Here is a 72,089-nt window from a genome sequence, read left to right as displayed (position 1 = left end):
TTGTTGTTGTCTTACAGTGTTATCATTTAACATTGAACTGAATTTTTCAAAGTGACAAATTTTCATCTTTTTTGCCTTATTTCGAGGCTAAATGCGTATTTCTTCACGTCTTGTTAAATTGTTATTATTTTTGTTACTTCTTTAGGACCCAGCCAAAAGCTGTGTTTGCAGAAGTAGAATCAGATGAAGATGAACCAGATGATAAGCCAGAATGGAAAAAACGTAAAATTTGAAGAACTTAAATTGAAGGAGACTCACCAAGGACTTGAGACAGAGTTGAATTCTTTTTCCTCCTGCAATAAAATTACATTTCTGCAAGCAGAGTTTCTTTCCTGCATGGGGCTATTTTCACCTGTTTGAAAGATGATAATTTGCCATAAGATGAAAAGGAACTGTTTAGCATTAATTTTCCATTTTGTAAGGGGCCTTTTAAAAAATTTCCTAGACTAGATCATGCTTCATTTTCAAAACATACTACAAAATTTTCTTCATGCCATTACAGTTCATGAGAATTTGTAACATGCCTTCTGATGTTTTTGAGAAAATAGGGTACTTGCAGGTATCAGCGGGGCCATTTTAAGTTCCCTATTTGTTTTCAATGTTTTTATGGTCAATAGGTTGCATTTAATAATTTAATTTTACACTTACATCTACTATTTTCTAATATATGGTTTTAATGCACATTAGGCATTGTACAGAATGTTGTAGCTTTGACAAATGTGTTTATTTTCAGCTATATACAAAAAGTGAATATTTCTATACAAAGATCTAACAAAAATCTATGATTTCTTATTCTAACTGTATACAGATTTTTTTTTCAATGTTACAATGTACCAGGAAGCAGTAACATCTTGTTGTTTAGGCATTTTTTATCAGTACATGCATGCCTTTGTCCCTGACTTTGTATATATTTGTTGATAATATTAAGCTTTGGAGTGTGGTAACAACTTCATATAATACAAAAATATCAATTTTAACAGCAGATGTATTATTTCATGGAACTAAGGGTTGTAGAGTGTGTGCAAGAAAATCACTTTTAGATCACTAGGTAAAGGTAAAGGTTTTCCCTTGACATGAATATGTACTCATAATCGACTGTAGGGGATGGTGCTCATCTCCATTACTAACCCAAAGAGCCAGCGTTGTCCAAAGACGGCTCCACAATCATGTGGCCAGCATAACTTCATGAAACACTGTTACCCTCCCACTGAAGTGGTACTTATTTATCCACTTGCATTTGCATGCTTTTGAATTGCTAGGTTGGCAGACATGGGCCTTGAACTGCCAGTCTTCTGACCCTACAGGCGTCAGATTGGCAGCTTAACCACTAAGCCACCGCATCCCTCATTTAAAAAGCATGCTTGCCTTTTATTCCACAGAAGAGCAGACTATGGGAAAGTTCCTTTTTTGGACTTTGATTCTAGCTATGGAATTCTGGGGGTTGTTTGTCAAAAAAATGAAATTTTCCACACTCTGGACCAGTATTGCATTGGGCTCTTTTTGCTGTTGCTTCAGGATCAAGAGGCCCATCTTATCTTTCAAGTTTCACCACTTTCCTACTTTAATGCACCACTTTCCAAATTTAATGCAGTAGTAAAGCCTCCCAACTCCACGGGGACAAAAAGTGATGAATAGTTAGAGTGGATTAATTTTTCAAGGTTCACATTGACTCTTCTGTGGCATATAGCATGCCCCAGTTTTGATTGGGAACTATTGGTCTGTGGTTGTCTTCAACTCAGTAAATACACAAGGAGAGGAGAGAACTAGAAGGAACTATGTAACAGCTATGAAGGAACTAGACAAGATCTTGAAGTGTAAAGATGTATCATTAAATACCCAGGTTAGGATTGTTGATGCCATCATATTTCCCATTTATATATATAGTTGGGAGAGCTGGAAAGTGAAGAAAGCAGATAAGAAGAAAATAATATCATTTGAGATGTGCTGGAGAAGAGTTCTGAGAATACTGTGGACCACTAAAAAGACCAATAGATGGGCCCTAGAGTAGATCAGGCCCAAACTCTCCCTGGAAGCCAAGATGACTAAACTGAGGTTGTATTTTGGCCATATTGTGAGAAGAAGACTCACTAGAAAAAACTATAATACTTGGTAAAGTGGAGGGTGGTGGGAAAAGAGGAAGAGTGTATTCCAGATGGATCAATCAGAGAAGCCATAGCCATGAATCTACAGGAGCTGAGCAGGGCAGTTGAGGGTAGGGTGACTTGTAGGTCTCTCATTCATAGGGTCATCGTGGCTTGAAGTTGACTTGAAGGCAAATAACAAAGAGGGGAGAATAGAAAACTAGATACTAACTCCAGTGTTTTTTTTTTCCAGAGTAAATTTTCATGATCCTTGCTGTATTGATAAATCATTTCTTTAAAACAAGGTGGGTTCTTTTTCTTAAATAGTTCCATTCAGTATAAGCACTTGGAGGTCATTTAAGGACTCTCTTTGACTAGATTTGATGTGAAAGAGTGTCATTCAAGGTCCCCAATTATGATTCTGTCTCTTAGAATATTTACACTTAATTCAATCACCGTAATTAGTGGCTCACCAAGGGCACTTTCTTTTCACTTTTAGATTTAGGATAGTGTTGCTGTTTTTTTCCCAGAGACCACCTTCCAGCTGGATGATTTAAAAGGCTATATTGCTTAACCCAGCTTCTTTATTGAGCTTTGGCAAGCAAGTCTCTTTAAAATCCACGAAACAGGTTCCCTACAGCTAAAAAGACCTGAAAGATGAGTTCACTAAAAGTTCAAGTTTCCTTTTTACTTATTGATAAAGATCAGCTAGAGTGCATAAGAAAGGAAAAGTTGCTGCCAAACAGACTCTTTCATTTGCATCTACTACTTTTGGAACTTTTCACAGAGGATTACATCTTTAAAAGACCCAACGCCCTCATCAGGTCTACCTGTAGCCAAATGCAGTCAGTGTGAAGGTGCTGAACAGTGCAGAACTATTATTGCTCTTCTGAAAAAGTACATTTGTATTTATTGATTTCAGTTTGATAATTTATTATCACTTCAAAATATAGTGGTGGTGATTGTGTGCCTTCAAGTAATTTCTGGCACATGGTGACTCCATCATGGTTTTCTTGGCAAAATTTGTTCAGAGTGGGTTTGCCTTTGTCCTCCTGTGAGGCTGAGAGAGTTTAACTTGCCCAGTCACCCAGTGGGTTTCCATGACTGAACAGGGATTCAAACCTTGGTTTCACATTGATGCCCTGATAGAAGTGATACTTTAAATTATAATACAGAATATAATGATTTTAAAAATTAATCTTTAAATTATAGTAATGCAGTAATCCAGTCCATTTATAACTAAGATGTATACCACAGTGACCAAGTCTGATTTCATGATAAATTGGCATACTGTTGGTGTACCAGCTGAAGCTTTGTAAAAGTAGACCTGGCTACAGTCACATCTAACACCCCCCAGTTGTATGTTGAGGAGGAACCCAAGGTAGTAAATAGATCAGGTCATGTGGCTTCAAGTTGCCTGTTGATTTATGGCAACCTCATGAATTTTATAGTGTGTTCTTAGGCAAGGAATACTCACAAGTGGCAGTACAGTACGCCTGCACTATAGGCGGCTGCCCCAAATGCAGCTTCCAGCTTACGTGGAAGCTGTGCGATGGGAGAGTGAATGGCGCGTGCGCCTGCAGTGCATGCATTCCACACCAAATGGGACTCAAGCTTACGCATTTTTGGCTTACGCGGGAGGGTTCCAGAACGGATCCCCCACGTAAGCCAAGGGACCGCTGTACCTGGTGTTCTTTGGCATTCTTCCATCTGAATACTAACCAGGACTGGTCCTGCTTAGCTTCCAAGATCAGACAAAATCTGGTGCCTTTGGGTGTTTAGGCTACTTTACTGCAGTCTACTTTTTTGTAGTGCTAGATAACAGCAAAGCCTGAATCCTGCTAGTTGGTTCCAACTAGAGAAACCCCACTGACATGATTGTTTAATGCTAAGCCAACACTTAAATCTCATTGATTTAAGAGCTCTCCTCTAGTTAGAACTAATAATAGAATTTAGGCCCAAGTGTGGCAACTTGGTTCAAAAATACAGGCCCGATTTACACGGGCCTTTGCAGCGCCCCCGTCATGTGTCAGGGGTTGGCCAAAGACACACCATCCATATCGTCCTCAACCCTAGCACGTGATGTGGGCATCAAAATGGCGGCGCCCTGTACACACAGGCGCCGCCATTTTGACATGACGGGCACTTAGCTTCCACACTTCCCGGCGCCTTTGTGATGCCACAAGTGCGCCATTGGCACCTTGCGGTGTCACAAAGGCGCCACAAGAAGAACCCGCTTTTTGTGGGTTCTTTTTGTTCCATGACGGAGCTGCGCGGTTTGTCCGCTGCGGCTCCCTCACAGAGCAAACCAGGGTGGCAGGAGACCACCCTTTTTGGGTGGCCTGTATCCTGCTATAGATTTGTATAGCGTAACAGAGAAACAAGCACTTCAAATGATATTACAGATTTATACTCTGCTTCCTAGCCAAAGTTGGTGTCAGTTAAAATCCACATAAAGTTGGAATGCAATTGAGGATATGCTGTGTCTATGGGTAGCCTTATACCTTTTGGTCATGCAGCCCAGGTTTCAGTCCCATTGAACCAAGGGGACAAGACAGAAGATAGACTTGGATCTGTAAAACCTAGAAAGCTACTTTTCTGGACTAAAATTCCTAGAGTTTCCCAGTGGCCATGCTGGCTGGAGAAACCTGGGAGTTGTAGTCCAAAGAAAGACAGTTTCCAAACTGATGCTAATGCACAGAACCAGCCCTTGCATTGATCTGTACAATCTCTAGAGAAAATTTACTCTCTTGCAATAATCATGGAAAAACTTAATTTTCATGTACTAGTAGAGATTAAAGGACCAATTTTACACCTAGAGCTACGAGCAATATTAAAGGAATTCAAAACTTGTGTATAATAAGAAAGAGGCAAATTAGGTGGATCACAAAATATATGTTTGCTTATAGGGGGCTAATGCTAGGAAATTTATATAGAAAGTGAGCACTGTTTATGCCATTATGAATTGCAGCAGAGAGGAAATGAACAAAAGGATGTCTCTCTTATAAATATTGAATAAACCATTTGCAGGGGGAAAAATTGACACATACATAGATTTCAATTCTTAAATGAAAAGATTCAGGATCATCATTGTCAATAAAAGTTCGTCAGCAGACAGCAATTGGCAAATTTGCGTGCTTTTGAAGAGTTATTTTTCAAAATTAAAGCTTGCTTACCTGAGTTAACCTGCATCAATTCTACTTTTGGTTAATTCTTCTAAGTTAATTTTCTGTTCCATCTCCTGTAACCTAGCACACATCACGGTTACACAATTTTAAACTGGCTAAAATGCTCTTCCACTCCTTTCTCTGGCATTGAAATATATATCATATCCTAAAAATGTAGTTTGGCCCCAAGAGCTTTACCAAGTGAACTATTAACTTTAAGCCTGAACACATACTTTAATAACAAATGTCTCCCATTTCTGCAAAGGTGAGCATACATATAAATTCATGCACGCTGCATAGTCTGCAGCAAAACAGGGACTCAGAGATGGCCTTGCAATCCCATCTTAAACTAGTATCCAAATTTCTAGGTCAGCATTTTTTTTGTTATGCTGTTCATACATGTGTTATCTATTGTAGAACTTCCTATTGCTTTTTTGAAGTGTTTTTGTGTTTCGCAGTTGGAAGCACAACGGCTAAACAGCTTCATGGACTTTTTAAACAAAACAATACACAATTGTTTTAAAAGGTAGGACAGATACTTGGCTTGCCAACCGCATTAAAATACTGTCCAGTTTTATGGGAAAATACATCTTTAACAAAGAGTCCAGGGCTAGAAATGTTGATTGACTGTCCTTGAGCTACAAACATTGACACTATTTGTATTATAAGAATTTTCCAAGCCAGCTTTCCCAAACACCTTGCTTCTGAGGTACACAGATACATGTGCCACTTGGGAAGCCAGACATAGGGGAGGGGGGAATAGGCTGGTTAGAGAAGGCAGCCTTCTCTGGTGAACAACTTTACCATTCTTACTTGCTGCTTGCTATGTGACTGGGGTGAAACTGCAACTGCTGGTGTAACAGACATCTTTTCCCAAGGCATTGTTTCCGTAGTACAGTATATGGACACTAAAACAGTGCCTCTGTGGCTAGAGCACCAGACATACTGTGGAGGGAACATGAATTCATTTCCCATGTCTGCCATGAAATTGCAGAGTGGCTCTGGGCCCTTCTAGACCAGCGTCATTTCTTCCATGAGGGAAATGGAAACAGGATTTGATCTGCATCACAAGTTTGACAAGTACTGTACAGTGATTGTTTTTCAGATCCACATTAAGGACCTTTTCCAACATTATCTCAGCATAATGTTGCCTTTCCCAGTCATGTTGCCACAGTCATTTAGCTAACTAATTACTTAGGTGGTGGGTTGGGTCATAGTGCTAGTAGGAGCAGCAATAGGAGGCAGTGGTATGTGGTTGTAGTGGTAGTATAAATGGATACGCTGCTGAACATTAAATATACCACAATGGTGTACAACATTAAAATCACAACAGTAGAAATACTAAATAAATCCTGTACACGGCTGCACAGGAAAAGAGAGTCCACGTAAATATTTGGAAGATCTTTCTGATGGTATAAGCTGTTTGAAAGTGGAATATGCATCCTTGAAGAGTGGAGGACTCTCCTCCTTTGTAGGATTTTAAACAGCCATCCGTCAGGAATGCTTTTATTGTGTGTTTCTGTATGGCAGGGGCTTGGACTGGATGTCCCTTGGAGTTTCTTCCAGCTCTGTGATTCTAAATACTTTTTCATGACCAACATGATTTTTCCTACTTCCTCCTCCTTGTAAGATTTATTTATATTCTGCCTTTTCTCCAGGCTGGGATTCAATGTGCCTTACAGATGTTAAAACAGGTACAACCAAAGAATTTACATTGTGCAAAAGTTTTAAAATTAATTAATTAATTAATTAATCAAATGAAGTTGAACAGCTGAGGCTGGGAAACACTCATCAAAGTCCCCAGCACCATGTAAGTCAGAGAGAATTATCAGAACACCAGTCCCCTTCAAAGTATGTAAGATCCTATAATCTTTGTGAGAGTTGGATTCTATGTATCCAGGAAAAACCTGAGTAACAGAGATACATTTTAAGTAGAAAGTTAAAATGTGAAACACGGGTCACCTGCTTCATAGTAATAGGAAAGGAATTCCACAGGGCAAGAACTGCACCACCAAATGCTATGTTACAGGTTGCCACAAAATGGGTTATCAAGAGCATATAGTGCCTCCACCTTATGAGAACTACATCGACCAAGCTGGGTGTCTCTGTATGCAGTAAATGCTCCTTGAAGTAAACTTGTCCTAAATGGTTTAGGACTTCATATACTCAAACAGGGGAGCCATGGCCCTGAATTTGCAAGACCTGAGCAGTGTGGTTGATCTCTTTGAGGTCTCTGATCATACTTGAGAACCAGAGCAATTTTTCAGTTATGATGTTAAGAAGCTGTTTTATATGTGCCATCTTACAGAAATAAGGTCCAAAACACACTGCAGAAATAATCCATTTTGAGACTGCTTTAACTGTGTTCCTCATCATGACACACTAAGATTCCCCTTTTTGGGTTAATGTGTAGCTTTGCATTCTTAACAGAAATAAAATGAACAGTTAGGACACAGAGCTGGCAGATACAGTAATGTAGAAATAGACAAAATGCTCCCATATACACACTTCTGGGATGTGGCTTTTGCAGCTTTTGTTATTAGGTTTAGGATTTTATTATTATCTGTTTTGAATTGTACACCACCCTAAAGGTCCCATTATTGAGCAGGTTATAAAGTGAATTTTAAGTAAAGTGTGTGGAGCACAACTATTCCATGTTTGTTGAAAAAGTGGGAGTGCCTCCAGTTCATAAGTGTGTCCCTATTTTCATCTCCAAAATGTCAGATGGTAAGATCAAGCATGTTGAACTCTGCACTGGATTGTGGTCACTGATACACACATAGTAAACACAAACACATACCATGTTTAGATATCAATTCCACCTCTCACCTTTTATCCAAGAGACAGGAATGAATGTGTAGGCACAGAGACATTGCTGGATGGATTCGGATTCCACGCTTCCCTAAATAGTGCCTTAAATTGGCTAAAGGCTCATGAGGATGGCCAGCAATAAGAAAGAAAGACCGGCAGCTTTTGATGACTTGGATGTCCTTTTGCGTCCGAAAGGGAAAGCCCACTGCTTTTTATATAAATGAAAATAAAGTAACATTGAAATTGGTAAACAAGAAGTTGGTCCGCTACATGTGGTTTGTAATGCATCATCCTATTGTATAATGATCACGCAGAACCTAAAATTAGTGGGTTACATAAGGGGGGCAATGGTGTTCACTTGAATCGCTGCTGTATTGGGTTGCTGATGTCACCCATCTGGACTGAGACTTTCTTTATTGTTGGGCTTAGTCAGTGTGCAGGGCAGATTGAGGAGCCATGAAATCATCGCCAAATTAAGCATCTAAACAGAAGTCCGAGGCACAACAGGAGTGAGTGGGTGAGCTATAAGTAACACCATAGCAGTGAGTCAAAGGTCAGCCAGCCTAGCCATTACTGGAAGTGATTCTCCGCCCATGTAGTTTTATTTCACATTTGAAATTAAGTTCAGTAGAGTATTTGGTATTTTTTTAAAAAACTAATTATTCAAAAATATGTGTCCTGCCCAACTGGAAATGTGTGTGCATGCGAAGACCTATGCCTCTAGTCCCAGTCACATAGAAAAGATAAGCATTACTTTGGATTTATATGGTTCCCAGACTTACCTGTATCCAAGGCAGTTAAATATGCGTAACCTGATACAAGGCAATCCTTGGTGTGTCAGCATAAACTCAATGAAACTTTTCTCCAGGTAAGAAGCTATAAGATTTGTTGTTATGTGTTTTCAAATCATTTCTAATTTATGGCAACCCTAAAGTGAATGTATCACAGGGGGTTCTTGGCAAAATTGGTTCAGAAGCAGTTTGCCTTTGCCTTCTGCAGCTAAAAGAAAATGTGACTTAGCCAAACGTACCAAAATACTCAACCATATATCACGCTGCCTCTGTATGTATAGGGCTGCAGCAATAATATGTTTACCCCTAGTAGATCTTGGAGCATCCCTGAGTATCCATTTACATCCTCACATTTACATTTACACCAGAGTTAAGCTGCATCATTCAATTGGCTATCAATGCACAGATTTATTGCTTTCAAACCTCAGAACTATATACCAGCCTGACTGACTTTTATCATGTTACACAACTGTCCGAAGGTTTATGGCCACTGTCACACATTGTATCATTATGTGTCCTATTACACTCTGATCCCACTCCACAACTATGTAACTGCTAGTATATTTGTGATTTTATATTAACTCCATCAGTGCATCTGATGAAGAGGATTGAAATCAACAAAAGCTCATGATAAAATAAATCAGACCTGTTGTGTCCCTTCAATTCATTTCTGACACATGACTACTCTAAGGTGAACCTATCACAGAGTTTTCTGAGGCTGAGAGTGTGTGATTCACTCAACGTCACCCAGTCAGTTTCCATACAAATCTGAATGTTTAAGTTGGCACCTTTCACACACATTGGATTACAATCCCTATCCTTTTTTTAAAAAAAATTAAAAATTAAAATTTATTAATACATTCTAAAACAAAACACGACAACAAACAGTACACCAAAACAACAATAAATAAAGACAATAACCCAGAAAAGGCCTGGGGGGGATATCTAGAGACTAAATCTTGCTGGATGTATTCAATAAATGGGTGCCAAATCTTATGAAAGGTCAATCCAGAGCGTAAGCCTCTCACTCTGTTATTATCTGCCATTTTCTCCATTAACCACAAGTCCCAGAGTCTAGTCCACCATCCAATCCCCATCCTATACAACTAACATCTTGTAGGCTCTCAAACATCTGGAGGGTACTTCACTGTAAGTTGCAGAATTGCCACTCCACTTTCCAGTACAAAGTGCAAGGTTTCTTTTTTTAAAAAATGAATGCATACACCGTTCATATTTCATGCACAGCATGGAGGTTATGTCTGCTTCGGGTATTCATAGTTGCCTATAAAAATGTCATAAGAAAAGGCTTTTAGTAAAGGAACTGTAATGTGATTGTGAGCACAGAAGGAGCGGGGGAACGTCAATGGTACCCAAGTAATGAACAGGGAATTAAAAATAAATAAGTCAGTCGTCCATTTCCTCAGGAATGACATTTGACAGTTTTAAAAGAGCTGGCAATAAAACACATGATTGAATGAGCACTGGAGAATGGACTTCCCCTTAAAACAACGCATTAGTGGTGTGTGAGTTTAGCCACAGCAGTACTCAATTACTTTTGTGATAAGAGGGGAGGAACAAACTTCAACTGAGCCCATGGGATACGGGGGGGGGGGGGGCACTTTTACTTTCAAGGCAGGTGTTACAACACACTGCATAAAAATCGTAATGTGTAGCTTTAAAGTATACTTCATTCTTAAAATACCTGCTGAAGCCAGAGAAGCTCCAATGAAAGATATGGGTTTAAGGCACTGTAATCTGAACAAGTTCATAAAATAAAAGTATTCTGCCTTCTGCTCTGCCTCCCACCAATCCACCTGCATCCCTCACAAGCTTCATAGACTCATACCATCATAAAATGATCAAGTTGGAAGGGGACCATAAGGAGCATCTAGTCCAAACCCCTACCATGCTGGAATACACAACTATAGCATCCCTGAGAAATGGTCATCCAACTTTTCTTGAAAGATCCCTAAAAGAGAGTCTGCCACCTTCTGAGGCTGACTGTTCCATGAGGCTGAAACCCACATGCACACACACTTCTAAATATTGTGGGATAGAGCGCAGGAGACTGCTGTGGTAAGGAGGAATTTCTCCAAAATCAGATTTAAATCCACATTTAAGGAAGTTAACAGAGGAAACACTTCTGTCCTCTCTTTACCTGGAGGTTCCCACATTGTTTTAAACTTAGTAAAGGGATTTTTTTTCTTAACACGATCTTTTAAAGGTTATTTTAGCTCAAGATTAAAGCCTCTAAGGGTATGTCCACACTGCATTAGATGGAGGCTATGAATGGGAAGGGTAGCTATGAAAGGGCTAGACATTCAAGTGCAAAGATGAAAACTGAATGCTAAAGTTAGGATCGTCCAAGCCACTGTATTCCCCATCACCATGTATGGATGTGAGAGCTGGACAGTGAAGAAAGTGGACAGAGAGAAAATAAACTCATTTGAGATGTGGTGCTGGAGAAGAGTGCTGAGGATACTGTGGACAGCCAAAAAGAAAAAGAAATGGTTCATAGAACAGATCAAGCCTGAACTATCCAAGAAGCCAAAATTACTAAACTGAAAAAGACAATAAAGCTAGGAAAGGCGGAAGGCAGTAGAAAGAGAAGAAGACTGCATGCCAGATGGTTAGATTCAGGGGTGTCATAGACCTGAAGTTGCAGGAGGTGAATAGGGCAGTTAAGGACAGGGGGGCTTGGAGGTGTCTCATTCACATGGTCACCATGAATTAAGGCCAAGTCCGGGGCAGTTAACAACAACAAAGAGCATGTCGACTTGTTCTGTCTCTTTGTCCCTGGGCAAGGTGCAAAGCCTCAAAAACAGTTCTAGGGTGGTGTTTCCTTGTGTAAAAAATACAATCCTTATGGATGGAGGCTGGTATGCAGAGAAGTTGGCATCTTAAGTGCTAGATGTGAGAATGTTCTCACAAAAGCCACCTAATTTACTGTCTAGCAGAGTCCCTTGAACCTCTCTGTAGCATTTGTTGTGTCGATGAGTGGCTGGAGAGACTGCTGTGGAGATGAGGAACCAAAGCCCTCTGCTCCTGTTAGCCCATTTCCATATGCTTAAATCTTAATTCATCCTACTGTGAGCAAAGAGAAAAGTCTGCTATGTAACAGTACTAACACTTTGGGGGAGGGGGAGCAACTCATATAGCCAATTGTCATCCTTCTCTAACCTGGCAGAATAGGATGTAAGGGGATGGGTGGGAACAACAGCTGAATAGTTTGAAGTTAACTTGGAAATCTTTTCTTTGGAGCCCTTTATTTAAGGGAAGGATAGTTGCTGTCATCTCCAGCTAAGGACAAATGCAGTTACATCTGACATTGACCTAATCCCATCCCCATCTTCTGAAGGACAGAACAAGGTAGTGCTTGATGAAGGCCAATGATTTCATAATAATAGAATCCAAGGGTGGAAATGTTCTCCTAAATCCCTGCCCGCCCACAAAGTCAGCCCTTTGGGGATAGGAAAAATTCCTTTTCTTCTGTTAATTTAAGAGTTGTCACTGGCTTGTTTCTCTGCCAAACAAGCTCAAACTCTCTTCTACCACACCATAACCACTATCCCTTGCTCTCTCTGACAACTAGCATATCTCAGAAGGCAGTTCCATTTCAAATATTCTTTGTATATAGAAGAATTTAGGTAGTACTTTATTGAACGTGACAGCACTTTATGCTTCTGAAGTCCTCATCTCTTCTCTCTCTCTTCCCTCCCTCTCCCCCTCCCTCTGTCTCTCTCTCTCTCAAATACACACCATTGCTACTTGCCAAATGAAAACCAGATCAAAGCCATATATCATGTCAATACAAAAAGCACAGGAGACACATGTAGCATTTGGATTGGTTGTTTCAACTCTTTCTTGACTTCTGCTAGTACAGGGGTTTCCACTGATCCCTTCTTTACATCCTGCTGTGCAAAATTTCCTCTTTGGGACTCTCAAGGCCTCAAGAAAGCCAATTTTGGGATATAACATGATTAATTGCTATGTTGACTGTGCATATGTATGTTGTGGCAGACATATTTGTTAGACATTACATCTTCTATAGCAGTGTGGTATAGAATTTGTTTAGTGCCTTGCATCCTTTCCAGTTTCTCTGAACTTACCAGCGAGGAAGGATATGAAAAGGAAAGTGAGAAACAACATCTTTTGTGTGCTGCAAATGCATGATTCAGTTCCTGGCATCTCCTGACCCAAGGATCTCAGGTAGCAGGAAATGAAAGAGACCTTGGATACCCTGAAAAGCTGAGTAAATATCAGTAGGTAGCATTGGGCAGCTTTATGGTGTTACAAAATACAGAAAAAGCAATAGATACTGCATGTACCGTTGAGGCTTCATTTTAAGAAGCAAGTTGGGCAACTCATGTGCATGTTTGTAGGCACAGTTCAGAGAGCAGTTCACAAACAAGTCCCTTAACTGTGCCTAAAAAGCAATCTCAAGAATAGGACTTGGAAGTGTTTCTTTTGGGATAACTGGTGACCATGCTGGCTGGGGGATTCTGGAAAATGAGTCCTAAAAAGTAGTTTGCAAGCCGACAAAAACCTAAGACCTTCTCCTGGTGCCTGGTATATATATATGAGATTTTGGGGGGTGGGGGGGGGGGGTGTTCTCTGACCTCTGAACCAGTGGCATCCCCATCCCTAGTGTCACCCAGTGTGTGTGGGGCTGCTGGGGGGATGAGGGTCAAAGAGGGTTTGCTTGGCCCTCTTCTTTGCTGCTGTGGCATTGGCTTCTTCCCTTTCTTTAGCTGCTGCCATGCCAGTCTCCTTGTGAGGAGATCAGCACTGACACAGTGAAGTCAGGAGGGGATCGTTCAGCCCTCTTCTTCACTGCTACGGTGCCGGCCTCCTCATGAGACCTGCGCTGCTGTAGCGAAGTCAGGTCTCTCCCTGCAGTGGGAAGAGGGCTTGACCGGTGTCATATCTCTTCTGGGGTGTCACCCAGTGCAGGCTGCACACACACACACCCAGTAATGCCTCTGCTCTGAACTGACTTTAAATGTGCAGTTCTATCAAGGTTTAGATAATTGCTCCTACTTTCAACAGTTCTGCATTGAGAAGGTAGGGCTAGCCCAAGCCATTTTACCACCTGAAGCAAACGCTAAATATGATGCCCCACCTCCTGGTTGAACTAAAGCAGCTAAGTGGTGCTAATTTAACACTGACAATGGGACAACTTCCATTACACTGAGGATAGCAGACTGCTTAAGGAGGAAAGGCAGGCTGTCTTGTACAATTCTGCCTTGCAGAAGAGGGCAGAGAAACCCAGCAGGGATGGTGAATGAAGCTGTGCTAGTGCTCAGTGAATGCATGAATTACAGTTTTGCCAATTTTCTAACTACCATAGCTACAAATTAGTGTCAGTGTACATTTGCTTCAGTTTTTGTACACAGCAAAGTTAGCCTGCTCAACAAATTACATGCTTTTTCTCAATATACATTATTTTCTATGTACTTTTGCTATCCCAATCCTATCTTCCTAATGTATTGTGCATATTTTCCCCCAATATATGAATTTTTGTTTCCACTTTTCTTTAACATTTAAATGTTTCAGTGCATGTTTCGATGAGAGAATTTTGCAGAATATGGGTTTTGGTTCACATGTACACACCAGTTCACTTATGCGTTTGAGATCTGTACAAATACAAGGACCTAATTCCCAACTTCTGCTGTCCTCTCATTTCCCCTGCATTCTGTGCCCCAGTGACCGCCTCACTCTGCAAAGTGATAGGGCTTCTATTTGACACCCCTTTCAAACAGGAGGATCTTAATGTGCTAATCATGTTGCACATTTTTAGGTATATGTGATCCCCTTTCTATTTGGATCCTATTTGCACCACTAATTTATGAGCTTCTCCCTGACTAAACAGGAAAAATGGATTTTTAAAAAGTTATTAATAGGCTTGCAGGTTATATCCTACGGCACCCATGCGCCTGCAATGCTGCTTAGAACTATATCATGACTGAACATAAGCCGGCAACAATGTGTGGCTTGGCTTTGATTTATCATATACCATGAGTCCATAGCAGGCTTCCATGGGTCTTTCAGAGCTACCCAAGGATATCTCAGTGCTATCACTGCTGTGTATGCAGCTGTATGGTTCCCAAATTTTGATCCTTCAGATGTTTTGAACTTCAACTGCTATAATTCTTGGCTGTTGGCCAAGTTGGCTGGGCTTCTGGGAACTGAAATCCAAAACAAACGGAGGACCAAAGGTTGGGAACCACTGAGCTAGAGGAAGTTAGCTGGATGCTGCTCCACTACCCCTTTTCTACCAGCCAGCAAATGGTCATGGTACAGAAGTTGCAGTGATGATGGTTAGTGGGAGAGAGCTATACCTGGGAGTCTCAGGTGAGGAGGAGGAAGCAGCCTTTGCTCCTAGGGCGCCTCTATAATTATTTAGCTTCTGCCAGCAGTCCTATTGGAAATTGGCATTTGGCTGATAAATACCTTGATACAGGAGGCATTATTTTCTGTTCCACCAGAAGCAGTAAAATATGTTGAGCTGGTACTGGTGACACTGAGATCAGAAACATGTCTGAATGTGACCTTCTGATTGTTCTTGCTGTGTGCCTTCAACTGCAATTCTGATTCAACATCAGTGCCCCCCCCGCCCAGGTGCCACCTGGTGCAAGGGGGCTGCTGGGATGATGGAAGCAGGAAAAAGCAATCCACAAGGCTGGGCAAGAATGAAATCTAGCATCCATGTAACAATAGAAATGAGCTTTATTTCATAAAAAGTTTATAAAATGCATATTGTACAAAAATAAAGTCTGTAGAGAACTTTGGTTGGTTAACACAAATGTCTGAGACATAAATTGTAGATGAAATACAATCCCCAAAGAAAGATGCTCTCCTGGTTTTATTTATTTTTCAAATAGACTTTTAAAAAATCACAAACTTTACCTTTTTTGTACTTTTTGAATGTTAGCATTGGAGGTTGAGATACTCTGGGAAAATGCTCAAACTATCAACCATTAATGCTCACAGCAAGTGCTGAACTGCTTCCTGTTAAGGTGCTGAAAGTTAATCTAAGCAAACAGTATTACTTAGAGATCATGTTTTATGCAGTCAGGACTATGCAAAGTGATAAATGTATATTACAGCACAGTGCAACCTCATTGTATGAACCTATGCACTTACACAGTGTTGCCTAAAGCACATGAAAGAATTTCAAATGGGACTCTAGCGATCTGAGTCAGGGTGGGTTATAACTTGCTATGTTGACTGTTTTGGACAAGTCATGAAAGCAAAGCGCACAACACATCCAAAATATGTGAGCTAAATTATCAGAAAACAGACTAAACGAATTTAAAATTTCCTACTGCAACACAAGGAAGATTTAGAATGTGTGGAACTCAACCATTTTTCATGCAGTCTGTCTGCTCATATTTGTGCAAGGATCACAGTGAAATCCATCTTCTGCATCAGAATCCGGATTGCACAGAATCTTTTTATTACTTTTATATGTGTATTGTATCATTTTTATTGATGTAATCCTGGCTCGATCTGCAGGGAGAGGAGGGAAATAATAATAATAATAATAATAATAATAATAATAATAATAATAATAATAATAATAATAATAATAATATTGTATACTGCTGAAAGGGTAAAATGCTTTTGTATGGCTAGGACAAGAATCTGATGTCCTGTCCAGCTTTGTGGCTGTTGTGCCACCATGACTCCATTATTTCCAGATTCTTGTATTTGGACACAATCCAGCCAAATAAAGGCTCCTTGGTTTCAATGAGGGTATTGATTATTTAAATCTCAACTCACCAAAGCCAGTGAGTCTTCGACAGGAAACATTAAAGAAATGATCCACAGTAAGAGAGGTGAAATTGATAGGAAATGAAATGTGGGAAGAAATGCAAGACTGGATACACTTTTGACACCCTTCTGTAATGCCTTATCAGGAATGAACTGAATTGAATTCAATGGGACTTGCAGGAAATGAGTATAGTTCTACAATTACTCTCTTGTTTTGGTAGATGTAGGACTCGTAGCACACAAATATAAACTGTGAGGTTTTTCAGTGTTCTTACAATGCAGTCCTCATGTACCAGAAAATGTTGTTTGGATTTAGCAGAGAGTATTATACTTAAATTATTTCGTAAAATGGTTCGTTTGCTTTTATTTTACATTCACTATGCTTATAACCTTATGCTTGCTGGGGGAAAAACATTAAAAGTAATGGGAAATATATCCAGGAGAGCATGGGTAGAAATGGATAGTATGTAAACATCTGGGACAATGCAGGAAGAAATAACTCAAAAGGGATGCACGTGACTAAAAGGCTTGATACAATCCACAAAAAAGTAAACTTCCCTTGGTCTAAGTTTAAAAGTTTTTCCATAAGGTTTAAAATCCTTTTCTGGTTTAAGTCATAGCTAAACAGCTGCCAGAATCAGATATTGTGATGCATATATTTTCCGGTAAGTCAAATTTGTATGGACAGGTATCGGCAATCTACCTGCATGCCAAATTGTGAATTCCCTGCAGATAAATTTGGAATCCCCATGGCTAATTTCTTCTCTTTTAAAACCATGCCTAGCTTCATGTCTTCAAATCAGCTCTAAAAACAACCCGCCTATCTCCCAAAGAAATCTGTTGCCTTTCAGTCACATTAGCTTCAGGGAAAAGGGAAATGAAAACTTGTGTTGGATTCCCTGGATTAAGTCCCAATGAATTCAATAAGAGGTACCCTCAAGTTAAGTGTGCACAGGATTATAGCCTTAAGTATGCTAATCTCTCTCTGGATTATAGCCATTTACACTTATAGGCAGCTATCCATTTACATCTTTAAAAGAGAGAGAATAAAAGGGAGCTAGTGACTGCACTTAACTATATCATTTTTATTTTATGTCTATATTATTATTATTATTATTATTATTATTATTATTATTATTATTATTAGTATTATTAGTAAGTAGAATTCTCTGCCCTGCAAGAAGAGACTAATTAATTGTGGGCCCATTTCTGTAGTACTTCTATAAGGTTAACAGCGACACAAAAAAGGGAAATGGCCTGAACACAGCCACATCATTCCTAATACACTGTATTATTTGGCTTTTTTAAAAGGCATGTTTGTATCTTTCATGACGGGATTAATCCGTGTTGAATCCATTTTTATACATAGTTCTAAATTTGATATTTCACATCTCTTCTGTTATTTTTTCCCCAAAACGAGTAAGTCCTTGCCTCTAAGCACAGGGGAAGCTATTAAAGATCACATATGAACTGTTTTCTTCAGAGTGGTATGATTCCTAATAAGTAAATGATCTAGACAAAACAAAGCAATCTAGCTGTAAATTTATACCCAGGGAATAGAACAAACTGGTCTCTACCAGGGTCAGCCCAAGGTTAAAAAGCGTCCTGGGCAAGGACTTATTTCAGCAAACCCTCTGTCAACTTCTAACTTTATTTTAAAACCTTACTTAGAGCACCTCTAGCATTTATAGCATCAGTGCTTACAGTGCTTTGCAGTGTCATCCGGAAACCACACAGTTTGTTGATTTTTATTTCCTAAATATGATAATACAGAGCCTTGCAAAAGTTCCTTTAGTGGCTGAGGGAATTCTGGAAACTGTAGTCCACAAAAGGAACTAGGAGGGCTATTAGTTACTTATGCCTTCACAACTTGGCTAGTTTCATTCAGGCACCCTTTCACACTGCGCAACCATAGAGTTATGAGTCCACTTTAACCGCCATGGCAGCATCCTCTGGAATCCTAAGATCTGCATTTTGGACAAGAGTATTCAGCCACAGAGGAAGGCAAAGGCAAACCCACTCTGAGCAAATCATGCCAAGAAAAAAAAAACATGACAGGTTTGCCGTAGGATCACTGTGATTCAGAAACAACTTGAAGATACACAATAATAACAAATTTAGAATTTCACCCAGAGAGCTCTAGTGTCTCACTAAACTGCAAATCCCAAGACTGTACAGGATGCATCCATGCTAATTAAAGTGGAATGAGAACGATGATGATGATGTAGTGTGAAAGGGTTTCTGAAGTCAGATACATAAAGACAGGCATCTTTCAGAAGTATTTCCAATAGATATTAGGGATGTTTTTTTCCCTTTTGGGCTGTATTTATGCAGCAGCTTTAACTTGGGATAAAATGAATGCCTGTACATGCGTGTTAGCCAACACATGCTGAGAAAGTGAATATGTTACTGCTTTGGTCTCACCTTAGAGTTAACCTTACTCTCTGAGTGAGAAAGCGGCAGATTTTGGGTAGCAGTAAAGAGCAGTCAATTTCTAGTTATTTAATTTTCTACATATATGGGGGGAGTAGGACAAAAAATAATTTTGCTGGCATCGGTTGCTGGGCAGCTTGAGTTGTGAGGTGGGGTGCACCACTTTCTGTTCTACTTCAGGCAGCAGAATACTTTGGGCTTGCTCTGTCCCACATGCTTAGTACATACATACATGTGGAGCAGCAATTCATTATCATCATGAATTCAGCAGGAAAAAGTTTGTGAGAAAATGTGCTTGCTATGTCTCACTTCCTGGTTAGTGCAAAAAGTCTTGAGAAGCAAGCTGGTTCGTGAACATGCAATAAAACACAGCATTGGGGAGGGATCAGGATGGAAAAGTTCATTGAATAATAAATACAAATAATTTGTTGGTTGGTGAGTGTCCATAGAACAAACAAACTTTGCATACAGAAGGTCTAAGGTTCACTCCCTGCCTTCTCCACTTAAAGGATCATGTGTAAGAAGGCTGGGAAATACCTTAACCTATGAACTTAATAGGGTTGCTGCTGATCAGAGTGTAGTCAACACTGGATAAAATGGACCAATGGACTGACTTGCTATAAGGCAGCTTCAGATAAGGTCTAAAATTTGTACTACAAAGATAATGCTAAAAAAAGAAATACCCAGAAAAAAAAAATAGCAGCAATACAACCCATGTTTAGAAAATCCTCTATCATATACAGCTAAAATGAGAAGAGAGGAGAGAAAAATGCATTGAATTATTTGGTGTCTTAGAATAACATTTAGCAGCTAACACCAACTCATAAGCCTTTTGCAAGACCGCAGAAATGTGTCAGACCTCTTAGCTCAAGCATAACATTTTTTGCAGTAATATTATGTGGCCTTTGATCCAAGTCTACACAGACACAGCACTTTGTGGCCCTGGATGGGGATCTGCATTCAATATACATTTTAAATTTATTTATATCATGCATTTCTCCTAGTGTGAGACCCAAGACAGCATCTAGGTCTTCTGATACATACATACATACATACATACATACATACATACGAAGACCTACTGGTAAATGACATTGATTGAACATATCTACATGTGTCTTAGTTTTAATCTACAGTAGTATTATATGCATACATTCCTGTATAAACCTAGATTGGGGCAATGGCTAATCCAGCCTTTCTGATTGTGTGCCCTCCAGATGTGTTTTATTATAATCTTATTAGCCTTGTTGGCAGGAGATGATGACATCTGTAGCAGAACACATCTGAATGTATCAGATCAGGAAGGAGAAGGTTAAATCAATGTATCTCAAAGCTTTCCAATGGTGGATGGACCTATGACTGTCATTGACTTCAGCGCAACATGAAATTGCTTACATAAGCTCAATGAGGCTGCATGATGCGGGACAAGGCTTTTATAGAGGCCTGTCTTTTTGCAGCCATCAGAATATTTTGTTGTTCTTGGCCATTGAGATACTTTGCTTTTCACCCTCAGCACATTATACCTCTTCTTCCCTAACAAACATTTACCAGAGAGTAGGAGACCTCTAGAACTTGCAACTGGTTAAGTGACTTCAATGGAGCACATCCATGTGTGCGTGTGTGTAAAATCATGTTGGCTACAGCAGACCCAGTGAATTGCTGAATGGTAAATCTACTTGCATGTTAGTCCACATGCAGGTGAATACACAGAGCATTTTTAAAGTAATTGTTATAGGGCATCCATTCTCCTATTTAAAAGGTTTGTAAGTGGAAGCATCTCTACTACAAATTGTGTTGAAAGTGATTGGTTAAAAAAAAGAAGTCAAGACAGAGCTAGAAATAGATTTACACATTCAATATTCTTGCAATTTTCATGATCCTGTCCATCTCCAGTAAACAGTTGCATTAAAAAGAAGAAAAGTCCTTAACAGTCTTAGCAAAGCTTAGCAATATTATTTAAAAACACAACTGACCTGGATTACAAAATAAATATCTGGGGATTGTTTTTATTTTTGGAGTATAGTAATGCAGAAGGCAATGAAAGGGTTTGGAATCACGGAGTTCACTGATTAATTGTATGTGTCCATTTGTCACTATTGGGTATCCAAAAATCATTTGGACACAAAACTGTTACTTTAAATGCCTTGTGAATCCACCTACACAATGACTGTGCTCTAGTCAAGACCAAAACCAGGATTTAGTGTGTGTGTGTAGAAGTGTTACAGAACTACGCTATAATTTTTGAGGTCCTTCTGTCATTTTAATTCAAAAGGTAAAGTAAGTGATTTCTTTTTTAAAAAAAGTTTTGTATTCCTGTTATTAATTCTTAATACTTAACAACAACCAAGGATCTTTGCTCCCAGCATCATTTGTCTCATTGTAACTTTGGCACTTGTTTTGAAGAAAGAAGCTTTAATAAATAAAGGAAAGGAAAACTCATGTAATAAATAATCATCATAATAATTTAAACCTCAATAAATATTTTCTCTAGATTTGTCTCTGACTGGATGCATTGCATCAAGTAGTCTCTGCTCATTCACAATGACCCCAAATAAAAATGTAGTTAATTAAGTAAGCGATCTTAGTCCATTTGTAAACCAAAGAAAACAAGAAAATAAAAACAAAGATCCACATATTTTTCTTATGGTGTAGTCCAGGCAGGAACAAGCGATTAAAAACATGACTCATATTCACAAAGAGCAGAAAAGGAGATCAGAACTTAACTCTCTTTTCCCTCCCACAGAGTAATCACATTAAAGTTCAATTCTATGTGCGACAGAACTAACAAACTGGCCTGCTTTGGGTACAATTTGCTTGGGATTGGTTTTCACGTCTCTGTGGAACTTTAGCTAGCTTGTTGAAACCCCTGCTTGACTTGTGCCCAATATACTAAAAATATTTTTGCTAGCATCTTGGGCCTGGTACTCATGTTACTCCAGTGGTGTGAGAACTTCAGAAGTGCCACTACTTCCTGTCCCACCAGGTAACACGAGAAGCCCCATAACCATGTGGGAGACATCTGTGCCTGGCCCTTCTCCAAGCCAGCATTAACCAATTTTCTGAAAGTTTTCCCATGCATGTCAGGAGAAGCTGCAGCAAGAGTTTCTTCTTCATGGTCTGAAGCTTCTCTCGCTACTCTAGTTGTGCAAAGAGGAGAGACTTCCACGTTCTCTTTATAGTACAGAAAGCAGGGGCACACTGGTGACTCCTCCACTACCCGGGTAAGCTGAGTAGGAAGCCTAAATCGTGTATTCTAACACTGACTCTTTAAACTACTGCTTTTCAAGCCCTGGGGTTCCTTAGAATTTTATCAGCCATTCCTCAGCAAGAAAACTGGTGATGGCAAACACGAACAATAGCTTGCCCAACATTACAGTTTTAAATACAGAGCTATAAGGGTGTGCTGACTGAATTCTAAGCTGTGTTTTCAATTTGTGCCTGGCCGCCAGTCTTCAAGAACTGCACCTTCCTAAAATGTGCCCAAGCTCTCTTATTTATTACACAGTTTTGCATCAGAGCTTGGAGTTCATCTGTTGACTTATGGTGACCACATTAATTTCATAGGGTTTTCTTTTAGGCAAGGAATATTCATAGATGGTTTTGCCAGTTCCTTCCTCTGAAATGTAGCCTATGGTATCTGATACAGTGCGCCTACGTCATATGTGGGCACGCTTTATGCGGTTTTCAGCATATGTGAGGGAAGGAAGGGGCAGCACGTCCCATAGGGATGAATGGGGCATGTGCCTGTGGGTATGCGACACCGCATGCACAAGCCCCATTCATTTAAATGGGGCTCGAGCATAGGCATTATTTGTTTTATGCGGGGGAGTCCGGAATGGGTCCCCTGTGTAAACAAAGGGCACACTGTATTCATTGGTGGTCTCCCATCCAAGTACTAACCAGGTTTGCCCTGCTTAGCTCCCAAGATTAGATAAAATTTGGTGCTTTTAGGGTATTTAGGCAAGATTTCATTTCCCCTGCCCATGAATTATTCCCCTCTTTCAAATACAATACTCTAATGGCTGCTAATCCCTTTTCTGCTACCTTGTTGCTTGATTTGTCTCCATGTTCCTGCCTGCTCTGCATTTAGGATCTTCATCTGTACCCAGCGGTAAATGCCCTAGTGGTAAATGCTAGATATTGCATCTGTTCAATCTACAGTTCTCAATAATAGACTTCTTTGAGAGAAAGCCATGTGTCTTGGTGGGACAGACTGCTGGCAAAGGCGGTTGCACTGGGAATAGCAGAAAAGAAGGCAATTATACCTAAAGATTCTCGCATTTCACCAGCCACAGTCTCTTTCTTAAGGCTTAGCTGCCCATAAACAATGAACTCCTTAAATGACCACCATTTGCCACCCTCTTAAATGGAGAGGTGTACATTTTGAAGTTAAGGCTAGCAGTAACTGACTGTTAATTCTAATTTGGTAACTCATAAAGCAACTTATCAAACAGGCTGTGTTGTTAAGCATCTGCTAAGCCACTATCTGCCCATGGTGGATCATCTCCATGCAAATGGTGGAAGTCACCTTCATCCATCCTGGATGTCTGCCCCTGAGCACGGATGTCTATTTGCTTTCCTGCAGAAAAAAAGGAGATTATCATACACCGACACTGAAGTCCCGCTGGGATAGAGGCGAGATCTAAATCTCAAAAACCAGATCCTATCGCACAGCCTGTTCCCGGGTAGTAGGCAGCCCATATGGAACCCAGGCTTCTCCGGCACCTTTTCAAGAATGGGATTTTTCCATTCTTTGAAGAGCTGCAAAAGAAACCTAGATTGTATATGCACTGCCACGGTTGCATATGGGCTGCCTACTGCCCAGGAAGGGGGCAATGTGATAGGATCAATTTTTGAGTTTTAGATCCTGAGTCTATCCCAGTAGGACTTTAGTGTGTGATAAACCTCCAACAGTTGTATCTTCTCCAAAAATCCTGTACTGGATTTCAATCAACCAAGCTCCCGCAACTGCTGTTCTCTTGTATGCTTGGTCCTCTTCCTTCATTCAGAGCCACCATTCTATCTTCTGGGGAGCTTTGGTCCCTTCTTTGCCATTTTAGCAGGAATGCAATATCATAGCAGTGTCCAAACACAAAGGACGTCAGACGCATCCACATTTTTTAGCGGAATGTTTCTGCAGTATATGGTACGTTGATAGGTCATCGTCCAAAAATGAAACATCATCATCAAAAGCAATGGGTCTGCAACAAGGCTGTGGTCTGATTTTGTCACTGACCAACTTTCTGTTTCGGGTTAAATTGTTTAAAATTTGGTCATACAGGGTTGAGGAAGACTCACATGAGCCACTGCAATATCGAAAAATCAGCTCTTCTTTGGTTGCATATCCCAACCCCAAGTCAGTCACGTTTAAGTGTATCTCAGTTAAGACACAATCTCGATTTTTGACCTTTTGACTTCTTCGTCCCTTTCTGCTGATGGAATTATTACTCTTCTTGGCTGCATTTTGTCTGTTTCTTTCCCGTTTAGAGAAAAAAGGAGTTGGTTTATCTGGTGACCGCTTCAGTCTTTTTATAGTGGCTTGAATAAAATCCACTACATCACCAAACTGGTTGGGATAATCCTCAGGCATATTAGCTGTTTTAGAGAGAGAGAAAGGAAATTTTATTTATTTATTTATTACACAATCAAGTTCTATACCACTTCTCTGATCGAACAGTGACTGAGCTCTTGAACTGGGACACATATTGCACAGGCAGAACTATGAAACATCTCCCCTCTCACACACTCCAAGCCCTGTCTTCCAGCTGCTCTGCCCCCTCCCCCAAAATATCAATTTACTAGCTGGTGGAGGCCACAGAAACAGCAGAGAAGTGTCTAGCTATGTTCTTATCACTGGTTGCACAGTGATAAGGCATCTTTAGAAACCCTCCATGGTCTTGGAGGATGACACCAGTGCTCTGAGCCTGCTATAGGAACACAGCTAGATGGTTTTCTGCCACTCCCCATCATCCAGTAAACTGACATTGTGAGGAGGAAGGCTGTGAGGGAGTTTGTTTATTGCAAGTGGTCAGTAACAAGGCATGCAAGTCATTAACAAGATGCGAGCCAACATATCTAAGTGATGTAAAATTATTCCCAAGTATTTTTAATATATTTAAAATAGTTTCAAATTACTGCTGCATTGCTTAGTTTTGGAATGATAATGATTTCAAGTTTAAATTAAGTTACGCTCTTAACAAAGCAAAGGCTGAGTTCCTGCATTAGAGGTTATGATGCATAAATTTACAGTGATGGAGGTGCCATTGCTGATATGATACACGACCATGCTAGTGAATTTTGATGATACACAGCGGAGCTCCCATTGTCCAGAATGTCCTGTTGCTCAGTGGAGGTTTCCACTGTGCAAGATGTTACATTCTACAATGGGGGTTCCCACTGTGTATTGGAACATGCTATGCAATGGCCACCCTGATGGGTCTGCTGGTGCAATAGTCCAAGTGGAGTTGTTACTGCCTCCCCTTTACTGCTTTAAATACAGATATTGCACAACAGTATGATTCACCTTTACACAACTGTAAGTTGCTTTATAATGATGTAACTTCCCAAGGGGATGTCTGCCTAAGTTGCCCTATTAACATTACAACTATTTGAGGGTTTATGATCAAATAGTTTATAGATGAATGATCAAATTTACAATGATTTAAGGCATTATTTCTTCTATATTTCAAAACTGGGAATTATTTTGCCTTTCTTTGCTGTTACTGCAGCCGGCCTTCCATATCCATGGATTCTTCCTCCATGGAATCAACTATCCACGGTTTGAAAATATTCCAAAAGTATATACATGCCAAATAGCCAACCTTGATTCTGTTATTTTATATAATGGACACCATCTTACTATGCCACTTTATATGAGAGGACAATCAATGGATTTTAGTATCCATGGGGGTCCTGGAACCAAACCCCCACCGGATACCGAGGGCCCACAGTAAAAGGTGTTGCAAAAAATTAAGATTTATTAGTGAAATTAAACATGTTCATCAGTCTGAACTGGCCCTGATTTCATGCTTCTCTACTGAGTTACTATAGTACCAGTTAAAGTAATCCAGTCTAATGTTTTTTGTGCAAATGACCAGTCTGTCTGTTTATCCAGCATCCCAGCAAATGTAGGAATGTTGGAATAAGTCACTCCTGAATAGGGCTGGGGAAAGCTACTTATTTCTGGTTTGAATTTCATTCATATTCTTGGCCATCATTCCATCCCATTGCCACAGCAATCTTTTTAATATATACATATATATTTACAGTCATTCCTTCTGATTCACAGGGGATCCGTTTCAGACCCTCCCCACCACGAATTGGGAAAATCATCAATATTGGAGCCTCATTGATTGGAATGGGGAGGTGCCTTGGGTGTGGGTGCCATTATGTCCCTCCCAGCTTGCCATCCACGAAAGACCAAGGGACATGAATGGCAAGACCACGAATTGGGAGGGATGACTTTATTTGTATATTGAATATATTTAAATTTGCACTTTCTTTCAAAATACATACGGTACATACATGTATTTGCTCAAAACAAGCATTTGAAAGTGTGTTTGTCAGAGGTGGGTGTCACTTCCCAAGATCCCAGGGATGGAACCTCTGGAAGTTTCCCCAATCCTCATTTAAATAGTGAGGAAGTGTTTCACAGAATTCAGAAAGTACAAAATCCGACAGACAGCTCAGTTTCAATCTATTTACTAGTCTCTCAAGTGAGTTTCAGCTCATTTCAAATAGTAATTTATTAAGAGCTATTTTCTAAAGCAACCTTACTTCTGAAAAGAATAAAACTGTTTACCATAATTTATGAAGAAGACAGGTTTGGACCCCCCCTTCCTTTTTCAACATGTAATTGCTAAAATAATCTTGGGCATCTCTCATTCCTTTCAGGAGGCCTTGTGAGGGGAAAAATAATCTCCTTCTCCATGTAATATAATTAGATATTCTTCAGACATTGGCCTTTGGAGATCTGTGCAGTCATTATGAACTGTTCTTGGTATTTGATCTTTCCACATGGTATAGTATGAAAGAAGAATACTCCTTTATAGATAGATACAGATATAAAATGCATACAGTACCTTGCATTTCCACTAAATAAAAAGAAAAGGTGTTCAAGTGGCCAACAACACTAATACACAAGTAATAATAAAAGTTTGATTTGATCATAAAAGCCAATTGACCAAAAACAGAAATAAAAAACATATCAAAAGACAGAAGCAATACCCAGTTACAGTAAACCCACAGTAAAAACAGACTAGCTGAGATACCAGAAGCCTCACAGTATAGAAATATCTTTGGCTGCCAGATGACACACACAGGATGAATATAGCCTCCTTTTACAGGGAATCCCATGTTAGGGATGATGGGAGTTGCAGCTCTTCTCCTGGCTTTCACTCTCACCCCCCTGGTCAGCGGAAGAACAACCAGTTTGACCAGTAGCTCTGAGAATTGGCTGAAGATGTCTTCCAATCTTCTCTGCAGTCTGCTGGTTCTTGTTCAGCTCTCAAGACACCAGTCAACACAGTAGTCTTCTTAAAAAGATCTACTTTTATTCTAATATATACACTATGCACAAAACAATTCACTACTCACAAAACTCACACTACTATACTCCTCAATACCCACAAAAAGTATTGTCATACATTATTGCTTATATAGACATTTGTCTCTCTATTCATTATACAGTTGCCACCTCCTGGGCGTGTACATACATTATGATTGACATACCATACTTGGCTCAATCTAGACCTCACATTGCATCATACATTACTGTCCACTCAATGACTCTCAGGTGATATCAATTTGCACCTTTTCACTTTGTCATTGTCTCATATGTCCTTGGCTTTCAGGACCTTCTAATTACATTACTTACAACACCTGTGTGACAATTCAATAACTTTTGCTGTGTCATGTTAGTTTCAAATACATTCATATACATATTATATTTCTTGTGACTATATATCCCATGTGGCTTTTTCCTGACATCCCAGAGTATGGGAATTAACACCACAGGACCACTCTCAAGTACCCATCAGACATGTCTTCAAATGGTGGTGGCACTGAAAGAAAGTCTACTCTTAAATTCTTAAAAACTGGAAAAATACAGGCCAAGATCCTGCATCTGAAGGCACTGCTACAACAGTATAGTTCCTTTGCTATTGCTGCCAATGCGACTCCTCACCATCAAATCCATATCTTGTAAACTAGGCAGCACCCCAACTGAAGGGTTTCCATGGCACTGCCAACTACAGTGCTGGGAAGCAATGTCTGCAGCACTTTCCTGGTTGCAGGGCCTCTTGAGATGGGCAACTGGAGAGACTCCTTGGGGTTCTGCTGCAGCTGCTTGTCTCAACATGCTCTGCAATTGGGAGAGCAGTACAGTTGTCATTTTGCAGCACCTCAATATGCGGTGCCTCAAAAACCCTTCAACTGGGGTAATCCTTGGCTTAAGAGGTATTTTTGCGGGGAGGGGTGTCACATTTGGTAGTAACAACCATAAATGCAACTCTCAAAAAGTCATGGGATCCTAAGTCCAGCCTTTTTGTTGTTGTTGTTGTATCCTTTCAAGTCATTTCTGACTTATGGCAACTCTAAGACCCTATCATAGGGTGGGTTTCAATGGCTGAGAGGGGATTTGAACCTTGGTCTCCCAATGCCCAACACTCAAACCACTACACCATGCTGCAGTCTAGTATAGGTCTTTGAATTTTGAATTATGCTCCCAAACATATTGGCAGACAGTGAAGTTTCCTATTGAAGAAGTCACAATCCTCTCGTCCACTCACTCCACTCAACTGTCTGCTCTCTACATTCTTGACTACCTTGTTTCCAAAAGCTAGGTGAATTACGAAGTTGATAATGATGGGCCACACAGACCCTTTGCAGTAATTGTGGTTATTAAAAAGGGCCCACAGTTTATTCATCAGCTGTTGAAATGTTAACAGGAACAACAATTAAAAGTGACATCTAAAACTAACTACAGTGTTCACAGCAAAATGTACAAGGCCCTGATGAAATGGAAACCCATTAGCAGCACTCATTAATGAAGTGTAACATCAAAGTTGTGGAGGTCAAATAATCTTTAAATGATTAATGACTGTTCTGGTTCATTATTTTACTTGCTGCCTTTCCAAAGAAGAACGAGAGAGAATAGACTTTCCTATAACTTAGAATTCCTGCAAAATGTGACACTGTCACCAGGGTCATCTCTCTCTTTCTCTCTTTTCCTTTCTTATCAAGGCGAAATGTTAAGATATCCCGATATGTCTGATACGTGATCTACTTACAGGTACTGTAAAAATAAAACAGAACCTCATATAGCTTAAGTTGTTTTGCTAGTATTGTTTCAGACACCTCTCCTCTTCTATGAAGCCTCAAGCTAGGACTGGTCAGATAAGAGGAGAAAAAAACAATAGGCTATTTTAAAATTCTAGATATACAGTAATTAGTACAATCATGCATTGGGAAGGGTCAGAAAGTAATCTGAATTGCATTTTACTGTGAATTACTGGGTTTTGTACTTTTGGATGGGCTTATGGACTGAAACCATGGAGTTTATTGCACACATGTTTGTAAACGTTCCGAGGTCTCAATGGTAATGGAACGTAACGGATTTTATCGCATAGCCTCATTACCGAGACATTTGCAATGGGTTCCCGCTCTGTTCCGTTCGTGTAAAATGTCCCCGATGATTCTCTTCTGTCCTCCCTCATCAGTAAACGTTATGAGAATGGAAAATCCTCTGTGTGCGATATCCTAGGCGTTCCAATTGCATCCCCGTCCGATCCCTACAGTTATGATGGGCCATCATGATATCTTTCTTTTACCAGGTTCCCTTGCAAGATGTTTTAACGACTTTCATTCCTCAAAATTATAGAACATCTAGACATGTCTCTACATGAAAAATAAAGCAGGAAACAGTTTTTGATACCAGAAAAAGATTTCAGGTAGGTATGGTAGGTTTGGAATAATTGTCCTCTTTTACCATTGAGAAAATGTAGGACAAATTTTAGACCAAACTGTAGGACAAATGTAGGACAAAAGTAAGCCAAAAATGTTGGACCTTTTTCTGAAGCGTCCTACATTTTGGGCTTAGTTTTGTGCTGTATTTGTCCTACAGTTTGTTCTACATTTTGTCCTACATTTTATTCCTGGTAATAGAGGACAATTATGGCAACACAAAGGTAGGTATGCCTTAATTATACATAAGTGTCCTCCTTCTTCTCCATTCCTGCTCCGTTATCAGGTAACGGGAGATGGTATGGAGAAGGACCAACACATGAGAATCCATATTAGGATAGAACACACAGGGAACGAAAATGCCCCAAGCTTCCTTTGAAAACCGCGCACAATTTTCTTTGTAAACTGCGCATGCGCAAAGACAAGGGATGGTCGGGGCGTCATTGGGATGGGACCTGGCTGTGCGGTGATATCCGTTCACAGCGACGTCCAAAAACGACAACAGGCCGTTTTCTCCGTTAGCGGTGTGCGATAGCGATAATTCTTTTCGCGTTCACATAACGCTAAGAAGACTTAATGCAATATCATTCGTCGTCAGCCCATTTCCTGATCTGTCCACCTTGTCAACAGGAACGGAACGAGAAAACTGTGAGTGCGATAAGGTTCCATGTCATGCTTCAAATTTCACTCTTTTCCAAATAACAGTATTGTAATGGGATTCTTCAAACTAACAATGTGCACAAACATTTACATTTTGGAGGGGATGCTACAGATGAAAATACACGCATTGGTGAAAATAACATTAAAATTTTTGCTTGCAATTTTATGTGTACTAGGCAAAACCCCCACAAATATTCACATTGCTGGGACAGGCATGCACAAAATCTCATGCAACTTTTCATGTGGATATAAAATAGTGCAGGTGGTGTGGGAAACTTAAAGTCTAAAAGATTTGGGTGCAAAGCCAAAGCTGTTGATCAACTTAAAATCTCTATCAGTGAACTGGTAGTAGCCATTACATTATGGTTGTGATAAAGCCAGTATAGTCCTTTGCACTTTTAGAACACCATGTAAATTAAATAAAAGGTCACAGTTCTGCATAACTGACCCTTATTTTAAACAAAAATAATAAAACAGGGAAGTGTACATTTACATGGTTCATGTTTAACCCTCAATCTACATTTAACAACAGCAGATTTTTTTAAAAAAATCTAGAACTACTCCCAACTGCATATGAAATGTGATTACAATGGAAGATGTGCCTTTTAAGAGGAAAAAAGAGACACAGGTGAGAGAAGCTGAAGTCTTCCAGTGCTTCCCATTTACCTCCAGGTATCAGACCTCAATTGAGTGATAAATGATGCTAGAAAAGACAAGGCTGTAAGAGAGAGAGGAAAACTTAGCCCACCCAATCCATGTGTCCCCTTTGCTCTAAAAATGGCTTTGGATATAACTGGGGCAGGCCTGGATTTAAACAAAAGTACATAAAGCATATTGAATGTGGATATTGGAAACCAAAGTTCAAATCCTCACTTTGAAGCTTACTTTTCTAAACATAAGCAGTATCTCACTCCGGAAGTGAGTAGGGTATTTTTATCTGCCCGATCAAACAACTATGGGGCGTACCCATGTGGAAGCATATCCCTAGTTGGAGAAGGAATCACGGGGGCAAACGGGTGCTGCGCATGCAGTTCTTTCCCTTGATCCAGCTGCTGGGGCTGCGTGTCAGGAAATTGCCGAGAGTGCCAGTCAGCTATTTGGGGGAGTGGAAGCGCTGGATTTAGTTCGGTCTCCACGTGCCAAAGAGCTGATCAGCACCATTTCTGGCGGTTCTCTGCACATAGGCCAGAATGCTGCACAAAGATGCACCTTTCACCAGCTGTACCTGTCATGCCATAAGCAGACATTGACTACCGCTGTGTGCCAGACCTGCTCTTCCATGCAATTACCCCTACTTTTGAGGCACATGCTTTATTTTCCCACCAACATGCAAACATTGGATGGCATGCTACCTATGCATGGCACAAAAGAGAAGGCAGATGAAGCACTTGTAGGAAATGCTGCCATCTGTCTGTCTCTTCTCCTCACAAGAATTCTACATATGTTCCAGGGTTAGATCCTCACAAGTATTCTACATATGTTCCAGGGTAAGAATGGTTCAATTAAACTTGTTTATACCTTATACCCACATTTTGTAATGCATCCAGAATTCTGCAGTCAAGATTATGAACCATAAATGTTACTTTTGAATAAGTAGGCTGAGCCTACAAATAATTTGGAACACCTACACAGTAATCCAAAACCTGATTATTTTGCAAAATCTGAGAGTTCAATGTTGCAGAAAATAGCAGTTTAGTGGCAGTTTAGTCATCTATAAGATGACCAAGCCATGTTGACATAGGAATACAAGATCAGAGACCCTATATTTCTGTTGGCTTTCCACAGACAGTATCTGTGTATTTTCAAGAATGTTTATACAAGGAGATGTTCTGGGCTACCCTGGTTTTAACACAATGATGTGATAGGACAACATAGGTATAACCTAGGTAGAGCTATAAATTGAGTCTCAAAAGATCTGCAATGTAACAGTAAGATTTTCTTTCTTGACTGGAAAAAACTGACATGTTCACTAGAGAGACGTTGTAAAGCAGTGGGGGGGGGGGCTCAGTAAGACCACCTGCTTGTCAAAATTGTGCTTCTGTTATAACTCATAGGATCTGAGGCCTTGTCTATATGGGCCAAAAGGTCCATTTCCTCCCTGTTCTGATGTCACCCTGTTCAGATGACATACAGCCCAAACCCTGGTTCTGGTGTGAGCACTCCGGAAAACATCTGGCATGTTCTCCACCAGAACCAGGGTTTAACATACTTAAAAAGGAGTAAAGAAACCCTTAGCTATTGCTCCGGATTTTGCAGGAAGATTCAGAGCCCTTAGTTTCTGCACTGTGGCAGCTGTATTGGCCACTGAGTGCATCCGCCAGTCCCATGGGTCACTTATTCTGAAATCAGAACAAGGTGCCCATCATCTGACCATTGCTGGGTGGCTTGTTCTGGCCTCAGAAGTGGAAAACCTGTCACCATGGTGGATGCACTGGGTGGCCCTGTGGGATGCCTATGTAGACAGCCATGGTAGCACAAGAACAGAGGTAATGGGGGCAGATCAGGGCAGTTTTGGTTCCAGGATACTCTAGGCTGCCCCTGGAGTATCCTGGCCAGAGGCAAGACATGGCCTGAATCTCATTATGGGCACAATAATACATATTCAACAACATGCAGAGGGAAGGGAGAATTGGGAACATGTGTGACTGTTTGTGATCAATTTTTACTGACTAGATGGCAGCAGCCAATAACTGACAGGATACCTTCTAAGCTCACTCAGTGCAGAATAAAAAGTGCAGACAGAAACAGTACTTCATGTGATTAAAACAAAAATAAAAAACTTTCCATAGACATGCCCTTCAAAATAGCAAACCAGTCTTTAGTCATCCCACACTGAGATAAATCGAGAAATCACTCCTTCAGAAAATGTTTTGCTAATTTACATATGTGTGCACACACCCATTATACACATATGTCTACAACCTTCTGGGGAATAACAGGTTCCAGAGACAAAGAAACAAACCAAAGCCTGACTGGATGGAAAGCAAGTTATAGCATCACATACAAACTTCCTGACAGTAAGGGCTGTTCGACAGTGGAGTGTAGTGGAGTCTCCTTCCTTGGAGGTCTTCAAGCAGAAGCTGGATGGCCATCTGTTGGAGATGCTTTGATTTGGATTTCCTGCATGGCAGGGGGTTGGACTGGGTGGCCCTTGTGGTCTCTTCCAACTCTACGATTCTATCTTTTAAAGTCATTATTTTTCACACCTTCACTAGCCTTTCTTTCTTATCCTAAATTCTACCAGCCAGAGTGATGTGTGAAAAATGAAGAATGAGATGATGATGATGATAATAATAATAATAATAATAATAATAATAATAATAATAATAATATGTCCCAATTATAATTTAACCACATAACTTCAGCTGTCAAGAGGACAGTATAGAAATGAAATGATGTAGTGGTTTGAGTGTTGGCCTACAACTCTGGCGACCAGGGTTCAATTCCCACTTGGCCATGAAACCCACTGGCTGACCATGGGCAAGTCACATACTCTCAGCCTCAAGGAAAGGCAATGGGCAAACCTCTTCTGAACAAATCTTGCCAAGAAAACCCCATGATAGGTTCACCTTATGTTCTCCACAAATTGGAAATGACTTGAAGGCACACAACAACAAAAATGGGCAATAATTAATTGTGCATTAAAAAACACAATAAGAAGGTCCTTATGTCATTCAGATCTTATTATGAAAGACCACAATCCTGTTGAATGGTGTAATTATGCTGGTGTAGATGGTGCAGCAATAGTAGCAACGGGATAAAATGGCTGTTGTTGCAGCAGAGAAAACTGTTTTAAATAACTCAGGAATGCCACTAGCAGGAATTCAAACAGTCCAGAGGTCAAAAGCCAAACCAGGTGGATGGAGGCACAGAATCATAGTGCAGAAAAGCCATGGCCAGAAATCATAAGAATCAATACCAGGGGATCAGAGCCACGGGAGATATCTCCCACAGATGGTGTCCTATGTTCCTTCAACCCTGGACTCCAGCCTGACTTAGCTATACAAGCTGAGGATGGAACAAGAACAGCTGGGCCTGCTTTGATCATGCCACAGCTGTTTGCCTCTGTCCTGGACAAGCCTTATATGTGAGGCTTTGATGTGTCTATTGCCAGTCAAAGGGAGGCACAACAGCAATCTCTATCAGGAGATGAAGATGCCCTGCCAACCATGAAGTAGCACAGAAGCTGGAAAAGCTGTTTTCTCTAGCAGCTCTCCACTGGTCACCTACAGACCATGGCAAAAAAGTGCACTATGCAAGTACAAGAGACATAGGGCTCTTCCGCACAAGTCCCTTTCTCACAGCAGTCACCCAAGTAAAAATAAAATAAGAACATGCTGATTTCCAGGCAGCTATTATAGCACCTCTTTCATCTGCATCCCACTATGCTCTCCTTTAGTGCAATTCCAGAGCTCTGCTGACCCAACTGATGCTTTAAGTAGTAAAAAAGGGGAAAGAAAATAAATAAATAAATAGAAAAAACCAAGGGACTTCAGAATAGTAATGGGGAGGGGGGCAAAGGAAGAGACAGGGACACTGATACCACATGCCTGGCAATCACACAACTGCCCCGGGAGTGACATTTCGCACTTGGGGAGCTGCATGATTGCCAGGCCATTCAAGGGTTTTCCCCTGTGAATGAAGAGATGGGTGGGGGACAGGGCAGCTACAGATTGGAGGCCAAAACTGCTCCTTTCTTTGTGTACTTATAGTTAAAAAGCCACATGCAGTAATGTAACTAGCTTCCCGTTAGTGGGACAAATAGGAGTAAGTGACCTTATGGCTGTGCATGTCATTTGATCTCCGTCTGGGCATCGACAGGGGAAGTGTGGCCTTGTTGGTGCTCTTGGATATCTCAGCGGCTTTCGATACCATCGACCATGGTATCCTTCTGGAATGCCTGAGGGAGCTGGGTATCAGGGGCACAGCACTCCAGTGGTTCCGATCCTACCTCTCAGGTAGATTCCAGATGGTGAAGCTGGGAGACAGCTGCTCCTCTAAGAGGGAGCTGACATCTGGCGTCCCCCAAGGTGCCGTTCTGTCTCCCATGCTATTTAACATTTACATGAAACCACTGGGAGAGATCATTCGGAGGTATGGGGCGTGGTGTTATCAATATGCTGATGACACCCAAATATGTTTCTCTATGTCTCCGACTGTGTCAAAGGATGGCATCTCCCCTCTGAATGCCTGCCTAGAGTCGGTAATGGGCTGGATGAGGGAAAACAGACTCAGATTGAATCCAGAGAAAACGGAAGTACTGGTGATAGGTCCCTCAGGTCTAAGGAAGGAATTTTGCCAACCTGTCCTGGATGGGGTCACACTTCCCATGAAGGACAAAGTTCACAGTCTAGGAGTACTTCTGGACTCGTCCCTGCAATTGACATCTCAGGTAGATGCGATGGCCAGAAGTGCTTGCTATCAGCTTCGGCTGATACGTCAACTGCAACCCTACCTAGACCGAAGGGACCTTGAAACTGTGGTACATGCTCTGGTAATCTCTCGGTTAGATTTCTGTAATGCACTCTACATGGGGCTACCCTTGTACCAAGTTCGGAGGCTTCAATTAGTACAAAATATGGCAGCCAGATTGGTCACCGGTTCATCTAGGTTTGACCATATAACATCTATCTTGAAAGATCTTCATTGGCTTCCCATTCGCTTCCGGGCACAGTACAAGGTGTTGGTTATTACCTTTAAAGCACTATATGGCTTGGGCCCAGGTTACTTGTGGGATAGCATCTCCCTATATAATCTGCCCCACACTCTTAGAACACCAGGAAAAAAATTAATGGAAACAACGTCTACTAAATATGTGTCAACCTTGCAAAGGGCCTTTACTACAGCGGCTCCAAGATTGTGGAATAGCCTCCCAGAGGAGATTCGCTTGATAACCTCCCTGGAGTCATTCAGAAAGGCAGTTAAAATTGAACTTTTCCATCGAGCATACCCCCCTGATATGACATGACCAAGAATTTTCTGTCGTCTATGTCTGTTGAATTTATTAATTGGTAATTGTTGATGTTTTTAAGGAATTAATGGTTTTAATGGTTTACATGTGTGTGAATTGTACTGTATGTTTTGTACAATTTCAAGTAGTCTGTAACCCCACTTCGATCCATTGGGAGAGGCTGGAAAACATAAATAAATTATTATTATTATTATTATTATTATTATTATTATTATTATTATTATTATTTCTGGGGGGCTCTTGTGGAGCTTGGTATTCCCTTCCACCTTCTACAATGACCTGACTTATCCCTGGCCTCCCCTAGATTTATTGGTGAGCCACTGCAGTCCTCTTCCCATGGTCATTCTGTGGCTGGTAGAAAGCAGAGGGAGAATTGGAGAAGTATCGGGCTAGGCCCCTGTAGCTGGAAACAATGGTTACATCATCCATTGAGACCTCTGGAGGAACCCAGCAGATTTCAGTAATTCATCAGGCGTGGGATGCCAATAAGGGTGGTGGGAGGCTACTGTAGCTCAATGATGTCTTCCAGGGACGTAGCCAGGATTTTGGGAAGGGGGGGTCCAGACTAAGTGCCACCATTATAATGGGGTTTGGGTATGGCAGTGCAGTGGCACACACCATTCATTGTATATAACGGAATGGGGGGTCTGGACCCCCTGGACTCCTCCCTTGGCTAAGTCCTTGTGTCTTCACATGGCCAGCTGTAGTCACCAAAGAGAAATTTGAAAATATATACAACCTCCTTTTCTGTAAGGGTTTCAACAGAACACAGACAGGCACTCGCCAGTGACTCAACCATGTACGTATTATGCACTGGGAAGAGGGTGAATGGGATGGGAAGAGACAGGAATAGTGAAAGTTAAATCATTTGGCCAATTTTCATCATTCCTAGAAGAAGAAAAATGGCTTCCTTCCAAAATGTGAAGAGGGAAACCCAGGAAAGATTCCTGCGGGAAGAAAAAGAAAGAGGAACAGACAAGGCAGAAAAAGGAAGAATGCAAATGTGGTTTTCCATCTGCTGGGAAGATGCTGAAGAGGCTAAAGCAGCCTGAGAATCCTCTCACAGGAAAGCAATAGTGGAGTCTACTGTGTATACTTTGCAACAACAACAAAACCACCCTGGGAGCACAGTGCCCTATATGCTACAAAGGCCATGGGTGGCCTGCGGAACAGAGAGTGAGTCTATGTGGATGAGGATGCTTGAGATCCTGATTTACTGCAATTTGTACTCCTGCCTACTTACTTCCTTTCCTTATGCTCTGTGCAGGCCTTCTCTCTGGTTTACTAGCCCAGAAGCAAAACTGGTCCAAGATACAATAGTCTGCATATCTTCCTGTACTAGATTGACACACTTTGAACTTGATTTGTGACCAGATCTTGGAAATTTTACTTTCTGTACTATAGCTCCTCAGATCCTCCAGCTACCATGGGTATCACATGATTCTGAAAGTTGTGGTCCAAAAAAGTAATTTGCCCAGTCTCTGTTTGTGATATCATTCTCACCAACCTTTCTATGAAAACAGCACAGTCAGTGCCCACATTAAAAAGTCTTTACACCTGTTTTCTAACATTGTCAAATTACAGCAATAGTTGTCTATAAAAAGAGGGAGTAGATAGTGAAACAGGACAAAAGAGCATGTAGGATTAAACAGAGTGGCTGGCAGATATAGGTAGCATGGATTTATTGATCATCACACTCCAGTTATGGAATTCTTTTCCATTAGAGATCTCGCTGTCTTCTACACATCAATCTTCCAGGTGCCAGTTGAAAACATATTGGCTGGTATTCTTTTGGGAAGATGAATCTTCATAAACTAACTTATGATTAGATATAGCTGAACTGTGCATTGCACAATATATTACAATGTATTCTTAGGAGGAGGATGGAGACATAGGCCCTATACAGACGGGCCTGAAAGGCTGGCCTGTGGGCAGAGTCAGGGTGCAGCGTGCTGATGCCACATGTCCCAACTCCACCCCCCCCAGGGTGCCATGATGCCGTGTGTCACTCCAGAAGGTGTGTGGCATCATGATGCACCTCCAGTGCTGCGTCCAGATAACACAGCGCCAAAGGGGAACAATACAGCCATGCGGCCATGGCTATGCTGCCCTTTGGAGGGCACAAAATTGAGCCACTTTTTGCGGCTTGTTTTTGCGGCCTCCAAAGGCCAGATCAGGGCTGCAGTGTGTATCAGTGATGTAGCTCCCTCATCGTAAAGTTATGCCTTTGATGCATAATCTCAGCCATTGATTTGCAGAGATTATGGAGAAATAATGTAACCACAGTCAGCCCTCTGTATCCAAGAAGCCTCAGTTTAAAAATATTTTAAATATAAATTCCAAAAAGCAAACCTTGATTTTACCATTTAACATTAGGAACACCAGCTTACTATGCCACTGTATATTGAACATGGATTTTGTTATCCATGGGGGGTTCTGGAACGCAACCCCAGCAAATGCCAAGAGTGTGTTTGTGTGCGTGTGCAGGTGCACACGTGCCTTCAACTAGTTTCTGATATATGGCAACCCTAAGGCAAACCTATCATGGGATTTTCTGGCCAAGATTCATTCAGAGGAGATTTGCCATTACCTTCCCCTGAGGCTGAGAGAGTGTGACTTGCCCAACATTACCCAGTGGATTTCATGGCTGAGTGGGAAATCGAGCCCTGGTCTCCAGAAATGTAGTCCAGCACTCAAACCACTATGCCAAGCTGGGTCTCTAGGATCCACTGTAATTGATTTGTCCTTGACTGCTGCTCTTTGTATTGCTTTTTAGTATATAGTTTGCATTTTATTATTTGTGATTTGAACTATAGTTTTAATGTAATACTGCCAGCCACCCTGAGGTACAAGGGCGGGGAAAGACTCAAACAACCAAGCAAGCAAACAAAAATAAATAAAACTAATGGCGTCACAGCTGAAACATGCAGCCAACCCTGTGCCATCTATACATTTGGAAGAGCAAATGAAAGGGATCTCTATTACAACAAGTATCCATGGTATCTGAAGCTCTGGGAAGATCAGGATTGTTGCTTCCATGTGTGAATCAGTGCTTGAAAAATATGCTTTTTGAAGTACATTTCCAGAATCTCCCAGCCAGCTTGGCCAGTTGTAGTTCAAACAATTAATTTTTCCAAACTCCAAGATATACAAAGTTGTCTCACTGAATTCACACTGGGGCCAGAATTTGCAGGTTCTATCCTATTGCCCTCTCCATGCTTTTGGTGTACATAGAGAAGGGGAAGTTGTGAACAGCTCAACTTTATTTACTCAGAGAAAATAATACTGCAAATTCAGATAAATAAGTCATCATATAAATCTCAACGGGTTTCATAAGGAAATGTGAATCAGACTGCAAACAAAGGCTGCAATTCTATACTCATTTCCTTAGAACAGGGCCTGATTGAATTCAGTGGGATTTATGTCAGAGTAAAGTCCATAATCAGAAGTAGTCACTGGTGCATCTCAAAAGTAAGTGATTTGTGGATTGCAACTTCCATCCAATGACAGATTTTTCAGCAACTTGGCTGTCTACAGAATTAACGTCAATCTAGACTGTTGTTCTCAATCAATTACTTGCAAATTGAGGTTTTTTTTAATAAACTTCAGTTTAGTGCACTATAATATACTTTAACACTAGATTTGTCGACTTACAAAAAATCAAAATAGATGGCATTATGGCTAAAATCCATAAACTACTTAAACCATCTGTCAGCTCAATAAACAGCCCAGTTAAAAGTGAAGTTATTGGATTTCTTCCCAGTTAAGACTAGCAAAGTCAGTAGGGCTTTGCTAAACTGTATCCAGTCCAAAGTGTGCGCAAAGGAGTTGCAGGTTTGTATCACAAAGTTAAAGTGCAGTTTCCCACCCTTAGCAGTTCAGGAATCATGGAATAAACTGCATGGCCTTTCAAACTGCAATTATTTTCTGCTGGAGATACCTGAGAATAGGATAGATTTCAACAGCCTTGAAATCAACATTTTTACAAAATATCTATTTTAGATGTAGCTGCTGGGGGACTTTTACAGTCCCTACATAGTTTTCTTCAACTATATAGGGATTGAGGATTGATTTATTAAACTATATAGGAATATGAACTAATCATGAATGCATAACTCAAGGTTATACATTTGTAACTGCAATAATGAATTCTGGCCCCTGTCTTTTGCAGGGGGCTAGGACAATGTCCCCCCCCCTTTTTTTCTTTTCCCCCCCCCCCCCCGGGCATTCACATATCTGCCCTCATTCCAAGCTCCATCTCTGCAAGCTTTTACTCAGCACCCAAAAAGAACCATAGTTCCAAGAGTTTGCTGGGGAGACAAACTAATATTAAATCAATTTAGGTTTGTGGTATAGATATACTCCATATTTTATTTTTATATTTATAAATTGATTTTCAAATCCTCAGGGTCCTTGGTCCTGTAGAAAGCAAGAGTACAACCATACCTGTACAAAGGACTATGTGTCTACAGTGGGTAAGGGTCACAGTGACAGATAGCAAAGGACGTTATCCCCTCGTCTTGCTCAGTCTGTTTCTTCCTTACGTAGAACTAATATTTCCAGGTTGAGTACACTTCTTCTCAACCTTGATCTGAAACATTCTCTAGCTATCTGTGACTTCTCAGTTATATCTCCCCCTTCTCTCTCATTCCAGACAAGAGTTCCTATGATAAGCATATTTCCTTTTACTTAAAATGGTCTTTGCATTCATTTCAAGCACCAGCTTCCATGCATAATCTCCAGGCTCCATGGATGCCAACGGGATGACAGTGTCATAGTGGATGAAAAGGTCAGGCTAGTCCTCTTGATGACCAATGGCTTCTGCACGATCAGGACTGTGGGCCAAGCCATTGGTGGTGTTTGTTATCTATCTGCCTTTAATATTAGCACACTCTTTGTCTTTGGGCAGGGAAAATAGAAAACATTGCAGGGGAGCTGGCTATTTGGACTGAACTGGTGCCAAGGCAACAGAAAGCATTCTCATGGGAAAGATGATGAGTGAGCAGAAATGAGGAAAGGGAACTTTATTTCCTTACAGTTCATTTGGCCAGCGGAGGGAGTCAGCAGTCTGTTGGAGGTTTGTTCCTCTTCAGTCCTCTTTAGTACTGAGTTGGCCTTCCCGGGAGGTGTCTTACCAGCAGGAAGAGGAAAGGTTGAGATTGTGTTCAGCACCACCACGCAGACAGCCACCACATCCCATAACTTCATCTTAGATTCCCTTCCAGCGCAGGACCCTGGCAAAGGGGAGACAGGACATTAGTTTTTGCCTCTTTTTTCTGATCTCCACCCATACTACTCATGCTCCTGTACTCTCTTCTACCTTCATCTAGCCAGCCTTTTGTAAACTGCCAACCCCACTCCATGATAGAAGAACCCTGGCATTTTCACATTCCGCCTAATACTAAGCAAAGCACTCAGCTTGTGTTTATCAGTAGTGGTAATAAATTGTCTCCCTGGCTGTCTCTGTGACTCAGCGTCTGCTCAGGGAAGGACTGAAGGGATTGGATTCTCTTTGCAGGCTCTGGAGAAGATATCATAAGATGCAGTACAGAAATGATGGCCAAGTCCAGTATGAGAACATAGCACTCTTAGGCTGCTGCTAGGCCCATCTACTGATGCCTGCACTGGGCTATCTGGTGGCTGGGTATACCTGCAGCTTGGAAAATTAACACTGGGGACTAAAACTTCCACTAGGCCCTGGACAGAAGATGCTAAATTTGTAGTTCCAAAATGCAACATTCCCCTGTTGATGATCTACAATGTCTCCTCCCATTATGGTTTAAACTGGGTCGTGATCTGGTTTAAACCACCATGGTTCCCACTTAATTCGAATCAATAAAGTGATTCGGAAACGGGGCCCATGGTTTCTACTCATTTACCCTAGGTTAATCCATTTAACCCACATCAAAAAAGATGCTGGTAAAATGGGGTGATTTGGGCTGAATTGATTTATTTGGAAATAAATTGATTCAGTTCAAGTGGGAACCAGGCAGATTTGAATCGGATTCAAATCTGCCCTGGTTCCCACTGGCAGTGGCTTCCCTGGCCTCCATGCCTGCTTTGTCCTCAGTCCTCCCAGCCTGCCTCTCTCCTTCTGCCCTGGCCTCTCTTCCACCCCAGGTATGGCCAAGAGGACGGAGGGGGGCATAGTGAGAAAGCTGCGGCTGTTGCTTCCTGCACCGATTCTTGAAACTGGCACAAACATAGTGGGAATCGGAGCAGGAAGCGAATCAAGAGGTAAGTGGAAATAACCCTCTAGTGTAGTATCTACAGTGGCCATGCACCCTACTTTATACAGGACAATCCTGCATTGGAAGGCCTGCCCAATCCAAATTCTTGATGAAGGATAAAGAATCCTAAGAAGAGAACAGAAAGCCAGCATGGTACAGCGGTTTGGGTTTTGGAATAGGATTCTGGAGACCAGGGCTTGAATCCCCTCTTGGCCACGGAAATCCATTGGGTAACCTTAGGCACGTCACACTCTCTAGTCGCACAGGAAGGCAATAACAAACCTCCTCTGAACAAATCTTGCCAAGAAAGCCCCATGATAGGGTTGCTATAAGTCAGAAGGAATTAGAAGGCATACAACAACAGCAACAACAGAAGAGTGGTCACCTACCCACCAGCACTTAGCACCTGGTCAGCAGACACAGAGGTCACAGTCACAGCCTTTCCCACAAATGTAAGGGGTAGTCCATTTATATTTGACATAGTAATCATTTCTAAACCTAGACACATAAATCAGCACATGCAGGTTATATATCTATATGCCACAACCCCACATTCAGAGCAACAGTTAAATGGCCACTCTAGCAGCATCACTTTGAATTACTGCAGAAATGAGTTACTGGCAGCAGGAACAAAATACTCAGAACTGTTGTGAATGCTGCTGCTGCAGTCCACGGACCTATGTTTCCTTCCCATTAGTACAATAGTATAATGATTCCACTTTAATCACCATGATGCATTTCTTGAAATAATGAGATCCTAAGTTGGTGCACTAGAGCTCTCTGCCAGAGAATTCAAAATACTTTTAAAGAAGGTCTGTAGCTCAGTGGCAGAACACACATATTGTTTGCTAAAAGTACCAGGTTCAATCCATTGCTTCTCCAGGTAGGGCTGGAAAAAAATACCATCCAAATCCTTGGTGAAGACAATTTTGAGCTATATGGGTCAATGGCAGCTCCTTTATTTATTTCTAGGATATATATCCCACCTTTTTCCCAAAATGAGATTCCTTACTCAGGAGGAGAGTTGTATACTTAGTACTCTTGAGTTCTATCTGAACACATGCCCAAATATGATCAGATTTAGAAGACACCTATTTTAAAATATATTGAGAAAAGAGAAGGAGAATATGTGGCCCTTTGGTTGTGGTTAAACTACATTTCTCGTGTTCCCTTATCACTGATGGCTTAGGACTGATGGGAGTTGCAGTTGGCCAACTTCTGGAGGGTCAGATATAACCTCTCTTCAATCTAGATCCTTCATTCCGAATCTAGATATAGATTCTACCTTGGCTCTACAGGAAATGAAAATTTCAAAGCATCATGTACTTGGAAATTCAACATCTTGCTTCAGTCCAATTGACAAATAACAGTGCTTAGATTTAACCTCCCAGCTCCATGGCTAAATTAACAAGGTTGTGGGATAGGCAAGTTATACTAGTGTTTTGCAACATATGGGTAAAGCTGTCATATGTGGTTTCAGGGCTTTTGCCAAAAGCTTCTGAGTTTGTGGTGAATGAGAAAAAGAGAGCTGTGAATGGGGCAGTGGAAAGAATCTGTGCAAAGGCTGTGAACTTCATTTTTGTCTTCCTCCCAAGGAGAAGATAAACTTTTCTCAACATGAGAGACAAGTTGGGAGAAAAGTGGACAGGACAATTTTCCCTGAGTGTACTCTGTTGAACTACAATTCCCAAACATTCCTAGTCAATAGCCTGGAGAGTTCTTGGAGCCATATTCTGCCATAGCAAGAGTTTAAAATTTTCCAGTTTTGAAAAGACTGAGGTAGAAGATGTGAGGCTAACTTTTTAATTCGATGGCAAACATAGCCTCCAATAGCTACTGTTGTTCTTGTGTACCTTCATGTCGACTACAACATATGGCCATCCAAGGATTTTCTTGGCAGAATGTATTCAGAAAATGTTTGCTGTTGCCAGAGAGTGCATGACTTGTCAAAGGTCACCCTTTAGGTATCCATCGTTGAACAGGGATGTGAAGCTTGGTTCTGAGCTGTAGTCAAACTGCTATGCCACATTGGCTCTCTACACCAAATTGGTATTATCAAGCTTTCAGGACAGTGGGATGGTGAATCATATCCAGATTTTAGTCTGAACTCTGTAAAGTCCTATCAATTTGGCAGGAAAAAAATTGAAATGTAAGATATAAGATGAGTGACACCTGGCTTGACAACAGTATATACGAAAGGGATCTAGGAGTCTTAGTAGATCACAAGCTGAACATGAGTCAACAGTGGTAGAATTCAAAGGTATAGCCATGTTAGCCTGTCAAATCAATAGATTTGTCACACTGTTGACTCACTACATGGAAAGATCTTGTAGCACCTTTGAGACTAACTGAAAGAAAGAAATTGGCAGCATGAGCTTTCGTAAACTTCAGTCTACTTCTTCAGATGCATTACAAATCCTTTGTAATTTGTATTGACAGCCTCACACACCACTGGCATATATATGTCCTGGTGGTGCAGTGGTTAAATGGCTGTACTACAGCCACTCACTCAAAACCATAAAGCAGGGGTAGGCAACCTGCGGCCCGCGGGCCAGATGCGGCCCGACAAGGTCTTGGGACCGGCCTCAGCCTGGTCCTGCCGCCGATTGCCACCGGGGCCTTTGGGGGCAATTGTCTATAGAAGCCTCAGAAACATGCATTTATATTAAAAAAATTTAAAAATCAGCAAATTTTTTCGCATGTCCTCCATTTTTTTAAAAAAAGTGTCTTCCATTTGAAAATTTTGTCCTACATTTGTCCTGGTTTATTTATATATTTAAATTTTTCAAAAAAATTATTTAATTATTTATTTTTTGGCTTCGCCCCCCCAGTTGTCTGAGGGACAGCAACCCGGCCCCCGGATCAAAAAGGTTGCCTACCCCTGCCATAAAGATTGTGAGTTCAATACTAGCCAGGGCTCAAGCTTGACTCAAGCTTGCATCCTTCCAAGGTCACTAAAATGAGTACCCAGCATGTTGGGGGCAATAAACTATAAACTGCTTAGAGACTGCTCAGTTCAGTATGAAGTGGTATATAAATGAAGCTGCTATTGCTGTGTCTGTACCTGGCTTCCACTCCACCAAATGCATCTGAGGAAATAGACTGAAGTCTTCGAAAGCTCATGCTGCCAATTTCTTTCTTTCAGTTAGTCTCAAAGGTGCTACAAGATCTTTCAGTTTGACGCAGCCTCTAAAAAAGCCAATGCAATTCTAGGACATATTAATAGGAGTACAGTGTCTAGATCAAGGGAAGTAATAGTACCACTCTATTTTGCTTTAGTCAGACTTCACCTGGAATGTGTCTAATTCATGGCATCACAATTCAAGAAGGATGTGGATGGGTGACCAAAATGGTGAAAGGGAGTTGGATGTGTTTAGCCTGGGGAAGAGCAGATTAAGAGGGGACATGATAGCCATGTCTAAATATTTGAAGGAATGTCATACTGAGGATAAAACAAGCTTGTTTTCTGTTGCTCCAGAGATTAGGACCTGGAGCAATTGATTCAAGCTTCAGGAAAAGAGATTGCACCTAAACTTTAGGAAGAACTTCTTGATGGTTACTGCTATTCAACAGTGGAACCCTCAGAGAGTGGTAGAGTCTCCTTCTTTTGAGATTTTTAAACAGAGGCTGGATGGCCATCTGTCAGGTGTGCTTTGATTCTGTGTTCCTGCATGGCATTGGGTTGGACTGGATGGCCTTTGGTAAGGGGCTGACAGAGTTTAGCTCCCTTAATGTTTGGTTTAAAAGCCAAAATGGATTTGCCACCCAGTTAACATGGAAGCTACCAGCAGCCATAGGTGCAGAGTATCATGTGGACAAGAAAAGAATGCTCTACAAATATTAAAAATCTAGCATGCTCTGTTCTCCTTTCCAGCTGTTTACTTTATAAGAAATAACTTCCAAAAAGAGAGGTTTCAGGGCTTAAATATACCTGGACTGTACCCATTCCATGATCTGAGAACCAGATGTGCAGTTTCCTGATGGACTGAGGCCCTTTGCTGCAGTGTGAAAAGTTACTTTTTGGCGCTACAACTTGCATCGGTCATGTGGGTAGGGATTCTAGGAGCTATAGTTGGTAAAAAGTAACGTTCCCAAGCTTTCCTCTTTGCCCATGATGATGGGGCCTCTCCTTTTCACTGCCTCTGTGCCTTGTTATCAGCATTCAGAACACTTTTCATGGCTCCAATATAACTTTCTGGTTTTGTACTCTTGTACTTTTTTTTAAAAAGGGGGAATTCAGACTGGGCTACAGCAAAACGGCCTTGATCCATTTACATAAAGAAGGATCCCTTGGCTTTCACATCAAAGAACTAGTGATTTGGCAACTTTAAGTCATAAAACATTATATGGGTACCATTCATGCCTGGTAAAATGGGAACAGGGATGGAGGGGGGCATGGGGGGAGTCATCTGCGAAGTTGGAAGAACATGTAACTCTCTTTTGGCTGCATTTTCCGATCCTGGTTGAAACTGTTATCCATCCTGCAAACAGGCAATCTGGGACCAATCAGGCATTTCCCATCCTTTCAGCTTGTTCACCAGAACAGGCTGGTGTGCAGACTGCATTAAATTCCACTGCAAATATTTCAAACTGCAGTTTGTAGCTCTGTCAGAGATGAATTTCTGACTCATTTGCTATTGAGATACTCCATGCTGATCAAAAATCAACAAAGCAAGAGTGCTAGCAGGTGGTTCATTAGGATCACTATGTACCCCCACCCCATGTTGCAGTGGTTTGAATGTTGGACTAGGAATCTGGGAGATCAGGGTTTGAATCCCTGCTTAGTCATGGGATCCAGGGCAGGTCATGCTCTCTCAGCCTAAGAAGGTAGCAGTAGTAAACCTGCCCCAAGTAAACCTTCCCAAGATAATGGTAGGGTAGTGTAGTCATAGGTCAGAGTTGGCTAGAAGGCACATAACAACTATGTAGTGTCCCTCCATCTATTTCCACAGTCAAGGCGTACCCCTCCAATGATGAAAAAGGTTATTTATCTGTGTGAGGAGTGCCTTTTCCCTCGCCATGGAGCCAAGGTAAAGTGTTTTTCCCCCCAAAGTGGAAGCTCTGCACCCCACAGCGTTTCCCAGCTAGACAGACTGGTGGCCATGCTGGCTAGGGAGCTCTGAAAATTTTAGTCCCAAAAAGCCATTTTTGCAAATTCTGACATGGAATGATCACAATCACTCTCCTCAAAGCGTGGATTAGGGCTTCTAAGGCAAAGGACATGAATTCTGAATGACCCGGAGATCCAACACCTCTTCCAGCGCTTGGATTTCAACTGGATTACAGCCTCATCCGCAACCCATTGAAGATGAGACGTTTGGATTTAATCCGACTGGCAGCACATCCTGAACCAATTAGATCGGCCTAAACTACACATGACACACGTAGAGGGCAGCTTTTCTCCTGCAGAGTTTCAAATGCCTGTTTACTCGTTAATTTTGGCAGACTACTACTTTCAAGTAGTGGTTTAAAACCTGCTATTTGCCCTGGCCTGGAATCTTGAAGCACATCACCAGAAACAGATCCCTTTAAACCTTTGGGATATACATTAGGACACTTGTTTGCTTTATTTTATTATTAATAAATCTATGCCACACGTTTTCTGACAAGCCACCATATAGGGAAGCTACAGAAAGAAAATAAAACCGTCAAAACCCTGTTTATAATGCTGGAAAGCATGTAGCAGTCTAGATCAGCCCATCAGACAGTATTCAACTGCAACTCCCAGCATTCCTCATAATTAGCTATAGTAATTAGGGCTAGTTTCTAAATGATAATTTTTTAACAGGTTTTCCTGAGGACAAGTGAGTAGAGGCCAGAAATTGTGAATGTTAGCATCTTCTAACTACAGTTCCCATAAATCCTTGGGCCTGTAGTTTTGGGGGGCTTGTTGTAGTCCAAAAGGTAACCTTTCTAAACTCTGCCTCCTACTCTCTGGCTACGTTGGTTCAGGGATTCTGGAAGCTGTAGCCCAAACAGTACATTTGCCATGCAAAGGTGAGGGACAATTGTATTTCTGGAGGAAGGAGTCTACAACTGAGATATGAATTGGGAGAAAGCCCTTTTTTGCATGTCTGACAAAAATAGTTATGTGGCTAGTGATCTCCACAGGAGAATCTCCTGCAGAAATGGGGGATTCTGAGAACTTTCATCCAGAAAAGTTAGTTTCCCAAGCTCTGGTTTCAACACCAAGCTACCTATTCTTTCTGATACCCGGGGCCTGATTCACATTGCTGCACTCTCTGAGCCTCAGAAGAAGGCAAATCCCCCTGAACAAATATAGCCAAGAACACTCTGTGATAGGTTCACCTTAGGGTTGCCATTAGTCATAAATGACTTGACACCCTGTGATAGGTTCACCTTAGGGTTGCCATTAGTCATAAATGACTTGAAGGCACACAACAACAACAGCATCGAGATGTTGGACTGCAAATACAAACAGCCACAATCAGCATAGCCTGTAACAAGGGAGGATGGGGGCCGTACAACATCATCTTGAGGGCTACTTTGCCACACAAAGCTGCTTAACCCCTTCTCTTCTAGCTGTTCTACCAAAATGTCCCCTTAGCTGCTTTGCCTTTGAGGGAAAAATCAAAGTGGAGACTAACTTATTAGTTGTTTTTACAGTTTGTATTTTAACTGCATAACTTGCTTAATTTTGTATAGTTTATATTATACGACTTTTAGATTGTAGTACGCCATTCGCAGGTTATATGCTGTTTTGATGATGCCTGTAAAGTGCCATGCAAATTTATGGCACTACATAAACAAACATTAGTAATAATAATAATACCATACTTGAGTTTTTTCCTTGAGACACAGCCTGCATTTTATGAAAGAAAAAAACAGGAGACAAAATAAATGCAAGCAGGCCTTCATTTGTACTTTTTATCTTCATAGAGTAAACATCTACCCCAAACATCAAAAAAGGCTTAGAGTACTTTAAAAGACGAACAGGTTTTATTTGGCATGGGCTGTAGCCCACTTCATTGGAGGCATGAAATACTGCTGAATGTTTGCATTCACAAGTGCATTCTGTTATGTGCTAGGACCTCACACATTCCACCATCTGAAGCCTAAAATGGCACGGCCCAGACATTGGCTTGAAAACTAAGCAGCTGTTTCAGTTTCAACTCTCAATAGAATCGCTTCTTGGAGAATTATGTTTCTCGCTCAATCATCATGAAGTACATTGTAACTCAGCCTTTAGAAAAGGGAGAAGGCAGCAAGAGAATAATGTCCCCAAGATGCACATTGTCCTATTGGTTACACACAGAATGCATAGCAAGCTAAAACACTCTCCAAGCAGAAAAGCCAGCATGGTGTATTGGTTAAAGCAGGGGTCTGCAACCCACAGCCCGCGGGCCGCATGCGGCCCGCCAAGGCCTAGGGACCAGCCCCAGCCTGGCCCTGCCACAGATTGCCGCCGGGGCCTTTGGCCTCCCGTGCAAGAGCACAGGGGCTTTGTGTGCGGGGCAAGTGGCGGGCAAGGGGGGCAAGAAGGAGCAAGTGGGGGCAAGCGGTGGGTAAGGGGGGCAAGGAGGAGCAAGTGGGGGAAAGCAGCGGGCAAGGGGGCAAGGAGGAGCAAGTGGGGGAAGTGGTGGGCAAGGGGGGCAAAGGCGGGAGCAAAGTGGGGCAAGGCCGCGGGCAAGGAGCAAGCGGAGCAGTGGGGGAGCGGCAGGCAAGCAAGGAGGAGCAAGTGGGGGCAAGCGGCAGGCAAGGGGGGCGAGGAGCAAGTGGGGGAAGCAGCGGGCAAGGGGGAGCAAGTGGCGAGCAAGGGGGAGCAATTGTGTATAGAAGCCTCCGAAACATGCATTTATATTAACATTTTTTAAAAAATCAGTTTTTTTGTGTGTGTCCTCCATTTTTTTTATTAAAAAAGTGCCCTCCATTTTAAATTTTTGCCCTACATTTGTCCCGGTTTATTTAATTAATTTTTTAAAAAATTATTTAATTATTTTTTTTGGCTTCGGCCCCCGAGTTGTCTGAGGGACAGCAACCCGGCCCCCGGGTCAAAAAGGTTGCCTACCCCTGGGTTAAAGTGATGGACTGGGAATATAGGCAGGGTACAGACTGCCAGAAAGAGGTGCCTCCCCAGCGCCTCTCCTTGCTCCGCAAGAGCGTCGCAGCAACCAAATTGCATGCCGCTGTTGCGGAGAAAAAAAGCGCCTGGAAGCGGCTTCTTTTTGCGGTGCCGCTGCAACACCACAAAGCACCAGAGCTGGCATGGTGATGTCGCAGCTGCGCTGCCCTGTCTGAAAGCAGTGCAGCCGCGACATCACCGTTACACGCCCTGTCTGGTGAGCGTGCCGCATCTGTGGTGCCCTCATCATATGCAAAGGTTGCCGGGCATGTGGGCGTTCTGCCTACCAGGCAACCCTCACGCGTGATGAGGGCGCCGCAAGGGCCCATCTGTTCCGGGCTATAGAATCAGTTTGAAGAGACCACAATCCAACCTCCTGCCATGCAGGAATACACAATCAAAGCACAAATGGCCATCCAGCCTCTGTTTAAAAATCTCCAAAGAAGAAGACTCTACCATACTCTGAGTGTGCTCCACTGCCAAACAGCTCTTACTATCAGGCTTCAAATCAAGCCATAGAAGCCCATTTGGACAAGCTGCGTTCTCTTAACCCTAGAGGAAGGCAATGGCAAACCTTCACTGAATAAATCTTGGTAAGAAAACCTATTATGGTGTCACCATAAGTCACATTCAATTGAAGCCACATAGCAACCAAAAATGAGAACATTTAAACCAAGATCCAGGGATGTGACACCTCATTGGCTTCAACAAGGAAGCAGAATTTGGATTAATGGATTTGATAAGGTCTAGCTTGGAGCTTTTCTAAGTGAACTTAAATTCCCAGCTTTGCTTAACTAGCTACTGGCATTGGTTCAAAATACACAAAGCAATCTAGTAGCACCTTTGACACTAAATGGGAAGACAAAATGTATAGCAAACGCTTCCAGGAGCTCAAAGGGGAAACTGCATTTCATTATTATCTTTTTTAAGGAACCCAGGTATCTCTATTAATACTATGGCAGTGGCATGGAGTTTTAGACTAAGAGCATGTGTGTACATTGCAAAGATGAAATTCAATCAAGTGTACTTTCCCTCAGCAAGAATATGCAGTGAGAGAAGATGATGCACCTACTATTTACCCCTCGTGCAGTTTACTTTGTGGCTGTCAAATGGTAACTCAAAGCAGCTCCAAAGGGACTATATAAAATGTAGGGCAAAGTACTGAAAAATGGTTCAAGCCATTTCTATCTAACCTAAACTGCTGCTGCCACACTGCAGAAATTCCAGAATTCCACAGCATTGAGACATGGCTGTTAAAGTGGTGTAAAACTGCTTTAATCTTGCAGCCTTGGTACACTGAAAGGTGGAGGCTCCCCCAGATTTCTAGCAATGGTATTCCCTCTGCCTCTGGAGTTCTTAACCTGTGGTTTTCAGAAGGTCAGTGAACAAGTTGCAGAAAGAGAAATAACAAGAACCACCAACACACTGGTTCCCCCTCTCCATCCTCAATTTTCCTCTTGTTAATTTGAAAATTGCATTTAACTCTGGGCTGCCAAGTGTTCTTTATTATGATTGTTTCCTATATAAGTATTGAAAATCTTTTGATTTTATATAGATTGAATATGATACAACTCCAAATCCCACATTTTTAGTGTTGGTCCTTTATAAATACAGAAATGTGCGCCTCGTGAATTTATGAATGTGGACAATGTTAATTTTGCAGAGAAATAGAGAGCTATGTGAATTGAGTACTTTTATTTGGCATTTAGGTAGAACACAAACCTGTTAATAAGTACAGTTAGCCCTTCTTATACATGGATTTTTTATACATGGATTCAAGCATCCATGGTTTGAAAAAGTTCAAAAAAAGTATACATTTTAAACAATTTACCCTTGTTGCTACTTTGAAAACCTTGCGATACTAATTTAAATATATATTTTATGGGGAGGAGCTCCATAGGAATACATACCCTTTTTCTTTTCCCTCTCCAAGCTTGGAAATGTTACATTTGGGACCACAGCTCATAAGACTTCTCAGCCGGTATGGCTATGGGTCATGGATGTTGGGGTATTCTGGATGTTGTAGTTAAAAAATAACTATTCCAAGCTCTGGGTGGGACCTCTTCCAATCTCAGCATTTACTCAAAACATGCTTTCCCTAATCCACATCTCATCAGATATACAAATATACACAGAGTCTTCACATTCTACACAGCTCAGCATGAGCGCATGCGCACACACTTTCCTCCCTAACATTTCGGGAAACACAGACACCCACACTAGCTCTTCCACCTCTCCCTCCATTTGCCTTTTAACTATACTCTTTGTGCAATTATTGTAATGCTTTATATATAATTGACTATTCAAACAAATGTTTTCAATAAAAGATATAACTGGTATGCTAGGAATTAAATTTGGGGCCTTCTGCCTGCAAGAGTATATGCTATTTCCATTTATCAAATTCCTGCATCCTTCTTTCTATCTTGTTTTAACTTTGTTCATTACAGCTGCCTGTAATCCAATTTGGATTGAGAGGTCAGACATCCCAACAGCTAAATAAATCCTGCATTTTCAGGTAATGCATTTAGAATTCAGAAGTGAGAAAAACACATCCTCAAATCCTTTATGTAAGCTGTGCTACTGAAAGCAGTTAGACTGCATCAGAGGGAAATGATCTGGAGAATTATGTCATGAAAGATATGGACAATCATATCGATGCAGTCCATCCATATTAATTGGGAGCTCTTTCACACTACAGAATTATAGCAATTTGATACCATTTATACTACTATAGGTCCATTCTATGGAATCTTGGGATTTGTAGTTTGGAGAGGAGGCACTAGCCAGCTCTGGCAGAAACATTTCAATATCTCACAAAAACTACAAACCCCAGAATTCCACAGGATAAAGCCATGGCAAATGAAGTGGTACCAAAGTGCTGCAGCTATGTGGTGTGAAACACATCTGTGCCGATACCATTTGCCTCTCCACCTCCCCCCCCCCCCCCCCCCCCCCCCCCGGATCTCTATTCAAAATGAACATTGCAAATTAGAAGGGAGAAAAAATAGTATTGGAAGGATGAGCCTGTAGACAGAGGTGTGCAACTTGTGACCCCCCAGATCTTACTGGACTGTAACTCCCATTGTTCCTAGCTAGCATAGCTAATGGTGAAGAATGCTGGGTGTTACAATTCACTGTGATTCCCAAGCCCTGCTCGTGTTTAGTCTTAAAATAGGGAAAGCCAGATACAAAGATATATTGTAATAGATACTTATTTACAACCCATTGGTTGTTCATTTTACTGAAGCACTTCAGCCCTACAATAAATTTAGTGTAAGTACATGGCATAGCTCTTCCAAATACTCTTATTTAACTGGTTCATCCTGCACTACAGCCCCAGAAATGCAACCATTCAGGCCATGTCAGGGAATCACAATCATAGAACTGGAAGGGACCAAAAGGGCCATATAATCCAACCCCCCCCCCCCCATCATGCTGGAATACACAACTAAAACACTCCTGAAAGATGGCCATCCAACTTCTGCTTAAAAACCCTCAAAAAAGGAAGGTCTATCACTCTCCAAGGCAGACTCTCCCACAGTCAAATACCTCCTACAGTAAAGAAATTCTTGTAAAGTTGAAGTGGGATCTCTTTTCTTGTAATCTGAATCCAAGGTTTCATGTTCTAGTCTCTGGAGCATCAGAAAACAAGCTTATTCAATTTTCTACATGCTATCCCTTTAGACATTTAAAGAGGGCTACCATAGGTTCATGTTCTAGTCTTTGGAGCAATGAAAACAAGCCTGCTCCATTTTCTACATGCTAACCCTTCAGTTATTTAAAGATGGCTATCATATCATCTCACAGTCTTCTCTTCTTCAAGCTAAACATACCCAGCTTGGTAGGTTGCTCTTCATGGGGCTTGGTTTCCAGACCTGCTCTTATAATGTGATTCGAACAATCGGGCGACAAGCTCACATCACATCACCCAGAATTTCTTTGCATGGCCCAGAATTTTCTCAGCCTGAAATGTCAGTTGAATGTAATGCCATCACTTTCCTGGGCAACTGTTCCATGATTCAATAGTTGGCATAGTTAGGATTCTGCTCTGGAGCCCACGGACAAGTGTTGACACGGCTAACATTTGACCAATGCTCTCTGGCACAGTCTTGCATAGAAGAACTTCCTAGCAAAGTGCACATTTTCTCTAGTATATTTGGGAGTTTTCTGGGCAGAGGAAGCAAATTATCTAGCAGAACAAGGTTGCCACTAGACATTGGACAGAAATAATGAGTTTTAGCTAATTCTATTTGCAGTTGGAGAGGGGGAAGCCTGTGGCTGGGGGATTGTACAGGCCACAGAAATGGCTAGGAAACATGTATGATCCATCCCACTCAGAAATTGCTTCTCAACACACCTCATTTTCAAGAGCAAAGTGCTTTCAAGAGCAAGCTTGTTTTTGTTGGAAGATTTTTGCATTCTCTTTCCCCCTCCTTAGATAGATAGGGATTTCCTGCATGCACCCCCCTCCCCCAATTCAGACCAACCATATGACTTAGGTCACACACGCTTTGGGACTAACAGACTTTCTCTCTCAAAGAGTTTCAACTGAATTGTTGATTTTCCTCTTCTCAATTTTCTTTCAAAAGATGGTGAGAAAAATATGTTTTCTCTATCTGAACTATACACTAGCTAGATTAGGATATAGCTTCTATGTATATATAGATTAATACCATTAGTAAACTTTTGTTTGAACTACAAGGTACTTGTTTTTGGAGCTAGTCTCAGTTTTTAGGAAGCTCTTTTAGACAAAAGTACATTTCTACTACTCTGCTGATTTAAAGCTAGGCCCTAACAGGCTTGTCTTTGACATTTTTGATATGTCAATATTTTTGTTTCCTTACTAAAGGCTGAAGCCTTAGGAAACTTAAATTACCCTGGAGTTTTCTGCTGTTGGATTCAAACTAGAGGAAAAGAAATTCCAGCTCAACATCAGGATAAACTTCCTGACAATCAGAGCTGTTCAACAGTGGGATACACTCCTTTGGAGAGTGATGGTGTCTCCTCCTTTGGAGGAGCCTGCATGCCATGGCTATCTGTCAGGTGTCTTTCAATTGTGAGTTCCTGCATAGTAGGGGGCCTCTTAAAGTCTCTTCCAGCTCTATGATTCTACTGCCATGTGCTGTGTGCATTACACAGTGAACTTTAAGCCATAAATATGAGAACTGTGATTCCTATGATTTAGTAGTTTGTGTACCTTGCTGTGTCGATGGGTACGCATGCATGTCCATACTCATACACACATAGTGGTTTCCAGTACATGGCATGTGTTTTGACATTGGGTGCAACTACACTGCAGAAACAATGCAGTTTGACACCAGTTTAACTGCCATGGCTCCATCCAACAGCATCCTTGGATTTGTAGTCTTCTGAGACACCAACACTATCTGGCAGAGAAGGCTAAAGAAATTATAAATTTATTTTTTAAATTATAAAAACTATAAAACTACAAATCCCAGGATTCCACAGGATGGAGTGACAGGACTTAAATGTGGTGTCAAATTGTATTATTTCTACAGTGTAGATGTGCCCTTTATGTGCTTCAAGCAACAACAAAGCAGAAGCCACCTCAGTGGCAGCTGCTACAAGTAGAGTTCCTGCCCTTACAGCTTCCAATAGAAAGAAGGGTGGAGAAAGGGAATCTTGTGGGCCACATGTTCCTTATTCATGGCCCCCAAGAGACCTCAAAACTGCCTGATCCTCTTCCAATTTAAAAATTCAGCTACTTTTTGTGGCTGAAACATGCCTGTTTCCTTTACTGTACCCCCACAATCCCCATCCCACAAATGGCCAAATATCAGCCAAAACAGAAATCCAAACTGATGTGACTTCATATATAGGTTGTCAGCAATGTGCAGGTGTTGTGAAAATAGTTTTTTGGTCCCTAGCAGGTCTTCACCTTTTAACTAGTTGGTGGCAAGGGATTTTGGATGAGGTGTGATTAAAAAAAAAAGACTATGGTCCAAAACACATAGCAGAAATAATCCAGTTTGAGACTGCTTTAACTGCCCTGTCTCAGTGCTAGGGAATCCTGAGCACTGTAGTTTATGGTGGCACCAGAACTCTCTGACAGAGAAGGCTAAATATTTCACAAAATGACACTTCCCATGATTCCCTAGCATTGAGCCAGGGCAGTTAAAGCAGTCTCAAAATGGATTGTTTTTGCTGTGTGTTTTGGACCTATGACTCTAGAGACCAAGGTTTTCAGATCCCTACTCAGCCATGTAAATTCTTGGGCAAGTCACAATCTCTCAGCCTCACAGATTGGTTAAAAAACACACACACCCTGAACAAATATGGCCAAGAAAATCCAGTGATAGGGTTGCCATAAGTAAAAATGGCTTGGAGATACACAACACCAACAAGTATTTACCCTTGTAAAACTGCTATTTTGAACCTGTCACTAGAGGGCAGTAGAAACCATCCGCTTCAGCCTCCAATTCTTCCTTTCTTCTTTTCCTATTTTATTTTTAAAGAAGATGGATGGCTCTGCATTGTGGTCAACTTCATCATCCATGCAGCTATCAAGATTGTAAGCCAGACAGCAGGGAACTGTTTTTTTTCCCCCTTGTAAAGCACCATGTACACTGATGGCACTTATAAACGATGATGATGATGATAATGATGATAATAATACCACCTTCCAAATCATTACCAAATTATGCCCCAGGCTCTTTAAAAAGTCATATCTCCAGCTCCAGACTCAAAAAGCATTATTTAGGCCAAAAGCCTCTGGAATTCAATGGTTCCCAAACTTTGGTCCTCCAGCAGTTTCGAACACCAATTCTCAGAAGCCCCAGCCACTTTGGCCCACTGTCAAGCATTCTGGGAGCCGGAGTTCAAAACACCTGGAGCACCCAGGTTTGGGGACCACTGCCTGTAGTCTGTGCCAGAGTTTGGAGACATTAGGGGTGTGCTGTTGTGGCTTTGGTCCAGGGATCCAGGCTGCCTGGGGGATTCTGGGAGTCACAGTCCAAAAGAGCTCTCTGCAAAGATCTTACCAAAATCTATTTGATTGGTTCTTATTCCACCCCAAACATGGTGCCAGTTAATGCTGGAATTGGATGCATGGCCACTCCAGAGTCTCTTCCACTAAACTGGGGGGGGGGGGGGGGTTGTTGGTGTTGCTTTATGTGTTAAGTAAACCTTCATACAATCTTCACTTGTTCTTCTCAACTTCACCCTCCAAACTTCCCTAGCTGAAATCCATGGGATCTCCCCCAGATCTAGCACCAGAGGTTGGAAAAGTTCCTTTTTGGGGAGGACTACAGCTCATAGAGCAATAATTTCCAAACTTTGTTTCTCCAGATGTTTTGGACTTCAGTTACCAGAATTCCTGACTGTTGACCAATCTGGCTGAGGCTTCTGGGAGTTGAAGTTCAAAACACCTGGCAGACCAAAGTTTAGGAACCACTGTCCTAGAGAGAGCCAGGGTCATACTCTCTCACCCTCAGGGGTAGGCCATAGCTAACCTCCTCTGAACAACTCTTGCCAAGAAAACCACACGATGGTTGTCATAAGCAGAAAATGACTTGAAGACACATTACACAAGAGACACACAGATACAGCTCCTAGATTCCTCTAGCCAGCCTGACCTGTGCTTACTGTCTGCCATGAACAGTAAGCTGCATCTGCACTGGAGAAATAATCCAGTTTCACATCACTTTAACTGCTTTTTGCTAGGAAATTCTGGGAATGGTCCTTTTGTTACAGCACCAGAGTGGAGAGATTTCCAGAATCCCACAGCATTGAGCCATGGCAGTTGAAAGAGAGGTCCAAACTAGATTATTTGTGCAGTGCGGATGAGGCAACTTTAGTTGAAGGAAAACCAGAGAGGAAGAAGGCTTCTTGCAACCCAAGGGATTCAGATAACTCTTCCTCAATTCCCCATCTGGAAGGCCAAGTAAAGAAAAAATGGGATGCAGAAACCTACTTGGGGAAGTCACACTCTCTCAACCTCAGAAGAAAGATTTTTAATGAAGTGTGGACTTTTATTAAAAGACCATGGCCTAAAACACACTGCAAAAATAATCCAGTTTGAAACCGCTTTAACTGTCCTGGCGCAGTGCTAGGGAATCCTGGGAATTGTAGTTTATGGTGGCACCAGAGCTCTCTAATAGAGAAGACTAAATGTCTCACAAAACTGCAGCTCCTAGGATTCCCTAGTATTGAGCCAGGGCAGTTAAAGCAGCCCCAAACCGAGTTATTGCTCCAGTGTGAATGTAGGTTAGTGGTTGCAGTTGTTGGGTGCCTTTGAGTCGTTTCTGACCTATGGTGACCCTCTCATGGCATGTTTCATCAGAGGGGAATTGCCCCTGCCCCCCTCTGAGGCTGAGAGAGTGTGACTTGCCCCAGGTCATCCAGTGGGTCTCCATGGCCGAATGGGGGATTCAACCCTGGTCTCCCAGAGTCATAATACAACCCTCAAACCACTACACTGTTTCTGTCTAAACCGTTTGAGAAAAATGTGGGATGGGGAAGACCCAAAGGTTAGATATATGCCAAATAATAATAATAATAGTACGTTCTGACAGTATGAGGTGTTCAGCAGTGGAATATGCTACCGCAGAAAGTGGTGGAGTCTGCTTCTTTGGAAGTGTTTAAACAGAGGCTGGATGGCCATCTGTCAGGAGCGCTTTGTGAGTTCCTGCATGGCAGAAGAGTGGATGGCCTTTGGGGTCTCTTCCAACTCTAGGATTCGAAGGCCCATTCCTACCTTTCCTCCTTTCGACCTTGTCCCCAGACACAGGGATACCCCAAGACTTCCACTTGGAAAAACAGACTGGCTGGAATTCTATGAGTAAGATTCGCATTCAGGTTTACCTGCAGCAGGGATGTCTCTTTCTAAGGAGCCAGAGCATGGCGGAGCGGTTTGAGTGTTGGGCTATGATTCTGGAGACCAGGGTTCAAATCCCAGCTTGGCCATGGAAACCCACTGGGTGACCTTGGGCAGTCACGCTCTCTCAGCCTCAGAGGAGGGCCATGGCATACCCCCCCCCCCCTCTGAAGAAGGAGAGAGCCATGCAATGGAATTAACACAGAGCGATCCCAAAGTGATCCTGACAGAGAGGCGGGATATAAATAAAAATTTATTATTATCATTATGGGTGTCAGAGAGAGAGAGAAATGCCAGAAAGTAAACCTTGATTTTGCTAGATTATACCTTTCATATAATACTGACTTGACTCTTTTATATATTTGATTTCTCATTTCCTTGTGCCATTACAGATTTTGGTATCGATGGGGTGGAGGTAGGGGTGGTTCTGGAACCCAATCCCAGGGGACTCATTTGGATCTAGGGACATGGTTTGCACTTAGGGCCATGAACTTTGGCAGTTCAAGTGGGGCCAGACCAGATTATTCCTGCAGTGTGGATCCAGCCCGAGTCTGACCACCCAACAACTCCACTCCCAGACCCCAAATCCTCAAGAGAAAGAGAAATTGGGGAGAAGGAAAGGATTTCTTCCCAAACTGTTGTAGAAGCAAATCTCTCTTCCCCCCCCATGTCTCCTCATGCTGCCAACTTCTTTCTTTCAGTGAGTCTCAAAGGTGCTACAAGATCTCTCTATACATTGCTTCTACTGATCAACACGGCTGTGTCTTTCAATTCTAACCCTCACTCTAACCCTTATCCTAACCCTTATTCTAACCCTAACTCTAAACCCGTATTCTAACCCTCACCCTAATTCTAACTCTTACCTTAAGCCTTATTCTAACCGTAGAGTTCAAAGATTGCAGAATCAGGACTTAGAGAGATCTTGCTGCCCCTCAGAGACTCACTGGAAGAAAGAAGTTGGCAGCAGGAGCATGAAATAAAGAGAGCAGCATTATGCATCTGAGGAAGTAAGCTGGAGTCTTGGAAAGCTCATGCTGCCAACTTCTCTCTTTCAGTTAGTCTCAAAGGGGCAACAAGATCTCTCCACACCCTTATTCTAACCCTAACCCTATCCCTAACCTTTATGCTATCTAACCCTTATTCTAATTCTTACTCATACAAAAGCATCTGAGGAAGCCGACTGAAGTCTATGAAAGCTCATGCTGCCGACTTCTTCCTTTACATCTCAAAGGTGCTACAAGGTCTCTCTACATTCTGATTCTAACCCTAACCCTTATTCGAACCCAAAGATGCCTGAGAAGGAGACTCAGGGCCAGGGAAGCTCCTGCTGCCGACCCCTTTCTTTCAGTTAGTCTCAAAGGGGCACCAAGAAGATCTCTCTGCGTCCTGATTGGAACCCTTCGCTTCACCCAACCCTTCTTCTAACGTTCCCCTTACAAAAGCTCCTGAGAAAGGAAGGAGACGTGGGTCTCCTAGAGAAAGCTCCTGCCGCCACTCCTTCCTTTCAGTTAGCCTCAAAGGGGCCACAAGAGCTCTCTCTAGCCTGATCCTAACCCTTCTTCTAACCCAAAGATATAGCTGTGTTAAAAACATCTGAGGAGGAGACTGAAGACTGGCCTCAAAGGGGCCACAAGGTCTCTCGACGTCCTGATTCTAACCCTTCTTCGAACTAAAGATGTCGCCGTGTTAAAAACACCCGAGGAAAGCTCCGGCTGCTACTCCTTCCTTTCAGTCAGTCTCAAAGGGGCCACAAGATTTCTCTACCTTCGGATTCTAACCCTCTTACCCTTCTTCGAACCCAAGGATAAAGCCCTGCTAAGTAAAAGCACCTGAAGAAGCAGACTTCGGGCTCTTAGGAAAGCTGGCTCTGCCGACTCCTTCCTTCTTTCCAGATCCTTACCCTGATTCTTACCCTTCTTCTAACTCTCCTCCTAGTCTAACCCCCTTCTTCTAACCACCATCCTTACCTTTGCTCTGGCCTCTTCAGAGCCCCGGGAGACATGGACGGGCCCCAGCTCCCCGAGGCTGCCAGGTCTCTCCCGGTGGCAGTGGGTTCAAGGGAGCAGCTGCCTTCCCAATCCAGGCGCTGAAGGGAGGGCGGGGGCCTCCGCCGGCCTTCCTCCTCCTCCTCCCCCGAAAGGTCCCGCAGGTGCCAAGGCGGGAGGAGGCCCGCTCACTCCAGGGGGAGCCCAGGTCCAGAGGCTGCGGGGGGCAGGGGGCGCCGCCTTTCCCTCCCAGCGGGGAGCACAGCCCCAGCACTGCCTCGACGGGGCGCCTGGCAGGGAGAAGAAGAGCCGGCGGCGGCGGCAGCAGCAGCAGCAGAAGAAGAACAAGAAGCCCCAGCGAGAAGACCACCAGGAGGACGCAGAGGAGCCCCCATCCACCGCGCCCAGGGGGAGTCCGATGGAGGCATCAGGGGGGCTCCTGCCCAGACGTCCCAGGGAAGCCGGAGGGGGAGGGAGAGCCAGGCAGATCCAGGCGGGAGGGCTCTGGGCCAGTCCCCCTCCAAGCGGGCTCTGCTCCCCCACAAACCAAGCACCCCTCTTTTTCCTCAGCAGGTGGAAGGAGGGAGAAAGGAAAAGAGGGGAGGCTTCTTTGCTCTTTCCTTCGAAGCCCCGCTGCCAGCAGAGTTACAGAAACCAGCCTCTCACCTCAAACCCCCGGCGCACCCTTAAGCTAACTAACCAACTCACTCCCGCGCTTGGCTGGACTCGCTTTGCCAGGGAAGAGGGTCCCGGAGCTGCTTTTATACGGTCCTCTGGCTGAAGCTCCTCCCCTCCCAGACTCTGATTGGATGGAAAGGCCACATAGACACAAGGGGGAGCGCGGGCACGAGAGGCGCGCTCCCCTCCATCCCCAGCCAGGCATCCCACTCACTCATTCACTCACTGGCTCCCCTCCGCTATCCAGCAAATAGCTCTGGCCTGAAGTCAGTGGCTCCACGTGGCTCCTGCATGGCAGGAGAATGGGAGAACACTGGCCCATAGGGAATCATTGGAGAACACTGACCCATAGGGAACCATTGCAGAATACTGGCCCATAGGGAATCATTGGGGAATAGTGGCCCATAGGGAATCATTGGGGAATACTGGCCCATAGGGAATCATTGGGGAATACTGGCCCATAGAGAAACCATACTCGCCCATAGAGAATCATTGGAGAAGACATACCCATAGGGAAGCCATACTTGTCCATAGGGAATCATTGGAGACAGAAAATACTTGTCCACAGGGAAACCATACTTGCCCGTAGGGAATCATTGGAGAAGACCTCCCTACAGGGAAACCATACTTGTCCATAGAAAATCATTGGAGATGGAGAATATTTGCCCTTAGGGAATCATTGGAGCATACCTGACCATAACGAAACCATATTTGCTCATAGAGAATAATTGGAGAATACAGTGCACCCACGTCATATGCGGGTGCACCTTACACACCTGGGAAAAGGGCCGGTGCGCCCCATAAAGGGTAATGGCACATGTGCCATGCCACTGCATACACGAACCCCATTCATTTAAATGAGGCTCAAGCATAAGCGGAATTCCTCTTACACAGGGTGTGTGTGTGCATGGAACAGATCCCCTTTGTAAGGGATGGGCGGACTGTACTTGCCCATAGAGAAACCATACTTGCCCATAGAGAATCATTGGAGAAGACCTTCCCATAGAGAATCATTGGGGAATATTTGATCATAGAGAATCATTTGATGATACTTTGCCTTAGGAAAACCCAGAAGAAATTTGCCCCAGGAAAACATAGAGGAAAACCTATCCATAGGGAAACCTAGGAGAATACTTGGCCATAGGGATTCATAGTTTAATACGTATGTGTCACCCGGATCCTCTCACTTGAATTCTGGAACTAAATTATAGACATTGCTTGTTGTTCAGAGTTGGAAAAAGATTGATCTGTGGCATGCCCTAATGTCTGAATAGTGAGTAGGTGATTCTGGGATGTACCCACCGTTTGTGACAAGAGCTGATGATCTGTTGAGCCCATCAGCTGGAACGTTCCCATCACATGGTAGGTGGATCTCCTGGAGCATGATGTGCCTGTGCCAGATCTGAACCATGATCTTCGGTAGATTCTTTGATTTTATTCCACCCTGTTTGTTGATGGACCCAATGTGCCTGAAGTTGTTGGGACTGATGGAAATATAATATTGTGTGATTTAGAGTTTGATCTTTCCTCTGGAACAAAATGCCCTGACAGAATCTGAATCTAAAACAGTTCCTATGAAGGATAGTCTCCATGCCAGGGTAAGGCAAAACTTCTCATAGCTTTTTACCAGCCCAAGTGACTTGAGATGGCTCAAGTCAGCTCCTGTCACTAGCCCCAGCTTCTGCCAAGCTAGCAGTTCGAAAGCACGTAAAAGTGCAAGTAGATAAATAGGGACCACTTTGGTGGGAAGATAACAGTGTTCCATGCAGTCTTTGGTGAAACGCCAGGAAGAAACTCTTCTAGAACATGGCAACATAGCCTGAAAAACCCACAAAAAACTACAGCCTTTTGTACGTCTAAAGAAGATGAATTCAAAGATATAGCTGTGTTAGTCTGTAGAATCGGTACATAGCGAGATCTTGTAGCACCTTTGAGACTTACTGAAAGAAAGAAATTGGCAGCATGAGCTTTCATAGACTTCAGTCTACTTCCTCAGATGCACTAAAGAAGAGTTTGGCATAGGTGCACATTTCCCCTTTAGCAATCTGTATAAACAGCATTAGACTTCATTGTCTGTTGTTTTTGTATTGTTGAATTCTTGATGTTCTGCAATGATTTTGCATTCTCTTTGTTGCTCCTGACTGTTTCTTTACTGAGTAAAATAACTTGCTAGAGGCCATTTTTTGCATAGAAAATCACTACTGAGACACAGAATCCAAGGTGCTGGTTTGTCCTCCCTAAAAATCCTATTTCTAGCATCTAGGGATGCATCTACACTGTAGAAATAATACAGTTTGACACCACTAATTTAAAAGTGCTATAGGTTCATCTTATGGAATCCTGGGATTTGTTGTTTGACAAAGTCTTTAGCCTTCTCTGCAGAGAATGCTCATGCACCACCAAACTACAAATCCCAGGATTCTGTAGGGTGGTGCCATAGTATTTAAAGTGATGTCAAACTGCATTATTTCTACAGTGTAGATGCATCCTTGTTTATTCATCCAGGGAGAGATCATTGGTAAGGGTTAGATCTTCTCACAACAAAAACTAGAGTTTCAACCCTCCCCAAGATTTCTTTGGGAAAGATTTCAAAAGATCCAAGGGCAAGCATCTTTGCAGCCCTGATCGATGGGTCTATTCACAATACAGATTTATAACACTGTTATTTCACTTTAACTGCCATGGTTCCATCCTATGAAATCCTGTGATTTAGGAAGGAACATTTATAATTCTCATGGTGCTGCACCAAGCTACAAACCATAGAAATCGATGGAATCCTGTTAAAGTTAAAGTGGAATGAAAGTGCTATAATATGTAATGTGATTGGGCTCTATGGCCCGGTACAGACGGGCCTGAAAGGGTGGGCTGGGGCTGCCTTTTGTTGCTGCGCAGCAGCCAAATTGTGCGGCGCTGCTGTGCAGCAAAAAGGAACACTAAAGAGCAGCTCCTTTTTGGGCTGCCGCAAGCAGCCTGCGGTAGCATGAACACAAGAGCAATGGATGCAAGCTACAGAAAAAGAAATTCCACCTCAACATTAGGAGGAACTTCCTGACAGTTCAACAGTGGAACAAACTCCCTCGGAGTGTGGTGGAGTCTCCTTCCTTAGAGGTCTTCAAACAGAGGCTGGATGGCCATCTGTCAGGGATGCTTTGATTGAGATTTCTTGCATGGCAGAATGGGGTTGGACTGGATGGCCCTTGCGGTCTCTTCCAACTCTATGATTCTATCGGTGCTGCACTGCTCCATTTGGACGCAGCACAGCAGCAACGTCATCATTGTGCATGCTGTCTATACGGTACTGCACAGCGATGATGCCCTAGCCACATGTTAGGGTTGTGGGGCATGTACATGCTCCGCCCCGAGGCAACCTTAGCACATGATGAGGGCATCATTCAGGGTCTATGTTCTAGAAGTCTTTCCCCTACAAACTATAATCTGCTACTCTTTCCTATTGCATATGTATATTTAGAGAGAGAAGAGTTCTATCTTGAAATGTGTTTGTGGTCAGAAGTCCAGCAATATAGTGCAACCCTATGCCACATATCCCAGTGTAAAGTATAGGAGCCATATAGTCTTCTAGCATGTTGAGTTCCCTTGTCTCTTTTTTGAAGTCTCACTTCCCCCATTCCTTTGAAGACATTTGACAAGATGGGCTGCAGAAAAACCTAAAGGTCAAATCATTTCTGCAGAAGAAGGAAAGAGAAGGAACCTTGGCAAGGCAAATAAGATGCCTAGCCCCGAATAAGTGTGATACACAGTGATAGTACTACAAGTCAGTTTTTACTGCCATGGCTACATTTTGTGGAATCTTGAGGGTCTGTAGTTCATCAAGGGTCTAGTGATCTTGGGCTGAAAATTCTAAGTTCTCCTCCCTGAACTGATGCCACAATACTCTTTGTTGTTCCTTACATCTCAGTAATCCTTCAACATTTGTGTACGGAGGAGAGCCAGCATAGTGTAGTTGGTTTGAGTGTTGGACTATGACTCTGGAGACCAGAGTTTGGATCCCAGCTCAGCCATAGAATCCCACTGAGTGACCTTGGGCAAGTCACTCTCTCATCCTTAGAAGATGGCAATGGCAAACCCCCTCTGAAGAAATTTGCCAAGAAAACACCATGATAGGTTTGCCTTAGGGCCACCATAAGTCAGAAACAATGTGAAGGCACACATATAACAACAACAACGGAACAATTTTAATTTAGGGATGGGCAAGTCATTTGACAGGGCAAGTGTAGATGTTTACAGACTCAGGCGGCCTGTTGTAGACTTGAAAGAATATATTACTAAAAGAGTGTTTAAAAGTGATTAATTGCATAGAATTGTGAACAGCTGTTACATGATGCTACTGTTATAATTGACATTTGCCTCTGCTATGCCTTTTCGCCTTTTCTTCTGCTACAAAATTTAGTAAACATGCATCTGAGAAGTAGGCTCAAGTCTGCTAAAGCTCATGCTATCAACTTCTTTCTTGGGGATTCTGGGAACTGTAGTTCAAAAGGTAACCTTTCTAAGCTCTGGAGCTTGGATAAAAATTGGTGGATTTAAGGCAGAACCAGAATGGAAGGAGCAGAGTCCAGAGAGAAGTTGGTGGATAAACAAAGGAGCAATTTGAGGAAGAACTTGACAGATCATGGAGAGTGTGAACATTAATATAGTAGCTATAGTGCTTATATCGCCACTAGCCACACTGACTGGGGGATTCTGTCAGTTTATCCAAAGAAGTAACTTTTCTGAGCTATTTGAAATACACCGGTGAAGCAGTTAGAGGATGTTTGCCCAGGGTACTTGTATGCTTGTATCTACTCCATGTTTCTCACACTCATTCTTTACATTTTAAATACACTCTAAGTATATATTTGAAAATCTTTTACACACTCCTCTAAATAGTGCTGGCCATAATGGCACCAGAGGAAAAGCATAAGGAAATATTGACCCTGCATTGAAACACTTCATTTGACCAGAGATTACAACAGAGGGGCAAATGAAATGAATGTATAGACTATGAGCAATGCTGCCTCTACCATGCCACTTTCAGCTCTCTGAACAAAACTATTGTCTGTTTCCAGACAGACTCTGGATACAGTGGATTTTTGAAGGGCTCTAGCCTATGAATGAACACATCCTTCATTGGGTGCTTACTAAGGAAGGCTGCCAAAAACCAGATGTTTACTACATGGTAAGTTTTCTGTGGGTCACCTTAAGCAAGTGGTTTAATCCTCAATAGACACCTGGAAATTTGGGAAAGCAGAGGTGGTAAATGCTCAGATTCATCATGGGTTTCAAACATCTTCTTTGTCATGAGGTATGCACAATGGTGACTCCCATATCAGAGTAGTAGTAAATCATAGTGGTTTGAGTGTTGGACTCTAACCCTTGAGACCAGCATTCAATTCCCCACTCAGCCATGAAACCCACTGGATGACCTTGGACTGGTCACACTCTCTCAGACTCAGGGGAAGGCAATGACAAATCTCCTCTGAACAAACCTGGCCAAGAAAACCCCATTACAGGTTTGCCTTAGGGTCACCATAAATTGGTAATAACATGAAGGCACACAACGACAACAACAACAAACTTTGAAGGAGTTATCCAAAGTACAGGATCTATTTTGGGGTGAATAGGAATTACCTCCTTGGATGTTTCTTTTAAAGCTCATACTAAGGCTCAGTGTGGGCTCACTGTTCCATTTGTAGACATAGAAGCCAACAGTCACCAAACAATATATTTTCAAATGACCCTGTTGCTCCCAGGCAGCTGAATCTATCATTAAAAGACAGAATTCCAGCATGAGGCGGCACAGTATTGATGATCTTCATCAATACCTGTAAGGTTCAACTGCTCACAGTGCAAACATGGTAGGCTGCTAAGCTCCTAGCTTTTCTTTTAGTAGAAATATTCTCCATACAGTTTGGCTTGTTATATTGCTGCTTCTTATTATTGTTTTCCACATATTCTACAAATTTCATAGACAAACACCCAGCTGATTCACTCTGAGGATAGACAGATGGCCGTCTTTCATAGGAAGACCACTGGAGGTCTTCCACAAGAGATTTTTCTGCCTGCAACAAAGGGCAAGATGGTGCTGCTCTCCCATTCCATGTAGAGAAGCTAAGCTAATCGGTTCAGCACATATTACTAACACACTTTGAATAGCCCATTAAATTTTGAACTAAAACCCAGAGCAGATTCAGCTCTCCACTGCCATGGGAACTACCAGCCACATCTGCTTGACAACAATGAGGCTTCAGCTCTTTGTCCGCAAGTCATTTCCTCCTTCTGTTTAAGAGGACAGTTAAAAACATTTAATAGATCTAAATACTGGAATAATAAGCCATCTAACAGTTGCAGTTTTGCAAGTGTCAACCACAGTCATGTGAAAAATGGCATTTGGTTTCTTAGAAAGAGCTCACACAAATCCCTAGTATCCCTTCATACAATGAAGAAAAAAACTTCTCCTATTCGTGAGATCATATAATTCTATAGCTTTGTTCAGGCATAATTCTGGTATTAATCATGGTTAAAAGACTGAAAGTAAACTATGGGCATGTAAGATTCCAGTGTCTGTCGTTCCATCCCTTTTCCTCCTCTCCTCTAATGTGAATTTCCTTCTTCATAGAACCATAAAAGTTGGAAGAGACCACAACCCCCTGCCAGCCAGGAATACACAACCACTTCTTTTTAAGGTAACAATGAACAAGGATTTCAAACTCACCTCAAACCCTGTATTCAGATCCAGATTAAAAGGATTAGCATAGCTCAACCTTTTCCAATTTGCCGACCTCCATATATATTAGACCATAGCTCTCATCATCCTGGCCAGCATGGCCCCACAGTAATCACATTCAGTAGTATGGATGCACATGAGAGGTCCAAAACACACTGCAAAAATAATCCAGTTTGAGACTGCTTTAACTGCCCTGGATCAGTGCTAATGGGAATTTTAGTTTATTCTGGCATCATAGATCTCTGACAGAGAAGACTAAATGTCTCGCAAAATGACAGTTCACAGAATTCCCTAGCATTGAGCCAGGGCAGTTAAAGCAGTGTCAAGCTGGATTATTTCCGCAGTGTGTTTTGGATCTAAACTGATTTGTACAAAATGAACTTTCATATGTGGAGGAGAGCCACAACTGATCCAGTTTAGTACTGGTAGAGCACATAGTGTGAAACCCCACCAGTGTAGTTATATGGGAGGGACAGGAGGGAGAGTGACAAGTGACTGAGCATTAGTGGCATGCCTTGGCCATTTAGTAGCCATTTGGCTTGGAGAAGGAGTACAGGTATGTATGGCACTGTCTGGATGCTGTTGCACAACATGGGAAAACCTTTGCATAAAGAGGTACTGGATACTTTTTGTGTAATTCCCAGAAGAAATCATAAGAAGATTCCAGCCAATTTACTACTATTACTGCTACTATCCATCTTTTCCCTAATTCAAGACTCAAGGTGGCTTTTTAAAAAGTTAAAAATTCATAAAAGAGAAAAGTTAAAAAGTGATTAAACTATATACACACAATGTAAAGTCGAAGGCTTTCATGGCCAGCATCCATAGTTTTTTGTGGGTTTTTTTGGGCTATGTGGCCATGTTCCAGAAAAATTTCTTTCTGATGTTTCTCCAGCATCTGTGGCTGGCATCTTCAGAGAATGCTTTGCCTGGAAAAATTGGGTGTATATATACTGTGTGAGCCTGGGAATGCAGGAGTGATTTGCATGTGTATTGTTCTGTGTTGATGGCTGGCCTCAGCCTGGGAGGCTAATGCAAGTGAGGATAAACGTCTGCTAATTGGTAATCATTATCTACTGGGAAAGCCCCTGACTCTGGTTTCCCATTTGCATTTGCTGAGTCCTTATTTTGCTATTCCTCAGGACTGGTAGCCAAATTTTGTTCACTTTAAGGGTTTCTTCTTTCCAGTTGAAATTGTCCAGATGTTTGTGGATTTCAATGGCTTCCCTGTGCATCCTGACAGACATTAACCCTCTTTTGCATTAGCCTCCCAGACTGAGGTCGTCCATCAGCACAGAACAATACACATGCAAATCACTCCTGCATTCCTAGGCTCACACAGTATATATACACCCAACTTTTTCCAGGCAAAGCATTCTCTGAAGATGCCAGCCACAGATGCTGGCGAAACGTCAGGAAGAAACTTTTCTGGAACATGGCCACATAGCCCGAAAAACCCACAAAAAACTACACACACACACACACACACACACTAATATAAGCCATCAAAACAAAAACCAGCAGAACAAAAAATAACAAATAGTAAAAGTATGTACGACACCTTGAGGTCATTGGAAGAAAGGTGGGATATAACTGTCCATCCATCTATCCACCATTTAAGTCACTGAGTAAGTATTAATGTGAGAAGTAAACTCATTTTTCGCAATTATCTGTCAGGGCTGGAGCATTGCAATGGCCTACCTGATACTCAGAACAGAAATTGGTAAATTTCCTTTAAAAAAGGAATTAATTGCCATTGTATTGAAAAGGAAATGTAGTCCACACTGTATTTACATACAGTATTTATATAGATATTTTTTACTTTTCCAGTTCACAAAAGTATCTTAATATAGTTACTTTTAATTATTTTTAAAAAACTCTGAATGCTATATGATATTGGCCTGTGGAACTGAAGGTACTCCCTTCTCACCCATTTTGGGGTGCATCTACACTGTAGAAATAATGCAGTTTGAAATGACTTGAACTGCCGTGGTCTCATCCTACAGAATCTTGTGATTTGTAATTTTGTGAGACATTAGAATTATTTGGTAGAGAAGGCTAATACCTTGTAGAATTACAAATCCCAGGATTCCATAGGATGGAGCTACAGCATTTAAAGTGATGTCAAACCACATTATTTCTACTGTGCAGATGCACAGAATATTATCTCAGCACACACAACCGAGCATGATGCATGGCACAAACTAACACTTCAGCAATGCAAAATTCCTCCTCCACCATTTGATGTGGCCATACCCCTGTTCTGCAAAATTAACTAAAAGTAAAATTTAAGTACAATTAAAGGTAAATGTTATTGTTGTACTGCAAAAAGAGAGCTGTCTGCTTGTCATATTTTAGTGGTAAGGTAACTTCATTATATCTTCACTATTGGAAAACAGAATTAATCATTGTAATTTATAATTTTTCACTTGTTACCTCTAAACCCTGATCCAGAATGATAATTGTCTGGACACAGTTCTACTATTTCATGTGGGAGATGGTGCTACTGTGATGCTATCATTTAGTAGTGGTGATTCATGTGTAGTCCTGGGGGGAAAGTTAAATGGCTTTGAATCAAGGAAGCTGAAATAAAATTTAGGCTTTTTTGGAGAATACAGATAGACCAAACAGAAGATAAAGCAAGGGATGAAATAATCTATTATTTATGGCACACTTTTCACATTGTTCTCATCTTAAGAAAATGATCAGAAACTTGCAGTTTGGCAGTTAAAGCAAAACTAAAGCAAAACATCTCATGTTTATATCAGAAGCATCATGCTGAGGCAGGGTAGCATCTTCCATGTAACTCTCCTTGTACATAATTCAGAACTTTTCCTCTACCCTTTTTAATGTTGAATACTCTGGAAATGGCAGAAGCACTAGAATATTTGCTGAATACAG

The 72,089-nt window shown here is 41.9% G+C and overlaps 2 protein-coding genes across 4 annotated transcripts in view; one reads left to right on the top strand and one right to left on the bottom strand.

Moving 5' to 3' along the window:
- WDR70 (WD repeat domain 70) overlaps nt 1–317 on the top strand; it is a 157,624-nt gene extending 157,307 nt beyond the window's left edge. For both annotated transcript variants that reach the window (XM_042452148.1, XM_042452147.1), the window contains one exon: nt 146–317. In XM_042452148.1, the coding sequence (XP_042308082.1) occupies nt 146–233 (88 nt within the window). In that variant the 3' untranslated portion in view covers nt 234–317. The remainder of the gene's footprint in view (nt 1–145) is intronic.
- A 23,621-nt stretch (nt 318–23,938) lies between these two features.
- On the bottom strand, nt 23,939–61,845 carry GDNF (glial cell derived neurotrophic factor). 2 transcript variants are annotated; one of them, XM_042453821.1, is made up of 3 exons: nt 61,769–61,845; nt 41,689–41,886; nt 23,939–24,654 (listed from the first exon to the last, which is right to left on the bottom strand). In XM_042453821.1, exons 2-3 carry the CDS (start codon nt 41,858–41,860, stop codon nt 24,161–24,163), a joined length of 666 nt encoding a protein of 221 aa, XP_042309755.1. In that variant the 5' UTR covers nt 41,861–41,886; nt 61,769–61,845; the 3' UTR covers nt 23,939–24,160. The 2 variants fall into 2 exon arrangements, with proteins under 2 accessions (XP_042309755.1, XP_042309756.1); XM_042453822.1 differs by having other exon boundaries at nt 41,788–41,886.
- Nucleotides 61,846–72,089: the final 10,244 nt, after the last annotated feature.

This window comes from Sceloporus undulatus, chromosome 2 (assembly GCF_019175285.1).
Source record: "Sceloporus undulatus isolate JIND9_A2432 ecotype Alabama chromosome 2, SceUnd_v1.1, whole genome shotgun sequence".
Taxonomy (NCBI): Eukaryota; Metazoa; Chordata; class Lepidosauria; order Squamata; family Phrynosomatidae; genus Sceloporus; species Sceloporus undulatus.
Note: the sequence above shows the minus strand (reverse complement) of the source record. Positions and strands in the feature narration are given on the sequence as shown.

Coding starts and splice junctions, on each gene's coding strand:
- GDNF (XM_042453821.1), bottom strand. CDS start 41,860: ATGAAGTTATGGGATGTGGTGGCTGTCTGCGTGGTGGTGCTGAACACA. Junction 24,655..41,688: donor CTCCGCTGGCCAAATGAACT/GTAAGGAAATAA, acceptor TCTCTAAAACAG/CTAATATGCCTGAGGATTAT.